This window comes from Drechmeria coniospora, chromosome 03 (genome assembly GCF_001625195.1).
Source record: "Drechmeria coniospora strain ARSEF 6962 chromosome 03, whole genome shotgun sequence".
NCBI classification, from domain to species: domain Eukaryota; kingdom Fungi; phylum Ascomycota; class Sordariomycetes; order Hypocreales; family Ophiocordycipitaceae; genus Drechmeria; species Drechmeria coniospora.
This window is the reverse complement of record NC_054391.1, coordinates 9,598,078-9,667,732: the sequence shown is the minus strand read 5'-3', so window position 1 is coordinate 9,667,732 and position 69,655 is coordinate 9,598,078. Positions and strand designations below refer to the sequence as shown.

The 69,655-nt window shown below is 50.1% G+C and overlaps 15 protein-coding genes across 15 annotated transcripts; 8 read left to right on the top strand and 7 right to left on the bottom strand.

Annotated features, from left to right (window-relative positions):
* Window positions 1–2,007: 2,007 nt before the first annotated feature.
* Window positions 2,008–3,744, top strand: DCS_08264 (uncharacterized protein; the record flags this gene model as incomplete). Its single annotated transcript, XM_040805542.1, has 2 exons — window positions 2,008–2,502; window positions 2,557–3,744. The coding sequence occupies 2 exons, from the start codon at window positions 2,008–2,010 to the stop codon at window positions 3,742–3,744; spliced, it is 1,683 nt and encodes a 560-aa protein (XP_040655646.1).
* Window positions 3,745–16,125: 12,381 nt separating this feature from the next.
* Window positions 16,126–16,987, top strand: DCS_08263 (uncharacterized protein; the record flags this gene model as incomplete). The annotated part of the gene is made up of 3 exons (XM_040805541.1): window positions 16,126–16,498; window positions 16,547–16,867; window positions 16,920–16,987. 3 exons carry the CDS (start codon window positions 16,126–16,128, stop codon window positions 16,985–16,987), a joined length of 762 nt encoding a protein of 253 aa, XP_040655645.1.
* A 5,878-nt stretch (window positions 16,988–22,865) lies between these two features.
* Window positions 22,866–25,376, top strand: DCS_08262 (uncharacterized protein; the record flags this gene model as incomplete). Its single annotated transcript, XM_040805540.1, has 10 exons — window positions 22,866–23,182; window positions 23,288–23,329; window positions 23,381–23,463; window positions 23,516–23,761; window positions 23,867–23,878; window positions 23,939–24,042; window positions 24,095–24,136; window positions 24,189–24,913; window positions 25,019–25,177; window positions 25,247–25,376. The coding sequence occupies 10 exons, from the start codon at window positions 22,866–22,868 to the stop codon at window positions 25,374–25,376; spliced, it is 1,860 nt and encodes a 619-aa protein (XP_040655644.1).
* Window positions 25,377–25,384: 8 nt separating this feature from the next.
* DCS_08261 (uncharacterized protein) lies at window positions 25,385–26,249 on the bottom strand (the record flags this gene model as incomplete). The annotated part of the gene is made up of 2 exons (XM_040805539.1): window positions 25,385–25,399; window positions 25,452–26,249. 2 exons carry the CDS (start codon window positions 26,247–26,249, stop codon window positions 25,385–25,387), a joined length of 813 nt encoding a protein of 270 aa, XP_040655643.1.
* A 4,179-nt stretch (window positions 26,250–30,428) lies between these two features.
* On the top strand, window positions 30,429–30,617 carry DCS_08260 (uncharacterized protein; the record flags this gene model as incomplete). The annotated part of the gene is made up of 1 exon (XM_040805538.1): window positions 30,429–30,617. One exon carries the CDS (start codon window positions 30,429–30,431, stop codon window positions 30,615–30,617), a length of 189 nt encoding a protein of 62 aa, XP_040655642.1.
* A 10,338-nt stretch (window positions 30,618–40,955) lies between these two features.
* DCS_08259 (MGMT family protein) lies at window positions 40,956–41,951 on the top strand (the record flags this gene model as incomplete). Its single annotated transcript, XM_040805537.1, has 3 exons — window positions 40,956–41,164; window positions 41,343–41,453; window positions 41,537–41,951. 3 exons carry the CDS (start codon window positions 40,956–40,958, stop codon window positions 41,949–41,951), a joined length of 735 nt encoding a protein of 244 aa, XP_040655641.1.
* A 115-nt stretch (window positions 41,952–42,066) lies between these two features.
* Window positions 42,067–47,633, bottom strand: DCS_08258 (kinesin; the record flags this gene model as incomplete). Its single annotated transcript, XM_040805536.1, has 2 exons — window positions 42,067–47,405; window positions 47,471–47,633. The coding sequence occupies 2 exons, from the start codon at window positions 47,631–47,633 to the stop codon at window positions 42,067–42,069; spliced, it is 5,502 nt and encodes a 1,833-aa protein (XP_040655640.1).
* A 4,226-nt stretch (window positions 47,634–51,859) lies between these two features.
* Window positions 51,860–52,402, top strand: DCS_08257 (uncharacterized protein; the record flags this gene model as incomplete). Its single annotated transcript, XM_040805535.1, has 1 exon — window positions 51,860–52,402. The coding sequence occupies one exon, from the start codon at window positions 51,860–51,862 to the stop codon at window positions 52,400–52,402; it is 543 nt and encodes a 180-aa protein (XP_040655639.1).
* Window positions 52,403–53,193: 791 nt separating this feature from the next.
* On the top strand, window positions 53,194–54,237 carry DCS_08256 (Protein kinase-like domain protein; the record flags this gene model as incomplete). The annotated part of the gene is made up of 2 exons (XM_040805534.1): window positions 53,194–53,523; window positions 53,587–54,237. The coding sequence occupies 2 exons, from the start codon at window positions 53,194–53,196 to the stop codon at window positions 54,235–54,237; spliced, it is 981 nt and encodes a 326-aa protein (XP_040655638.1).
* An 850-nt stretch (window positions 54,238–55,087) lies between these two features.
* DCS_08255 (uncharacterized protein) lies at window positions 55,088–56,083 on the bottom strand (the record flags this gene model as incomplete). Its single annotated transcript, XM_040805533.1, has 1 exon — window positions 55,088–56,083. The coding sequence occupies one exon, from the start codon at window positions 56,081–56,083 to the stop codon at window positions 55,088–55,090; it is 996 nt and encodes a 331-aa protein (XP_040655637.1).
* A 703-nt stretch (window positions 56,084–56,786) lies between these two features.
* On the bottom strand, window positions 56,787–57,561 carry DCS_08254 (uncharacterized protein; the record flags this gene model as incomplete). Its single annotated transcript, XM_040805532.1, has 2 exons — window positions 56,787–57,181; window positions 57,222–57,561. 2 exons carry the CDS (start codon window positions 57,559–57,561, stop codon window positions 56,787–56,789), a joined length of 735 nt encoding a protein of 244 aa, XP_040655636.1.
* A 2,516-nt stretch (window positions 57,562–60,077) lies between these two features.
* On the bottom strand, window positions 60,078–61,571 carry DCS_08253 (uncharacterized protein; the record flags this gene model as incomplete). The annotated part of the gene is made up of 3 exons (XM_040805531.1): window positions 60,078–60,160; window positions 60,214–60,486; window positions 61,169–61,571. The coding sequence occupies 3 exons, from the start codon at window positions 61,569–61,571 to the stop codon at window positions 60,078–60,080; spliced, it is 759 nt and encodes a 252-aa protein (XP_040655635.1).
* A 3,365-nt stretch (window positions 61,572–64,936) lies between these two features.
* Window positions 64,937–65,476, top strand: DCS_08252 (uncharacterized protein; the record flags this gene model as incomplete). The annotated part of the gene is made up of 1 exon (XM_040805530.1): window positions 64,937–65,476. The coding sequence occupies one exon, from the start codon at window positions 64,937–64,939 to the stop codon at window positions 65,474–65,476; it is 540 nt and encodes a 179-aa protein (XP_040655634.1).
* Window positions 65,477–66,260: 784 nt separating this feature from the next.
* Window positions 66,261–66,602, bottom strand: DCS_08251 (uncharacterized protein; the record flags this gene model as incomplete). The annotated part of the gene is made up of 1 exon (XM_040805529.1): window positions 66,261–66,602. One exon carries the CDS (start codon window positions 66,600–66,602, stop codon window positions 66,261–66,263), a length of 342 nt encoding a protein of 113 aa, XP_040655633.1.
* A 211-nt stretch (window positions 66,603–66,813) lies between these two features.
* Window positions 66,814–67,647, bottom strand: DCS_08250 (uncharacterized protein; the record flags this gene model as incomplete). The annotated part of the gene is made up of 4 exons (XM_040805528.1): window positions 66,814–66,831; window positions 66,906–67,225; window positions 67,281–67,546; window positions 67,637–67,647. 4 exons carry the CDS (start codon window positions 67,645–67,647, stop codon window positions 66,814–66,816), a joined length of 615 nt encoding a protein of 204 aa, XP_040655632.1.
* Window positions 67,648–69,655: the final 2,008 nt, after the last annotated feature.

The window sequence follows — 69,655 nt, the reverse complement described above, 5'->3', positions numbered from 1 at the left end:
ATATATGGGCTGCGTCTACAACAGGCGTCGGCAAAAACCAGCTGGCAGGGAAACTTGCATTAGGAAGCGCTGGGGGCATTACGGGTATGGCTATCGCGGGTGGATTCGGCGGCTGGGGATGAAGCGCTGAGCCAATGGACGCTAATAGTGGAATGAAGTTTCCACCAGTACAGAAGTTAAAGCGGTCATAAAAGCATGCGCGACTTGCCCACCACAAACCCAAGTTCCGACGCAGACTCATGCGAGCACCAATGTAATATCAGGCATGACTATACCAGCGGAGACGTCCCAAGCGACTGCTTCCACTTTGGCGACAGAAACAATGACAGCAACGCAACCTGCGCTTCCATAACCCTCCCGGACGGCATTTCAGCTCAAGGTATCTACCCCGACTCCTGGCTAAGTACACAGCAGATTTGGGAGGCTACCCCTAGTAGTCAATCGAAATATTTGGTCTAGGCAGACTGGGAGCTTACAAAAGAAGCAGCGCTATGTGCTGCGGATAAGCAGGAGTATGACGGTTACTGCTTCCTAATCATACCTGAGTTAGACGCAGCTATTGTCTCATGGTCCAAACAAGGCCGGGTTACGACAGCGATTGTATATAGCACCCCCGAATGAGCACGCGGAAAAAACAATTTCCCAATGTGCTGCAACTGCGGATGGTGCAGTTGGTAGCGCAGGGTGCATATGATCGGGCGCCAACGTTTAATGTGCAGGAAAGGCAACTATATGTCGCCTACCATAACGTACTCGGCACACTAGGAATTGAAAACTATATTTACTACCAACCAAATACAGGATCAGAACGGAGACCTCCAACAAATCGGTCTCCACAAGTCGAACGGAACTCCTAAGCCCGCATGGACAAAACTTTTCATTAGCAAGCCACACAGCTACAGGTCCACGCCGTGTCTCGGATAAGGACACAAGACAAGAGTAATAGTGTAACGATGTAGACGCTCATTCGCGGGTGTAACGTGTGCAAAGGAATTTAAACTTGCCTAGCAGAGTTGGAATATTAGCCGTTCGGGGACGGACTACTCCGTACGGCTCAGGCGAAAAAGACCCAATGCAAATAGGCAGCAAAGACAGGTCTCGCCGCGATTGTGGCGTGAAAGTTGGAGACAGGAGCCAGCTAACATCAGACGTCGCCGGTCGCCGCTAGAGCAGCCAAGGCCTTCGGCTGAGCCAATAGAGTCTTTATAAAATATGGCTCCTCGTAATGCTAAACAGCGTGCCTCGAGATGGAGTGACGGCTAAAACTCTCGATACAGGCGACAACCTTGTTTGCCGGTAGCCGCCTTGCAGCAAACAAACTCGCTGCTCTGGCCTCGACCTACCGGCAATTGAGGCGGGGATGAGAACTAACCTTTAATGGTCTGGCCGCAGCATCGCCAGCAGAGGACAGGTCTACGCGGACAGCAGCGCAGAGGTTGTGAATCGCAGCTTACAAGTACACCTGATCCTCTGGCTCTCGGGCCAAAGTCCACTCCATCCTTACTACCCTCATGCGGGAGCGCCGGAAACCTTTCTAGTGCAAGAACAGGCGCCGGCTGCCGAGATGTGGAGTTAGGGCTCCGCTCTGGGGCCCGATGCTTGTGGCTATACCCGCCCCCGCCCCCGTCTCTAAGAAACGTACGACTACTTCCATTATGTTGTTTCTGAACTGGGAGCCTATCTATACTCTCGGACTCTCTTGCGAACCCAAGCTGCTCCTACAAACTAGCTAGCTTGCGGTTACTGGAGTTGCGCCACCTCGGGTTGTCCGTGATTACTATGGGATAAATGATCGCCCCCCCCCCCCCTCCCCTCTATTCGCCGATCCTATTATGCCTTTCCCTTTATCTCCTTTGTCTTTATCTTGTCTTACGGGTGTTGCGTTCGTTCACTATACAGTATAGCAGAGTAAACAACCTCTATTGTCTTTCTCTTTGCTTGCGTCTTTCCTTTTTACTATTGCAACACCCGCGCATACAGACCTCCTTAGCTAGAGAGGCGTCTACAATGACTGAGTACGATGAAAAGGTGCACACAGTCTACGAGGAGCGCCAGTCCTCGGTGCACACGGCCCAGAATATCGACAAGATCGAAGCACCCATTTCTTGGAAGGCCTACCTAATCTGCGCGTTTGCCTCGTTAGGCGGTATTTTATCCGGCTACGACTCGGGTTATTTGAGCAGCGTTCTCGGCCAGCAGCCGTTTATCGATGCCGTTATGGGCCCTGGTCAACCCTTCCTTTCGAGGATCAGTATAAGCCTTCTCTGCTATATCCCTGTTTGCGGTACCTTCTTTGGCGCAATTATAGGTGGTGATGTTGCCGACTGGATCGGCCGTAAGTGGACTATTATTATCGCCTGCTTCGTCTACCTATTTGGGGTTATCCTCCAGATGACTACGAGCCCGGGTAACGCAATGTGCACTATGGTCACCGGCCTTATTTTTTCCAGCTTTGGTATGGCCATTGTGTCGGCTATTGTTATCCTATACTTATCGGAGATTGTAAGTTCCCTCTTATACGCTTTAATAAGACGCGATATTAACTCTATCTCATAGTGCCCTCGTAAGGTTCGCGGTACTATTGTCGCTGGCTATCAGTTCTGCATTACTATCGGCGACTTGCTAGCCTCGGTTGTAAGCTATGCTAGCCAGGATTATACAACTACAGCTGCCTACCGCGTCCCTATCGCCATACTATTACCTTGTGCTTTAATTATTGGTATCGGTCTCCTCTTTATGCCCGAATCGCCTCGCTACTTTATTAAGAAAGGAATGGTCCAGAAGGCTACTAGCGCCCTATCTAGGGTCCGTTGCCAGCCCGAGAGCTCCAAGTATATCCAGAGAGAAATTGCCGAAATTATTACGAACGAGGAGTATGAGAGCGCCCTTATTCCCTCGACTACCTGGTTCGGCAGTTGGGCCGACTGCTTTAAGGGTAGCATATGGAAGTCTAGCTCGAACCTACGACGTACTATTCTCGGCACCTCCCTCCAGGTGATGCGGCAATTAACGGGCGCTAGTTTTATTTCTGCATACTCAAGTTTCTTTTTTATGTCGACTGGCGCTATTAGCAACGGCTTTATTATCTCCCTTATCTTTACTCTTATCAATATCTGCTCTACCCCCCTATCGTTCTGGACCGTTGAGCGCTTCGGCCGCCGTACGATTCTTATCTGGGGCGGTTTAGGTATGGTTATCTGCCAGTTCCTTATCGCTATTATCGGCGTTACCGTTGGCTTTGACTTTACGATTCCCGACCCGGCCGACCCCTATAATAGCCTCGCTATTAATGTTCCGGCTGTTAACGCCCAGATTGCCTTTTTCGCCATCTTTACCTTCTTATTCGCCTCGACTTGGGGTCCTTGTACGTGGGTCGTTACCGGCGAGATCTTCCCCCAACATATCCGCTCGCGTGGCGTTGCCCTATCTACTGCCTCTAATGAGCTATTGGATGGCGTTATGGCCGTTATTATACCACGCCTGGTTCCTTTTGGCCCAGGTAGCCTCAAGTCGTCCATCTTCTTCGTTTCGGGTAGCTCTTGTATCTGCGCCTTAGCCTACGCCTACTTCCTTATTCCTGAGACTAAGGGCCTATCCCTCGAGCAGGTCTGCAAGATGATGGAGGAGTGTTCCCCCCGCCGGTCGGTAAAGTGGAGGCCGCAGAAGACCTTCGCCCGCAGTATAAGCAGCAGCGAGATTTTTGATAAGAGCCTCCCTCCGACCCCCAGCTACGCGCCATATTAGTAACGGCTGCTTGGCCGGTAGTGTTTTTATTAGGTAGCGTTAATATTCTTGTCACACTATACTTTGCCGTGTTCGATAGGAGCATAGGTTACAACAAATGAAATAGCCTTGATTTCTACAAAAGAGATTCCCGCTATAGTGGCCTTTTTCTAATAAGCGTTTACCACTCTGTAGGCCTGTGCTTGGACACAGTGTCCTTCCTACTGGGACACAGTGGCCTCTGGCAAGAAGCTTTGCGCATATTGTAGGTCTACTCGGACCAATCCCAATTCGAGCCCCTATACATCTAATCTTATGATTAGTGTGATAGTTCCAAACGAGTATAGCCAGGGAACAAGGCGTTTAAGTACGAGTACATACATGCATCCTAGTTTGAGGTACCTAGCTTCCGTTGTAAATTCAGTCAAAAATATTTCATCATTAGTGTTTGTTTCTGTTATAATGGGCCCCTAGTTATTGCGGCGCCACCAGAGCCAGTTGCGTATACCATTCTAGCTGTAACGATACATTCCGTAGGGTTGCAATAGGGTTGTCATAATAGCATTACAACAACCTTATTGCTACATGCATCTCACGCCCATATAATTAGCTTGTATTCTATAGTCGTAGATAGATTATCATATTCTTTATGTTCTTCTGATTTAGTCCCATCTCCTCACATCAGGTAATAGCCCGGCGCTTCTCCTAACGTTATTATTATTATTTTTACGGTATCAGCTAAGTTGGCTACTGGTATTAAGATTGAAATACCGAAGCTCGATACCTAAGAGGGGTATTGTGAAAATTACTGGTATTTATACTAGTAAGACTACCCAAATAGGATACTATCCTATTGTTGCTGCTACTAGGAGCACCTGCTAGGAGTACTACTACTAGCAAATATACTATACTATACTGCAAGTATAAGTAAGTATCAAGAGTTGACTGATAGTATACAACATACTATTTCTCCGAACTACAACTCGGAGCGACCGGCGGTAGTACTACTACCGACCAACCTACTACTACAATACAACTTGTATACATAGTAGCCAGTCGACCACTGGAGCCAATTGATCGGAATAACAATTGCCGCTCTCCCAATCGCTACTAGCTATTGCCAGCCTACAGTAACACTGCGGGCTATTCAACCATTGTATAACGGAAACAGCTATCCAACCATTGTGTAACGGAAATAGCAATCAACCCATTGCATGACGGAACCGGCGATCAATGCATGGCACGACGGAAACGGCGATCAAGCCGTTGCGCGACGGAAACGGCCACTATCTGGACCTACAAGGTACTACTCTGCAGACATAAATAGCCGTGCTTCCCCTGTACTTTAGTTAGAAGAATAATCTCATTCGTTTGTATAATTTGGTACTCCTAAGTTTGCACTCTAACCCAGTTACTAACTGGTACCCATTTTGCTGTTACTAACAGTATGATTGATTCTCTGGTCCGTGCGATACACTTCCACTACCCTCTCCTCTTGCGCATACAAATTGCAAGACATAAACTAGAAGCCCTAACCGACAAGTAGTTTTGCCTTCTTCAAGTCTTTTAATAAATATTATTGAGATTCCTAGAGCAGTTGCCTAGCGACTCCGTAACACTAGATAATCTAATAGCTATAACGCACGCTACGCATCTTAAAGAAATATACAGTTATTTACAGAAAGTATGGATTACCCTAAAAACAGAATAAAATATTATACAGACAAGAGATTGGAAGGATCAACTCTGAAGGAGGGGGATAAAGTCTACCTTCTCTAACGATACATCAAAACAAAACGACTAAGCGATAAACTCGACTGGAAGAAACTTGGACTATTGAAAATTGAAAAGAAGATATTAGAAACCAGCTACTAGCTGTAACGATCGAGCCCTTTGGAAGACAGTCAGGTAAGCAAGTGCGCCCGTTCAAGCGTAAGGTCGTATTTAAGACTAAAGCTTGTCCCTTTTTCCAAGCTTTTGCGGTTCCGTGCCTCTTGTAGCCCCAAGAGTTGGAGCAGGCCCTAAGTACGCCTGGTCTCACTCTGCTGTACGGCTTTAGCCGAGGGTTATACGCAACCAGCCTATAAAAGAAGAGCTCGAGACTACTACAACTAAGAAGAAACATAACTAGCTAGCAGCTTATTGATTAAGACTGTTAAATACTATATAGGTACAATAATATTTAGTAATAGAATATAGCAATTAAGCCAGCGCACTTAGCGCAAATCGTATATATACCTAAGGATATATAATTATAAACTCTTAAATAACTATATTAACCACTAGGTGTACAGGTTATATTTTCTGGATACAATGCTCCCGGGAACGAACTTTGAGGGGTACCCCCGGGGGGGGTTATTGTAAACTTTAAATCAGATGCAGTTGCAATATTACCATAAACAGATCGAATAGGGTATAAAAACCCGGATGAAAGTCTTATTAGGGCACATCTTCCGGGTGCCTTATACCAAACGGAAAGTAAATAGTTTGCAGCAAATGATTCACTTATATCCAAAGGGTTATTACAACCAAAAGCAAGTCTGTCTCCAAGATAGAAAGTAATTGCATCGTCCACTAAATCCGCACAAAAGTTATACAAACCCGAAACTGCAGGCCGAAAGTATCCAGTATAAACAGCAGTAAAATTACTAGCTGGGATAATCATACCTTCGAGATCTCTAGTCACCCCGGGGTAGTAGATTATTTGGATCGGCTTTGCAGGAAAGCCAGGAAAGCCAGGACGGGGATTACCAAAGTATTTAAAATCTAGATTGTTAGTTATTGTTTCATTTATTGGTTGCAAATTTTGTTTTAGATAATAGTATGGTGACTTTAGTCCAACTTCCGATCCGGTATATGTTTGTCCTCCCCACCCGGAACCAAACTCGTTAGGGTAGACTCGAAGTGTTAATCCGGATGCAACAGCACTTAAACATGGATTTTGGCAGGGTTTGGTCGGTATAACTACTAGTGTTTGAACAATAATACTAGTTGTACAAGGCAGTAGGCAATCTGATCTCGGAAGTATAGTTATTGTGCCTGTTTCTGATCCACCAATTGTAGTTGTTATTAGAGAATTAGAGGGTAGAGTTACTACAATAATTTGTATTGTACATGGGTGTATGCAATTAGGTGGTGGGAAAAGAGTACGCGTTGTCCGTACGGATCCAACTGTTGATGTAGTTATAATAACGTCCGAATTTGCAGTAATGATAACAGTTGTTGTGCAGGGTTTTATACAATTAGTTAAGGGGGTTATAGTTGTAGTCCCTGGGAAATTTCCAGTAATTGTAGTAGTTACAATAGAGTCGGGTAGTAATGTAATAATAACAGTTGTAGTGCAGTTAGTAAGACATCCTAGTGTCGGATGAATGGTACTAGACCCTCCTGTTATCCCGGATGTATAAACTGTAACGATAGTACCGATTACTGTTTCTCGAATAGTTGTAGTACAACTAGTAGTACATCCAGAAGTTGGGGGTATTGTTGTTGTTCCAGGGATTGACCCTAGGGTTGTAACGGTTGTAATATCACCGGTTATAGTAACTATAACACTAGTGATACAATTACTTGAACAGTCGGAAGACGGCAAAATAGTACTCGTACCATGTGTTGGCCCGAAGGTGGTTTGCTTAACGATCCGGCCAGTTGTTGTGGTAATAACATTAGTCGTACAAAGCGTAGTGCAACTAGGTGATGAGGGTATAGGCGTCTCAACTATGATAGTACCATAATCCGTATTACTAGGTGGTATAGTAATAGTAGTAATAATTGTTCCTGTCCAAGGCTGGGTAGTGAAAACGTAGCTTACAGGCGTCTGCACAATAACGGTTTCGGGAGCGGTGCCAGTTTGTATAATTCTAACAGTAGTTAGGCAATTGGTAGTGCATCCAGCCGATGGCGGAATCGTCGTAGTACCAGCTGTTGGTCCAGTAGTAGTTTCTGTTACAATACCGCCAGTTGTTGTAATTCTAATGGTAGTAATGCAGTTGGCGGTACATCCAGCTGGTGGCATTATCGTAGTAGTACCAGGTGATGGTCCAGGAACTGATTCTGTTACTATACCGCCAGTCTGTGTAATTCGAATAGTAGTTAGGCAGTTGGTAATGCACCCAGCTGATGGTGGAACCGTAGTAGTGCCAGGCGTTGGTCCCATAGTAAATTGCGTTGTAACGACGCTTGCCGGAGTGGTTATAATTCTAACTGTAGTAATGCAGTTGACAGTACATCCGGCTGGTGGCAGTATCGTAGTAGTAGTAGGTGTTGGTCCAGGAACAGTCTCTGTTATAGTGCCGCCAGTTTGTGTAATGCGAACAGTAGTTAGGCAGTTAGTAGTGCATCCAGCTGAAGGTGTAATCGTAGTAGTGCCAGGAGTTGGTCCGCCAGTAAATTGCGTCGTAGCGCCTCCAGTCGGGGTGGTTATAATTCTAACTGTAGTGAGGCAGTTGGTAATGCACCCAGCAGGTGGCATTATCGTACTAGTACTAGGTGTTTGTCCAGGAACTGTTTCTGTTACCGTACCGCCAGTCTGTGTAATTCGAATAGTAGTTAGGCAGTTGGTTATGCATCCAGCTGATGGTAGAATTGTAGTAGTTCCGGGTGTTAGTCCGCCAGTAAAATACGTTACATAACTAATGGGAGGGGCGCTACTCGGAACCGTAGTTACATATATTAGTACGGTTGTTACGCAGCCTTTTGCGCATCCAGACGATGGTAGGATTGTAGTCGTTCCAGGCGTTGCACCGGTTGTTGTAAGTATAAAGATGCCGCTTGTAACGGGAACGGTTACAATTACCGTAGTTACGCAATTCGGACTGCAATCAGGTGGTGGCAGGATGGTACTAGTACCTGGCGTAAGCCCGCTTGTTGTTATAGTTATCATGCCGTTCGATATACTAACCGGACCGGGGTCCGTTTTAGTATACGTCCTATTTCATTATATTAATAGCGCACTCTTTTGCTAGAAGTAGCAGAATTATCCATAGGGATTAGGGGAATATACCTCGTCTTGCTGCTTTCTAAGAGCCCGGTAAGACTAGTGCCCATACAGCTATACTTATACAGTATTTCCTCAACTACTACCATCGAACCGTAAGCATTCTTATTAGAGTTATCTCCTCGAGCAAGGTCGAGAACTCCAGTAAGTAGACTCAAGATACTAAGGATTGGGAATTGTTGCTTCATAATTGTCTGTAAGAATTAAATTTTTCATATAGGAGCTTCAAAGGAGTAATAGAAGCAAAATACCCTTGCAATATATTTAGATTCTCCGAGTTACTTATTCTCTAGAATATGGTTGGTACTTATATTCTTGAAACCTAATTTTCTTGGCTCTACATATCGTTTATTGGGTATGTATAATCTGTTTTATGGACAGTCTGGCGAATACAAGCGGATGTGTTCGGCTTTACCTGCGTATTTCAGGAATAAGCCTTGCGCCATATTAAGTTATGGACCAGTGAGTGGCAATCCTCGTATTCCCTAAGTGCAGAAGCTTATTACTGCGGGGTAGTTTTGCGGGAAGTAGCAATACCTCCGGCTAGGCCAACGAATAATAAGATTCTCCCGACTTCCCTAACTTGTACGAGAACCAGCGTAGTATACTGACTCGGGTCTACGAGGGTGGGCAACAATGCACCTACTAAGGACAACCATACGACGAACTGGCGTATGTGGGTGTATGCACGTGCGGACGAGCATTTGTGCCGGGTTTAGAGTACGGTTTCGTTGTTGTCGGAACCAATAGATGTTCTTTCTTACGCTTGCACAGGACGATTCAGCAAGAAATTTCAAGAACTCATGGTTATTGTAATATTACTGCATGGCTTCTGAGCAAGGATGGTCTTTATGGCTGAGCTGCTATAGAGAGCAGCAATGCACTTAAACGCCCAGCTGTAAATGCGGGACATGAACAGCCAACTAGTTTCAGAATTCGTTACGTACTGTACAAATAACTTCTTTTCTGAAAACTAGAGGACACGGTGGTCCGTCTGTGCTAGTTGTGGCTGGTCCTGCTAGTGGTTGTAAAGCCTAGTGCGGCGCCTACGGATTTGTATAGCTTTCCCCACCAGCGGACAAAAAAGTTCCGACGGAATCTAAAAATTTTGGGTGCGCCGATACGCATGTTGTACCCCGGTAGACAGTTTTCGGCGAAACATGAAAACGGAAAAATGGCCAACAATTCCCGTAGGGCGCGGCATACATACGAGTGTACGCGCCGGGTGCGGGCGATCGAACCCTTTTGCGGCAGCCGGGACTGTAGATAAATTGCGGCGAATACAAGTGAATACTGTGCGTAAATGCTCTTGTTTTTGCTCGATTGCCGGAACCCCACGAACTATACGATGGGTCAAAGCCTCCGATCGGTTGTATTGTATATACTCGGTTGGTCGTACAGTTCTTTAAAATTGGGGGGAAAAGAAGAATCGGAAGAGTGCGCAGTGGAAGTATAGTTGCACGGACTATCCAAAATGGATATCAATCGAAGCTGTTAGTAACAGCAGGAAGGGCACCAGTTAGTAACTGGGCAGGGAATACAGATTTGAACAAGTCAAATTTTAGTGCCAAGATGCGATTCAAAAAAGAATAACTTGCTTGTTCTTATTCTTGTTCTTCCTATCTAGGAGTGTAGGAAAGGTAGGACCATTTTATACTTGTGAGGTAGTATTTCAATCAGTATGTGCACGTGTTGGAATTCTAACTGATTCCATACAATGCATCTCCGAACCATCTGCTTGCACGCAATGCAGTTCCAAATACTCTGGTTGAGTCATACTGCAAGTTGCATAGTTGGTATATGCAACTGGTAGACTTGTTCGGTTGCGACAGTACAGCAGTGGTACTGCAGTAGTCAAGTAGGCCAGTAGTAGTACTACTAGCAAGTAACTGCTAGTTGCAGTTGGGTGGGTCCTAGCGCGCAACAGTAGTACTGTTGGCGGGCAACTACTAGTAGTAGTTGGGAGCGCATCAATTGACGGCCCGATCAATGATCTTGCTTGGTCGACCAAGTACTACTTGCACGAGATGCGCAATAGTAGTAAATTGGCTAGGCAGTAGTACTGCCATCAGTTGTACCAAGTCGGAGCGAGGAGAATTTGCATAGCAAGTGCAATTCGTCAACTCGATATACTACTTGTACATGCAGTACAGTGGTAGTATATTGGCAAGCAGTAGTACTGCTGCCAGATGTTGCAAAGAGCAACACATAGGATAGTATCCTATTTGGGTAGTCTTACTAGTATAAATACCAGTAATTTTAACATTAACGTTAACTGTTTCGTTAATACAGTTCCTAAAGAAAGGTGAGCAGTGAAGGACACAGTTCTTCGGGTCTTTTTTATCCCATTCCATTAATGTTGTACTGTTAAGTACCTGTACCAGCCAACGAGGTATACTTGCGCGTAATGGACCTATATATACCCAATTGTAGCGTAGGGTATTCCGAAGCATTTTTCTTGCTGTTATAAAAAGGCGTTCAAACATATATATATTCCATCCCTAGAAGTCTGTCTGGAATTCTACATATGCTTCCTCTGTCGATAATGTATTATCACATCGGTAACCTAATATAACTCGAATAATATAGGTATTTAAAAATTGGGTTGGTGCAGTATTGTCGGGGATTAATTTAATATCTAGGTATTCTGCCTCGAGTAGCTTTGCAGTTACCTTATCGCACTTTGCCCCTGTAATAATATCGACCATAATTGCCTCTTGATCTTCAGATATCGATTGCTGGTATTCACTTAATTCGTCCATTGTATTTATTGTATTTATTGTTTGTATTTGTTTTTTTTTCTGTATTTGTATTTCTTCTGGCTTGTTGTACTGAGATGTAGCCCGTTGTGGTTTACGTGTCCTTATTGGAAGCGTACAATCGGTGCGGGGTTGTCGGGTTGTATGGTATATGGCGTACGTTGGAGCGGGGTTGTTGTAGGCTATAACGTACGGCCGGAACGGTTTTATTGGGTTGTGTGATATGATATTCCTAGAAATCCAGTAAATAGGTCTCTAGGCACAAAGGAAAGGAAAGGTATTTAATGGCCTAAGGGGTAGGCAAAAAGATAGTCTTTATCTTGCTATTGCAATTAAATTCTAGGTCTCAGGCCCGTCTTGATACGAGCAGTACCTGGTTATACAGCGCCGCCACGTAATAAAACGATCCATTATCTTATGGAATAAGCAGAAACCTATAAGGTAGCGGCCAAGAGCGCGAAACAACAGTAAGAGATACGCCAAGGGAGTTAGATGACTCTTTAGCGGAAACACAGTTCCTAGCCATACTAAAGAGGCTTACTAGTAACGACAAAGGAAGAGAATAACTTGCCGCTCTAGGATTGACTCTAAACGCTCCCCTATAAGCGGGCCCGGCGATAATAACCCCGATGGATATAATTCCTCTAGCAGAGGATGCAAAGGCGTGCAAACTAATATCCTAGCCGAAATAGGATAGTAAGGCCAACTTGTTCCCTATATATACCAAGTTGTATATAAGTATAATACTAATAAGGTAGCCGGCCTAAATTGCAATGGGAAAGCAGTCTGGTATGACCTTTGTATATACTACCGGAACCTAAATGCACTGCGTAGAAGGAAGGATTCTAGTATAGCGAAGGCCTGCAAGGGAGAAGAGATCCCAAAGATTTCCTCGCCTACCTTACACAAATATTTAGAGGTATTTAGGAGAAAGAATGAGCGCAAGATAAGTTAAGCGTCCTCCGTTAGAGAGAGGGCTAACCCTTTAGCGACTTCCTACCCGAATTTGAAAGTACTCTTGCAACAGTAGGGGGTAACAACTGGAACAACGACTCCAGACTTACATAGTTGCAAAATTTACTCTCAAAAGCGCTAAAAGAGCAGCTAGTTATAGTTATTATACTGTAGGACTATAATAAGTATATCCGGCGACTGTACCCCCTAACTTGGAACTTTAAGAGAATAGTATAATTCAGAGACCTTTAAAAAAAGAACAGCCGCCGCTATTAGGGACGCTACTATACAATAGGAGGGTTAGACTAGCAAAAGCCCGCATAGGAAAAGATATATCTTGCAATTTGAGTACGCAAGAAGTAAGGGTAGTGGAAGTATATCGCTCGGACTAGGGAATCAATCACGCTGTTAGTAACAGCAAAATGGGTAATCGTACCACGCCCCACCTAAAGGTAGTGCTCACTACCATAGCGCGCACACCACCGCACCGCGCACTTTTTCCCTCCTTCATCTTCAATTTCCAATATCTTTACAACTACCAACAGCTATGGATAATCCCACAGCTCAAATGCGTACCCAGGAGGCTATAGATTATATTAACGAGTTTCCGAACGAACAAATCGCAAAGGTTGCCCGAATATTTAAAATCCTTCGTAGGCGCTTCCAAGTAATATTACCAATGATATTATGTAAGCACTATTTACTACTAAACGCATTGCGCGCACAACAATGGTATGCATTGCGCATACAATATTAGCATTACAATTACTCCGTACAATAACTATACATACAATATAAAATTAATACATCAATTCGATAGTTATTAAGCTAAATAAAATGCCTACTGCTTCTCAGTATTGCCCATTCCTCGTCTACTTAAAAAGAGTTGTACTATAATCTCTTCGACTTACTGCGCGTCAAGACGATTATTCTTAGAGTCTTCCCAGTCTAGATTTACTATTATCTCTTCTTTCGTCTATTCTCTCGAGCTATTTAAAGTCGTATAATGCTCGGTCATATACTTCCAGTTAAGGCAGCAATTATATCTACCTTGTTATACTGCAACGGTAGCCGCATTGTCTTAGAATACTTCTGGTTAGTCATTAGACTACTATTTGTCTGCGTCTTGTATCATGCTTCTCTTAATGCAACATATCTTTAAAAGATAGCCTCTGGGCTATCAATCCGTATAGTACTAGTAGCAATAATAGTACTAGTAAACTAAAACTAGCTGTAGCTATTGCTGCTGGTGCCGGTACTGGTATTATTGTTGCTGCTGGTGCCGCTGCTGTTATTGCTGCTAGTACTTTTGTTGGTACTTTTTGCAATAGCTCTGTATATCTCGGAGAGCATGACTTTGAGGCCAATGTATGACCTAGTATATAGCATTTGCAGCATTTTTGTTGTGCTCTTGGCCATGTTGCTACTTCAATTACTTTACATAAACTACACTCGTATTAGTACTATTTCGTGGGTTGGTTCAATTTATAGCTATTCGATTAATATATTAACGAGGCTCGAGTAATATCTGAGGATTGCCATTATAGTAAAGGCGGTACTGTGTATGAAAGAGCTGTAAATAAAGGGGTTGATCTTATTCTTGTAAGGCCTTTATTGTATGTACGCAAGGGAGACTATAAGATTGAGAAAATATACTAGTAAATTCAGGTACGTAGTTATTGTAAAGTAGCTTCTGCAGCTCTTCAACCTTCCGTAATGCCTCACCTTACAAAATACTGCACTGCGTGTAGTGCTGTAATCCAGCGAACTCCATTGCCAGTAGTAAATAGCGCTTACATAATATATGTAACTTAGATGCACGGGTACCCGTGCGCCTATTGGATCCCCCGTGCGATTACATGAGGGATAAAATAGGTCGCGTTATTGCAACCTCTTTTCCTCCCTTCGTACCAAATTGAATTATTGAAAAGAGATCTCTTATTACCAGTTTCTCCCAGAACCGAACCAATAACCTTATTATAAAAAGGTGTAAGTTTTGCCAAAGTTTAATGTGTCCTAGTGAGGATGCTGTGTTCGTATTCAAATAGACCATAATAGCCTTTACCTAAGTTAAGGTTTGCGACTATTTGATTGCACTATTGATCGTTTATGCAATCGTGCTATTAGTCGGCTGTTTAATCAGGCCATAAAGTAAATCGGCTGTTTAATCATGCAATAAATCAACTGATTAATTAGGCCATAGGTAGATTGCCTGTTTAATCTTACCATAAGTCGGCTGTCTTATAGTTTGAGTTCCTAGCAGTAGTACTGCTAGCTGGCAATAGCTATTGTGTGTTGTGTGTATATAGTAACCAATTATAGACTAGGATTACGTGATCGTGTGGTGCACGATTACGGAGAGAATAAAAGTGGCCGCATGAGTGCAGCCTCTTTTCCCTCCTTTCGTACCAAATTGAATCCATTGAATGAGATCTCTTGTTACCAGTTTCCCACAGAACCGAACCAACAGCTACTATAAGTCTAAGGAGTAATGCGTCATATTTCCAGTCGAGTTACTAATCGATTATTATATTGCTTGTATAAAATACAATCTTCCTTTGAATACTAAATCCAACGTTTATTATTTACTCTATTGTTACTAACCTCAAATATCTTACGTTAATGAGTTTTCTAAATATTATATAACAATTCCATTAATACAAATATTTCGTAACTTATATCCAAGAACACCAGAATTATAATTACACGACTGTATCGGTACATTTTGCGCACTCTTCTTTATACCCTTCCGAAATTCATCTGTTTATACAATTTCCGATTGGTTTATAACTATGAAGTGTTTTGCAAAGCTTGCTTTTTTTAATTTCTGTCTCAGCCTCGTTCAAGGAGGGAAGCACAATGATAAAGGGAAACACAAGGATGAAGTGACAATTATTATCGATCTTCAGCCACTTCAAATAATATGCTCCGGCACAACGATAGAAAGTCATTATGTTCGGTACGATGTAATCGAATTGCATATAGCGTTATAAAATAGAAGCTAACGAATATTCTAGGACACGTACTTTATATCCTGATAGAACCATATTTACTGGACCATATACAACGATTACCGGTATTGGTACTGGTACTGCTCCTTCAACAGTCTCATCAAACCCTACAGGAACAGGCAAAACTGGGACCATTATAATAATAGAGCCAAGCGAAACACAGCAAACGTTTACAGGACCATATACAACGATTACTGCAATCGGAACAGGCACCAATACAGTTACACTATCGCTACCACCATCAGGTACAGATAAGACTGGGACTATAGTAGTCATCGGGCCAAAAACAACCTTTACAGGCGCATATACAACGATAACTAGCCAAGGAACCGGCTCAGTACGATCAACGATTACCTTGGCACCGACCGGAACATTCTTGACTGGTACTGTAGTAATTATCGACCCGAAAACAACTTTTACAGGTCCATATACGACGATAACTAGCCAAGGAACCGGCTCAGTACGATTAACGATCACCTTGGCACCAACTGGAACATTCATGACTGGTACTGTAGTAATTGTCAATCTACAAACAATATTTACAGGTCCATATACAACAGTAACCAGCCAAGGAACCGGCTCAGTACGATCAACGATCACCTCGGCACCAACAGGAACATTTTTGACTGGCACTGTAGTAGTTATCGATCCGCAGACAACATTTACAGGGCCATATACAACAATGACCAGTAAAGGAACTGGCTTAATACGATCTACGATCACCTTGCTACCAACCGGAACATTCTTGACTGGTACCGTAATTATTGTCGATCCTATATCATTATCGATCGTTACTCAGACAACGTTCGGACCAGTACCAGGAACAAGCACAATCCCACCGCTACCTGGATGTACGGTGAACTGCTTTACGCATGTTATTGTTACTGTAGCTCCAGCAGGCGGTACTATTACCGAATCCACATACGGCCCTACACCTGGTACCAGTATAGTTCTCCCATCTGCTGGATGTACAGGATACTGCCCTACTAGAATTATCGTTACCGCCACTGGCGGCTTTAGTACTATCTCTACTTTTGGACCGACTGCAGGAACGAGTACGATCCCGCCGCCACCTGGATGTACAATAAATTGCTTTACCCAAGTTATTGTTACTGTAGCTCCTACAGGCGGCATTATTACCGAATCTACATACGGCACTATACCTGGTACCAGCACAGTTCTCCCATCTGTTGGATGTACAGGATACTGCCCCATTAGAATTATCGTTACCGCTACTGGCGGCTTTAGCACCATCTCTACCTTTGGACCGACTGCCGGAACTCGCACAATTCCACCACCTCCTGAATGTACAGTGAATTGCTTTACCCAAGTTATTGTTACTGTAGCTCCTACAGGCGGCACGATTACCAAATATACATACGGCCCTACACCTGGTACCAGCACATCTCTCCCATCTACTGGATGTACAGGGTACTGCCCAACAATAATCATCATTACGGCTACTGGTGGATTCAGTACCATTTCAACCACTGGACCGACTGCTGGAACTAGTACGATTCCGCCACTACCTGGATGTACAGTAAACTGCTATACGCAAATTATTATCACTATAGGCCCATTAGGTAGCGTCATCACTGAAACAACGTATGGACCAACAGCGGGAACAAGTACAATATTGCCATCCTCTGGATGTACAGTAAATTGCTTTACCCAAATTATAGTTACTAAAACTGGTGGGCTGGTAACATCGACAACGTATGGACCGACTCCCGGTACTAGCATTGTTGGGCCTCCGCCAGGCTGTACCGCTAACTGCGTAACGGCGATTATTGTTACTGCTACAGGAGGATTTAGCAGTATGACAACATATGGACCAACAGCTGGTACAAGCACGATTCCACCTCCGCCTGGATGTACGATTAACTGCTTTACACAAATCATTATAACCCTTACAGGTAGTGTAATTACGACCACTACCTTTGGGCCCACGCCTGGTACAAGCACAATCGGGCCTCCTTTAGGCTGCACTGTAAACTGCGGTACAACTATTATCGTCACAGCTACAGGTGGGTTCAGTACCATAACGACATTTGGCCCAACCGCAGGTACTAGCACAATTCCACCATCACCAGGATGTACAGTAAACTGCTTCACACAAATTATAGTTACCGAAACTGGTAGGTTTGCAACGTCAACGACCTACGGACCGACTCCTGGTACTAGCACGATTCCGCCTCCACCCGGATGTACCGCTAACTGCATAACGACAATTATTGTTACGGCTACAGGAGGATTTAACAGTATTACAACATTCGGACCAACAGCTGGTACAAGCACAATTCAACCTCCACCTGGATGTACTGTAAATTGCTTTACGAAAATTATAGTTACCTTAACAGGCGGTGCAATTACGACTACTACCTATGGACCGACTCCTGGTACTAGCACGATTGGGCCTCCTCCTGGATGTACAGTCAATTGTGGTACAACTATTATTGTAACAGCCACAGGCGGATTCAGTACCTTAACGACATTTGGACCAACAGCAGGCACTAGTACAATTCCACCACCTCCTGAATGTACCATAAATTGTTTTACAAAAATTATAGTTACCGAAACTGGTGGTCTTGTAATATTAACTACCTATGGACTATCTCCTGGTACTAGTTCGATTCCGCCTCCTCTAGGCTGCACTGCCAACTGCGTAACAACGATTATTGTTACGGCTACGGGAGGATTCAGTAGCATAACAACGTTCGGACCGACAGCTGGTACAAGCACGATTCCACCTCCACCAGGATGCATAGTGAATTGCTTTACACAAATTATCGTTACTGAAACTGGCGGACTTATGACCTCAACTACCTACGGACCGACTCCCGGTACCAGTACGATTCCGCCTCCACCTGGATGTACCGCAAATTGTATTACAAGCATTATTGTTACTGCAACAGGTGTCTTCAGTACTTCTACTACCTTTGGACCAACAGCAGGCACAAGCACAATTCCGCCTCCGCCTGGATGTACGATCAATTGCTTTACGCAAATTATAGTTACAGAAACCGGTGGTCTCGTAACGTTGACTACCTATGGACCGACTCCTGGTACTAGTACCATTGGACCTCCTCCAGGTTGTACTGTCAATTGTAGTACTACAGTTATCGTAACTGTAACAGGTGGATTAAGTACTTTAACTACTTTTGGACCGACTCCCGGTACTAGTACAGTTCCACCTCCACCAGGATGTACAGTAAACTGCTTTACACAAATCATAATTACTGCAACAGGTAGTCTTGTAATATCAACTACCTATGGACCGACTCCAGGCACTAGTACGATTCTACCTCCGCCTGGCTGCACCGTAAATTGTATTACGTCGATCATTATTACAGCTACGGGTGGCTTTAGTACTGCTACTACATTTGGACCTACTGCTGGTACGAGTACGATTCAACCCCCACCTGGATGTACTGTTAACTGCTTTACGCAAATTATTGTAACCTTGACAGGTGGTATAATTACAACTACTACCTATGGACCGACTCCTGGTACTAGAATCGTTGGACCGACTCCAGGTTGTACTGTCAATTGTAGCACTACAATTATTGTAACTGTTACAGGTAGGTTGAGTACTTTAACTACCTTTGGACCGACTCCTGGTACTACTACAATTTCTCCTCCACCAGGATGTACAGTAAACTGCTTTACACAAATTATTGTTACCGAAACTGGCGGTCTTGTAACATCAACCACCTATGGACCGACTCCTGGTACTAGTACGATTCCACCTCCGCCTGGCTGCACAATAAATTGCGTTACGTCAATTATTGTTACAGCTACACGTGGATATAGCACGTCTACTACGTTCGGACCAACTGCCGGTACAAGTACAATTCCTCCACCACCTGGGTGCACAGTTAACTGCTTTACACAAATTATTGTTACCCAAACCGGTGGTCTTGTAACGTCAACTACATTTGGACCGACTCCTGGTACCAGTACGATTATACCTCTACCAGGATGTACGGACAATTGTATTACAAGTATTATTGTTACGGCAACAGGTAGTTTGGTTACTTTAACTACGTTCGGGCCAACGGCTGGCACTAGTACAATTCCGCCTCCCCCGGGCTGCAGCATTAACTGCATTACATCAATTATTGTTACCCAAACAGGAGGTCTTATTACTTTAACTACATTTGGACCTACTCCTGGTACAAGTACGATTCCACCCCTGCCTGGCTGCACTGGAAATTGCGTTACATCAATTATTGTTACAGCTACAGGGGGATATAGTACCTCTACTACATTTGGACCAACTCCTGGTACCAGTACAATTCTACCACTACCAGGATGTACAGTAAACTGCTTTACACAAATTATAGTTACCGAAACTGGCGGTCTTGTAACGTCAACCACCTATGGACCGACTCCTGGTACTAGCACGATTCCACCTCCGCCTGGCTGCACTATAAATTGCGTTACGTCAATTATTGTTACAGCTACACGTGGATATAGCACGTCTACTACGTTCGGACCAACTGCCGGTACAAGTACAATTCCTCCACCGCCTGGGTGCATAGTTAACTGCTTTACACAAATTATTGTTACCCAAACCGGTACTCTTGTAACGTCAACTACCTATGGACCGACTCCTGGTACTAGCACAATTCTACCTCCGCCTGGCTGCACTGTAAATTGCGTTACCGTAATTATTGTTACAGCTACGGGTGGATACAGTACGTCTACCACGTTCGGACCAACTCCTGGTACTAGTACAATTCCGCCACTACCAGGATGTACAGTAAACTGCTTTACACAAATTATTGTTACCCAAACCGGTGGTCTTGTAACGTCAACTACCTATGGACCAACTCCTGGTACTAGCACAATTCTACCTCCGCCTGGCTGCACTATAAATTGTGTTACCTCAATTATTGTTACAGCTACGGGTAGATACAGTACGTCTACCACGTTCGGACCAACTGCCGGTACAAGTACAATTCCTCCACCGCCTGGGTGCATAGTTAACTGCTTTACACAAATTATTGTTACCCAAACCGGTGGTCTTGTAACGTCAACTACCTATGGACCGACTCCTGGTACTAGTACAATTCCACCTCCGCCTGGCTGCACTGTAAATTGCGTTACATCAATTATTGTTACGACTACGGGTGGATACAGTACGTCTACTACGTTCGGACCAACTGCCGGTACAAGTACGATTCCTCCACCGCCTGGGTGCATAGTTAACTGCTTTACACAAATTATTGTTACCCAAACCGGTGGTCTTGTAACGTCAACTACCTATGGACCGACTCCTGGTACTAGTACAATTCCACCTCCGCCTGGCTGCACTGGAAATTGCGTTACCTCAATTATTATTACAGCTACGGGTGGATACAGTACGTCTACCACGTTCGGACCAACTCCTGGTACTAGTACAATTCCACCACTACCAGGATGTACAGTAAACTGCTTTACACAAATTATTGTTACCCAAACCGGTGGTCTTGTAACGTCAACTACCTATGGACCAACTCCTGGTACTAGTACAATTCTACCTCCGCCTGGCTGCACTATAAATTGTGTTACCTCAATTATTGTTACAGCTACGGGTAGATACAGTACGTCTACTACGTTCGGACCAACTGTCGGTACAAGTACAATTCCTCCACCGCCTGGGTGCATAGTTAACTGCTTTACACAAATTATTGTTACCCAAACCGGTACTCTTGTAACGTCAACTACCTATGGACCGACTCCTGGTACTAGTACAATTCCACCTCCGCCTGGCTGCACTGTAAATTGCGTTACATCAATTATTGTTACGGCTACGGGTGGATACAGTACGTCTACTACGTTCGGACCAACTGTCGGTACAAGTACAATTCCTCTACCGCCTGGGTGCATAGTTAACTGCTTTACACAAATTATTGTTACCCAAACCGGTACTCTTGTAACGTCAACTACCTATGGACCGACTCCTGGTACTAGTACAATTCCACCTCCGCCTGGCTGCACTGTAAATTGCGTTACATCAATTATTGTTACGGCTACGGGTGGATACAGTACGTCTACTACATTCGGACCAACTGCCGGTACAAGTACGATTCCTCCACTGCCTGGGTGCATAGTTAACTGCTTTACACAAGTTATTGTTACCCAAACCGGTGGTCTTGTAACGTCGACTACATTTGGACCAACTCCTGGTACCAATACGATTGTACCTCTACCAGGATGTACGGGCAATTGTATTACAAGTATTATTGTTACGGCAACAGGTAGTTTGGTTACTTTAACTACGTTCGGGCCAACGGCCGGCACCAGTACAATTCCGCCTCCCCCGGGCTGCAGCATTAACTGCATTACATCAATTATTGTTACCCAAACAGGAGGTCTTATTACTTTAACTACATTTGGACCTACTCCTGGTACAAGTACGATTCCACCCCTGCCCGGCTGTACTGTAAATTGCGTTACATCAATTATTGTTACAGCTACAGGGGGATATAGTACCTCTACTACATTTGGACTAACTCCTGGTACTACTACAATTTCCCCTCCACCAGGATGTACAGTAAACTGCTTTACACAAATTATAGTTACCGAAACTGGCGGTCTTATTACTTCAACTACCTTTGGACCAACGCCCGGTACAAGCACGATATATCCCCCATCTGGATGTAGTGTCAATTGCGTTATAAGTATTATTGTTACTGCAACGGGTGGCTTCGTTACTTCAACTACATTCGGACCAACTGCTGGTACAAGTACAATTCCACCACCACCGGGCTGCACGGTTAACTGCGTTACATCAATCATTGTTACAGCTACCGGTGGCTTAGTTACCTCTACTACGTTTGGACCAACCCCTGGTACTAGCACGATTTCTCCAGCGGCTGGATGTACAGTCAACTGCGTTATATCTATTATTGTTACAGCTACAGGTGGTCTTGTTACCTCTACTAAATTTGGACCAACCCCTGGTACTAGTACGATTCCTCCACCACCTGGATGCACGGTCAACTGCGTTACATCAATTATTATTACAGCTACAGGTGGCCTTGTTACCTCTACTACATTTGGACCTACCCCTGGTACTAGTACGATTCCTCCACCACCTGGATGCACGGTCAACTGCATTACATCAATTATTATTACAGCTACAGGTGGTATTATTACCTCTACTATATTTGGACTAACCCCTGGTACTAGTACGATTCCTCCCCCACCTGGATGTACCGTGAACTGCATTACATCAATTATTGTTACAGCTACAGGTGGCCTTGTTACCTCTACTACATTTGGGCCGACGCCCGGTACAAGCACAATCCCGCCCCCGCCCGAATGTACTGTCAATTGTGTCACAAGTATTATCGTTACCGCAACTGGCGGCTTTGTTACTTCTACTACGTTTGGACCAACTGCTGGAACTAGTACGATTCCACCCTCCCCTGGATGTACGACCAACTGCGTAACAAGCATTATAGTTACAATAACAGCGGGTGCAGTAACTACAACAACGGTAGGCCCCACAGCAGGCACGTCGACGATCCCACCAACCCCTGGGTGCACAGCCAACTGCGTAACGACAGTAATTGTTACAGCAACAGCGACTGCTGGAGCTACTACAACGACTACATTAGGTCCAACGGCCGGTACATCAACCATCTTACCGCCTGCTGGGTGTACAACCAACTGTATAACATCCATTATTGTCACAACGCCTCCTACTTTGAACGCAACTACATCCACAACACTAGGTCCAACTGCCGGTACATCAACGATTCTACCTCCTCCTGGATGCACGACTAACTGTATAACGTCCATTATTGTAACAACGCCTCCCACTTTGAGCGCTACGACGACAACAACTATAGGTCCGACCTCTGGTACATCGACGGTCCCGCCGCCCCCTGGATGTACGACCAACTGCGTAACAAGCATTATAGTTACAATTACTAGGGGTGTAGTAACGACAACGACTGTAGGCCCTACAGCAGGCACGTCGACGATCCCGCCAACCCCTGGGTGTACAGCCAACTGCGTAACGACAGTAATTGTTACCGCAACAGCGACTGCTGGAGCTACTACAATAACTACATTAGGTCCAACGGCCGGTACATCAACCATCTTACCGCCTGCTGGGTGTACCACTAACTGCATAACATCTATTATTGTTACGACGCCCCCTACCTTTAGCGCAACAACAGCAACAACACCTGGCTTAACAGCCGGTACATTAACGATTCTACCACCTCCTGGCTGCACGACGAACTGCATCACGTCTATCATTGTAACAACAGCTCCTACCTTTAGTGCAACAACAGCAACAACACTTGGTCCAACTGCCGGTACGTCAACCATCTTACCGCCTCCTGGATGCACGACCAACTGTATAACGTCTATTATTGTAACAACACCTCCCACTTTGAGCGCTACGACGACAACAACTATAGGTCCGACTGCTGGTACATCGACGGTCCCGCCGCCCCCTGGATGTACGACCAACTGCATAACAAGCATTATAGTTACGATTACTGGAGGTGTAGTAACGACAACAACTGTAGGCCCTACAGCAGGCACGTCGACAATCCCACCAACCCCTGGGTGCACAGCCAACTGCGTAACGACAGTAATTATTACCGCAACAGCAACTGCAGGAGCTACTACAACGACTACATTAGGTCCAACGGCCGGTACATCAACCATCTTACCGCCTGCTGGGTGTAAGACCAACTGCATAACATTTATTATTGTTACGACGCCCCCTACCTTTAGCGCAACGACAGCAACAACGCTTGGTCTAACTGCCGGTACGTCAACTATCTTACCGCCTCCTGGATGCACGACCAACTGTATAACGTCCATTATTGTAACAACGCCTCCCACTTTGAGCGCTACGACGACAACAACTATAGGTCCGACCGCTGGTACATCGACGATCCCGCCGCCCCCTGGATGTACGACCAACTGCGTAACAAGCATTATAGTTACGATTACTGGAGGTGTAGTAACAACAGCGACTGTAGGCCCTACAGCCGGCACGTCGACGATCCCACCACCCCCTGGGTGCACAGCCAATTGCGTAACGACAGTAATTGTTACTGTAACAGTAACTACTGGAGCCACTACAACGACTACATTAGGTCCAACGGCCGGTACATCAACCATATTACCGCCTGTTGGGTGTACGGCCAACTGTATAACATCTATTATTGTCACAACGCCTCCCACTTTGAGCGCTACGACAACAACAACTATGGGTCCGACCGCTGGTACATGGACGATCCCGCCGCCCCCTGGATGTACGACCAACTGCGTAACAAGCATTATAGTTACGATTACTGGGGGTATAATAACGACAACGACTGTAGGCCCCACAGCAGGCACGTCGACGATCCCACCAACCCCTGGGTGCACAGCCAATTGCGTAACGACAGTAATTGTTACCGCAACAGTAACTGCGGGAGCTACTACAACGACTACATTAGGTCCAACGGCCGGTACGTTAACTATCTTACCTCCTGCTGGGTGTACGACCAACTGTGTAACATCCATTATTGTCACAACGCCCCCTACTTTGAACGCAACTATAACCACAACACTAGGTCCAACTGCCGGTACATCAACGATTCTACCTCCTCCTGGATGCACAACCAACTGTATAACGTCCATTATTGTAACAACGCCTCCTACTTTAAGCGCTATGACGACAACAACTATGGGTCCGACCGCTGGTACATCGACGATCCCGCCGCCCCCTGGATGTACGACCAACTGCATAACAAGCATTATAGTTACGATTACTGGAGGTGTAGTAACGACAACAACTGTAGGCCCTACAGCAGGCACGTCGACGATCCCACCAACCCCTGGGTGTACAGCCAACTGCGTAACGACAGTAATTGTTACCGCAACAGTAACTGCAGGAGCCACTACAACGACTATACTAGGTCCAACGGATAGTACATCAACTATATTACCGCCTGCTGGGTGTACGACCAGCTGCATAACATCTATTATTGTTATGACGCCCCCTACCTTTAGCGCAACAACAGCAACAACACCTGGCTTAACAGCCGGTACATCGACAATCCTGCCGCCGCTGGGATGTACAACTAACTGCGTGACGTCCATTATTGTTACTACGCCTCCTGCCTTGAGCGCAAAAACATCAACCACACTAGGTCCAACTGCTGGCACATCGACGATCTTGCCGCCCGCTGGTTGTACGACAAACTGCGTAACCTCCATTATTGTTACCACACCTCCTGCCTTGAGCGCAACAACATCAACTACACTAGGTCCAACTGCTGGCACATCGACGATCTTGCCGCCCGCTGGTTGTACAACAAACTGCGTAACCTCCATTATTGTTACCACACCTCCTGCCTTGAGCGCAACAACATCAACTACAATAGGTCCAACTGCTGGCACATCGACCATCTTGCCGCCCGCTGGTTGTACGACAAACTGCGTAACCTCCATTATTGTTACCACACCTCCTGCCTTGAGCGCAACAACATCAACCACACTAGGTCCAACTGCTGGTACATCGACGATCTTACCGCCCGCTGGTTGTACGATAAACTGCGTAACCTCCATTATTGTTACCACACCTCCTGCCTTGAGCGCAACAACATCAACCACACTAGGTCCAACTGCTGGTACATCGACGATCTTACCGCCCGCTGGTTGTACGATAAACTGCGTAACCTCCATTATTGTTACCACACCTCCTGCCTTAAGCGCAACAACATCAACTAAACTAGGTCCAACTGCTGGCACATCGACCATCTTGCCGCCCGCTGGTTGTACGACAAGCTGCATAACGTCCATTATTGTTACTATAACTGGTAATATTACAACCGTTACAACCCTAGGGTCAATCCCTGGAACAACAACAATACCCCCAACTTCTGGATGTACTACTAGTTGTACTACAACTATTCGAAAAACAGTAATCGGTACTATTGTTACGGTTTATACATCCGGGATAATAGGAGGGTCTAGTACTATTCATCCGACACTAGGGTGTATTACTAGCTGTACTACATCTGTTATTATTACATTACTACCTGACTCTGTTGTAACCACTACAATTACTGGAATTTTCCCAGGGACTAGAACTATAACCCCGTCGACTAATTGTATAAAACCCTGTACAACAACTGTTATTATTACTGCAAATTCGGACGTTATTATAACTACATCAATAGCTGGATCCGTACGGACAACGCGTACTTTTTTCCCAGCACCTAATTGCATACATCCATGCACAATACAAATTATTGTAGTAACTATACCACCTAACTCTGTAATTACAACTACAATTGGTGGATCAGTAGCAGGTACAACAACTATTATTCCAAGATCAGATTGCCCACTGCCTTGTACGACTAGTATTATTGTTCAAACACTAGTAGTTGTACCGACTAAACCCTGCCAAAATCCATGTTTAGGTGCTGTTGCATCCGGATTAACACTTCGAGTCTACCCTAACGTGTTTGGTATCGGGTGGGGAGGACAAACATTTACCGGATCGGAAGTTGGACTACAGTCTCCATACTATTATTTAAATCAAAATTTGCAACCAATAAATGAAACCATAACTAACAATCTAGATTTTAAATACTTCGGCAATCCCCGCCCTGGCTTTCCTGGTTTTCCTGCAGATCCGATCCAAATAATCTATTACCCTGGGGTAACTAGAGATCTCGAAGGAATGATTATTCCGGCTAGTAATTTTACTGCTGTTTATACCGGATACTTTCGGCCTGCAGTTTCGGGTTTATATAACTTTTGCGCGGATTTAGTAGACGATGCAGTTACTATCTATCTTGGAGACAGACTTGCTTTTGGTTGTAACAACCCTTTGGATATAAGTGAATCATTTGCTGCAAACTATTTACTTTCCGTTTGGTATAATGCACCGGGAAGATGTGCCCTGATAAGTCTTTCATCCGGGTATTTATATCCTATTCGATCTGTTTATGGTAATATTGCAACTGCATCTGATTTAAAGTTTACAATAACCCCCCCCGGGGGTACCCCTCAAAATTCATTCCCAGGCGCATTGTATCCAGAAAATATAACTTGTACACCTAATAGTTAACATAGTTGTTTAAGAGTTTATAATTTTATATATAAATATCCTTAGATATATATACAATATGTACTAAGTGCCCTGGCCCAACTGCCATATTCTATTACTAAATATTATTATACCTATTGTTAAAATTACTGGTATTTATACTAGTAAGACTACCCAAATAGGATACTATCCTATGTATTGCTATTTGCAATACCTGGCAGCAGTACTACTGCTTGCCAATATACTACCACTGTACTGCACGTACAAGTAGTATATTGAGTTGACGAATTGTACTTGCTATGCAAATTCTCCTTACTCAGACTTAGTATGACTAATGGCAGTACTACTGCCCAGCCAATTTACTACTGTTGTGCGTCTCGTGCAAGTAGTACTTGGTTGACTAAGCAAGATTATTGATCGGGCCGTCAATTGATGCGCTCCCAACTACTACTAGTAGTTGCCCGCTAACAGTACTACTGTTGCGCGGTAGGACCCACCCAACTGCAACTAGCAGTAGCTTGCTAGTAGTACTATTACTGGCCCTCTCGACTACTGCAGTACTCCTGCTGTACTGTTACGACCGAACACTAATACCAACTAAGTCTGCCAGTTGCATACACCAACTGTGCAACTTGCAGTATGACTCAACCAGAGTATTTGGAGCTGCATTGAATGCAAGCAGATTGTTCGGAGATGCATTGTATGGAATCAGACAGAATTCCAACACGTGCACATTGCACTGATTGAGGTACTACCTCTCAGGTATAAAATGGTCCTCCCTTTCCTACACTCTTAGATAGTTAGGATACAAGCACGCAAGACATATACGCTGTAAACACACACGCATGCGCGCAAGCACAAGAAATACAACAGTCTTTCTTTTTGAATTGTCCCTTGGCACTACTATTTGACTTGTTCAAATCTGTATTTCTTGCCCAGTTACTAACTGGTGCACTTCCTGCTGTTACCAACAACCTTGACTGATATCCATTTTGGATAGTCCGTGCAACTGAACTTCCATTGCGCACCCTTCCCATTTTACCCCTTTATTCCAAGAGGTATTTCCCCTTTTATTTTTAAGACCTATATAGCACTTGACAGTCTTAATCAATAAGCTGCTAGCTAGTTGTGTTTCTTCTTAGTTATAGTAGTCTCGAGCTCTTCTTTTATAGGCTAGTTGCCATATAACTTAAGCCGAGTCCTGCTGGTCTTTGTAGTCTCGTAGGTAATATCGTTGCTGACCGCTCTACTAGGGAAGTAGCGACTACTAGTATATCGTTAGTTAGTTCAATCTATATATCTTCTGGACCATAGGATACATTAATATATCGATAGTCTAATGGTCAGATTGGCTTCTTTCCCCTGCCTCTGATCGGCTGACTGCAGATCCCGGCTTCGCAGGGCATAGAAAGTGTTTGCCCTAGTTATTTCTGCTTGCCCTAGTTATTTCTGTAGCAAGGGTGACTCATTGGGGTTTGCGGACAGTGTAAGGCGCGCCATTGGCGTGTAGGCCTTATAAGCGAATGTGAGGTGCAGTACTCGCACTTAGTGCGGGTACTAGTAGATCTTTTGACAGTTTGGCCATTTGGTCTAATAGTTTACTGGTCTATTTGTTGCGGAGTCGCTAGGCGACTGCTCTAGGACTCTTAATGATGTTTATTAAAAGACTTGAAGGATAGGAAAACTACTTGGCTACTAGGGCTTCTAGTTGTATGCGTTCCTCCTAGTGGGTCCCTTGGTTCCCTCCGTTCTCCTATATCGGGCTAAGCCCGATACCATAATATACCGTCTCGCTCTACCCGTTCGAAGTAAAGTCTAGCTGTAGCCGTAGCTAACCTACCCTTCCCTAGGCTGGCTTCCCAATCTATAGCTCCCCCTAAGATATTAATTTTTTTTTTTTTTGGGTATTCGTTGGGTACTAAGTGCGCGCAGCCTCCTCCCCGCATTATCCCCTGTCGGGAGCTTGCTAGTTACCCGGAGCGACTAACTCTACCCTGCCTTGGCCCCTCCCTAGGTATTTACCGGGTGCCTGAAGCAACTAACTCTACCCCGCTTTGTCCCCTCCTCGGGTGTTCCCCGGGTGCCTAAGGCGCCCGGTATTACCCTGCTTTTCCCCCTTGCTACTCCCTTTGTGTTGCCCTCTCCGTTCCCTTCCTATTGCGCTTTATTGTTCCTCTTTCCTTTAACTATTGTGCCTGCCCGTTTTCCAGCTTCTTGCCGTACGATTTGTTGTTAACTCCTTTGCTGCCTCCTGTTGCGCTTGCTCCTCTATTGCCGTTGTTCCTCCCCCGTAAGGTAGGTTGCTGCTTCCTCGTTGGGGCCGTTCCGTATGTCCTTTGGGCCGTTAGCTGATAAGCTGGTGACTATAGGAACTGTTAATCTTAGTCTTACCGCTGTTGCTCCTCCCTTGTAGAGGACTTGTTTACCTTTCCGTCGCCGCCGCCGCCGCCATTATATCTACCGCCGCGGGTGCTCCCCCCCCCCCCCCCGGATGCGGTTCGGGCCCGCGTTACGGCCATTATGCCGATAAGTCGGACCGTTGCCGCGCCCTGGGCGAATACTTAGTGGAGGGTAATTCCTCCGACGAGGAGTTTGTACCTCCGGAGGAGGTACGCGGGATGTACCTCCCTTGCGTTAATTGCCTTGTTACTAGCGGCCGCGACGACTGCGTGCTAGGCCGTAGTGCTGGTTGCCGTGCGTGCATGCGCGCGTACGCTAAATGCGTCTAGGTGCTGCATTTGTTTGCCGCGCGCCCTTAGCTGCGTTGCGCCCTGCGCGACCTTCGTGCTTGCGCCCAGCGCAACGTCTATATCCTGGTTGAGGCCCGCCCTAAGGTTGGAACCGTACCGGGCGCTTGCGCTGTCCTCTTGCTTAAATTTCTAGCCCTGGGCCGGGTTTGGGCTCGCACCCTGGCCCTGGCCGAGATGGAGCCCGCCCCCGTGCGCCCCGCCTATACCCTTGCCCCCGTGCCGGGTGTTGTCTCCCCCCCCGCCGCTGCCGACGACGACGACCCGAACTGCGCCCTCGTCCTTACCGCTAACGCCTTAACCCCGACTCGGGCTGGTGGCCGTTCCGGTAGCGTACCGAGCGCGCAGCTTGGCGTGTTCGCTTAGGGCGTGGCCCGGGCCCTAACGGGCATCCAGAGTAACGTGCGCGGTCTTGCCCGCTGTTAGCAGGCGCAGGAGAGCGTTAGTGCCGAGTTAGTGGCTACCTTAGCCGAGATGCGCCGCAATATCTGTAAGTTGCGCGAGTCTTACGCGGACAGTTCCCCCTTATCGCACCGTCCCGCCCCCTCTACTCCCTGCGTCGCCCGTAATAGTAGCGGGTTGCGCCCGTCCTGCGTGGACAATGCAACTCCGTTGCGCCGCCCCGTTGCCTCCGCCCCTTATATCGCTTAAGTCGCCCGGCGCCTCCGTTTTGTACCCCTACCCCCGCCCCCCTTAATAACGTCCCGCCCCCGCCCAAGTACTGCAACGGACAGTTTCGAGACCCTCCCCAAGGAGGATACCGAGGAGGACAAGAGCAAGGAGGATATAAAGACCGATAAGTCTAAGTAGTACGGCTAGCGCGTATCTATAGTAGTAGTATCGGGTTGGGCCCTTGTCGGGGGCGCTCTAGGGCCGGTTTTTTCCTTTAGTGTGGTTGAAATTTTACGTTTCGTTTTGCGGCTTGCCCGCGCTCTGCCGTTTATATAGGGATCTCCCTACTGCTGTGTAAATTCCTCTAGGGCTTCCGTTTGTACTAAAGCCTCTATCGGTTCCTAGGTTAGTTATTTGTAACCTAGCTATTTTACAAGGGTATTGCATTATCCCCTTCGGCCTTGGGCCCCCCTTGTTGTAAGGATGCATTCGACCTAGTATTCCTCTTATAAGGTACCGTCCTTGTCTTGGACTAGCAGTAGGCCTGGCTCCGAATCCCGTACTACCTAACTGGGCAAGGGGTCGTTTGCTGCCCTTTCGATAAGGTCTATATAGAAGGTAGGGTGTAAGCCCCAAGGAATATTTAGTATTACTGTAAGTAGTATTAGTACCGCTAGTACCGTAAACTTAGAAGCTATTTAGTTTAGCTTTCTGTATAGCCTATTGGTTTTAATATATCTAAGGCTAAGCTAGACCTTATTACCTACTTAGAACTTCTCTACTGGGCGACCTAAAGCTACTGCCGACTTGTATAAGCGTTGTTGTATAAAGGCAATAGCTACTTATATAATTTCTGTTCCTTCCCTTAGGTGTTATAGGAAGGCAATAGCCCTCCCTTTTAGTGTTATTACGCTTGCCTGGTCGTCCTCTACCCTAGGTATTGTACCGATTTTATAGCCCAATAATAGCTTGTTCGGGCTGACTCCTGTAACTAAAGACTCCCTATTGTTTAGGGTAAGCTGGTAGGTAGCTAGGTGGGCCGGTTAGTCGAATTGCTTAAACGAGATTAGGATCCGTAGGGTGGCTTGAATTTCCTAATTTACCCTCTCGGTACCCCTATCCGTCTGGGGGTAGTATAACGTTAATAAGAGTTATTCTATACCAATAAGGGAGTATAGGGACGTCTAGAACTTGCTAAGCTAGTCTAATCCCCGATCCGTTATAATCTGGGTGGGAAAACCCCTAAATTGCTACCAATAGGTCTTAAACCGTTCCGTATAAGCCTCTATACTTATTGTAGTTATTGCCTTTAGTTAAATAAATTTAAAGAGGTAGTTTGTAATAACTATTAAGAATTAGGGGTCCTTATCGTTTTGTGCTAGTAGGTCGGTTATAAAGTCGATCGATATCTGCTTCCAATAACGGTCTAGCGGGGGGATTAGTTATAGGAGTCCCTATCTCTATAGACGGCTCTTACGGCTCCGGTAGTAGTAGTAATTCCGAACATACCGTACTACGTCCTGTAATATACTATCTTAGTGGAAGTCCCGCTAAAGTACTTGGAATGTTCCGTTTCGACTCGGGTGGCCCGATATAGGTAATTCGTATACCTATTGTATTATTTGCATTGTTAGTAGTTCCTAGGCTGGTAACTATAGGTATCCCCTATAGTATGTTGCGCTGTAGGTACTAATAGTACAATTGGCCGTTTATTCTTTTGTTTTCGCTTTTACTAGGAATTTCCGTACGCCTGTTGCAACTGCTTGTTGTTGGGCTTTATATATTGTATTGTTTTGTAACGCCTGGTCCTATAATTCCTATAGGTAGGGTTCTGGGAAGAGCAGTTAGCCGACTAGCGTATTCTGTAAAAATAGCGTTTCCTTCCCTGTCTGTCCCTGTACTGCTGGGAGCAGTTGGGATATATCGATAGCTCCTTGTCCCCCTTCCGTCTTTAGACGGGCCCGGTCCGCCCTTGTATTTGTAGCTATTGTATCCTGGGCGTTGGGACCTTCTTGCGCGGGTTGGCCTTTGGGCGCCTCCTGTAGTATAGAGATTGATACTGGCCGAAGTACTTGTCCTAGGCGTAGTGCGTCCTCCTTGTCCTGTTCCCGATACGAGAGCGCATCCGGCCGTTGTGCTTATAAGCCTGGTCTGTACTGTAGCGAGTAATTAAAGTTTGTAAGGACTTCCGCCTACCGTACCTATCGTTTCGATATCTCCTGCGGTTTAGTAAAGTATTTAAGGTTCTTATAGTCCGTTAGAATAGTAAATAGTTTTGCAATGCCTTATAGGTTTACCGACTATACCTTAAGGTAGCTAATAACTACTAGGAGTTCCTTGTTGTAGATTGTATAATTCCTTTCTGCTGGTATAAGTTTGGCTGAGTAGTAGGCTACTGGTTATAGGACCCCCTTACTATCGATTTGCAAGAGGTATCCCTTTAGTACCTTGCTTAAGCAATTGGTCTTAACGAGAGTCTTCCTGTCTAGGTCCTATTGTACTAGGATTGGGTATAACGAAAAGGCCCGCTTAAGGGATTGGAAGGCTGCGTCTTCTTTGGGTCCCTAGCGAAATAGTATACCCCTCCCTATAAGGGCTGTAAGTAGTTTTGTAAGGCTTGCAAAATTGGGAATAAATTCGCGGTAGAAGTTCGTAAAACCTAGGAAGCTCCTAATCCCCCTTACCTTAGTAGGTAGTTACTATTCTTAAATTATAGCGATTTTCGCTAGGTCGGGCCTAACCTTAATGCCTACTTAAATAATAAACCCAAGGTATTTAACTTCTATTGTTGCAAATACGTACTTATCGAGATCTAGGTACAGACCGGCTGCCCGGAGCCGCTTAAGGATTTCCCTAACCTTAGTAAGGTAGTTGGCCTTCGATCCGGAGGTATAGATTAGGATATTGTTTAGATAGGCTGCAACCTACTCCCCTAATTTATCCTGCAATACCTTATTAATATATCTTTAGAATAAAGCTAGTACTCTAGCTAGACCGAAGGGGTAAACTAACTATTTAAATAGACTAAATCGTATGCGGAATACTGTAAGCGGTTTGTCTCCTAGCGCTATACGTAACTTATGGAATGCTGCTTGTACGTTTAGTTTAGTAAACTAGCGTACCCCTAAGAGTAAGCGTAGTATTTCTTTAACTAGCGGGAGTGGGTAGCGATCCTGTTGTGTAATCTTATTTAGGGCCCGGTAGTCTATATATAGCCTCTATCCTTTGTTTTCTTTCTTAGTAAGTAGTATTAGTACTACTACTGCTAACGAACTAGCCTGTATCTATCCCTTGTTTAGTAGGTCTGTAATCTGTTTGTGGACTTCGAGTAGTTAGTCTTATAGTAAGTTGTACAGTAGGCCCTAGGGTAGCTATAGTATTTCTCCCTTGTCGTTTTGTTATAGTCGGATATAGTGGTCCTAGGAACCCCGGTGTAGTAGTAGGCCTAAGGCCTATTCCTTATCGAAGAGATTAGTATAGTCCTAGAGGGCTATCGGGAGAGTAGGTGGGGCTATTGCTATTATATTTATACTTCCGGGTGCTTGTAGTGCTATTTCTTATAGTTTTATTGCTATTTCTCGTAAGCTTATTACTACTAGTACTTCCTATTGTTTCCGTAAAAAGGTTTGTACTAGCGTAAGGTGTACCTCCTAGGACCTATTGGGAGGGCGGATGTTGTTTGCTTATACGATTTGGTTGCCTACCGCCCCGATTGTAAGGGTCCGATCTATTGCGTTTAGGGTAACCTGTCGATGTTCTATCTATAGTAGACTTAGTATAGCGTCTCGACTTAGGCCTAGGATAACGTATAGGAGTACTAGGCTCTCCTAGCTATTTATATCGATTGTCGTACGGACTATATTGGTTATTGTAGGGTAGGCGAGGGTATTGCCTGTATTCTGCCGAGAAGTTGTAACAGCCGTTTAGAGTAGCCGTTTTGTTGGAAGAGGGATAAGCTCGAGTTGCAGGCGTTAGGCTATCCTTTTGCTAATAGCCCTATAGCAGTTACAGCTGCTATCGATTTAAATATTAAGGAATCTTATAGAATTTACAAGTATAGTAATAAGAAAGGGTAGTCTATCTATCCTTAGTATAATCTTTTTAAACTTAGTCTCCTAATTCCCCTAGTTCCTTATGGTCCGCTTACCTGCAAACCCTTTGTGCCTTTATGTAAGATTTAGCTTGGAGGCGCCTTATTTCCCTCCTCTTCCTTAGTCTCTAATTCCTTACAAATATATTCTTCTCCCTAAGCGGCCTAAATACTTATCCCTAGGGTATATAGGATTGCGGCTCGTTGTAGGTATTGTTGGATATAGTAGCCTCCCTCCTTGCAGCGGATATATATACCGGCCGCCCTATACCTATCTCTCTCTTCCCGTATAACCCATTTCGCCCGCTGTTGGGGCCCGCCTTGGCCCCGGTTCGTTTTCGTTATCGGTCTAGTTGTAGCCGCTCTAGGCCCGGCCGTAGCCCTAGAGCCCGCCGTATTAACCCCTAACATTGGGGTATCGCCGTCCTTATCGGGTCGGGGGGTTGCTCTGGCCGTCCCTTGGCCGGGCCCGCCCCGGTCCCTAATTTTATCCTCTATATATTGCAATTCTATTTCGGATGCGATTTATTTATATACATTAACCGTCTCGTTATAGTCATCTATTATAGCCCCCCGCCAAAGGATACAGTCCCTTATTCTCTTAGTTAGCCCAATACGGAGCTTTATAAGTTTTACCTCGCTAGGCTAATATATCCCTCCTACCAGTATAAGCTTTTCTTTAAAGCGTATAAGGAACGCTAGGAATAACTCCAACGTCCCTTGCCTAATGTCCTCTAGTTCAATAACCGCTAGTCGCTAGCGGTAGGGGTTACTATAAGCCGATTCGAGGTACGTTAGAAATTGGAACGGGTCGTAACCGATGCGGGAGCCTTCCTCGAAGTACGTTATAACTCGTCGCTGGACTTTGGCCGAGAGGTTTTACTAAACAAAGATCTATTGGTCCTAGGCGGACCCGATAAAGTCCCTATCCACCTAGAGCTTGCAGTCTATATAGAACTTCTAGGCTGCAAAGGTACCCTTATTGCCGTCGTACGGGTCCCCGACCGGAATCGGTTTGCGTTTAACACGGGCCCGTAGTGTACCCGACTCGTCCCCGGTCCGTTCCTGCTAGGGGTCGATTGTTAAGGTGTCCATTGGCTGGGCCGACGAGTGCCCTAGGTCCTGCTGTACCTATTGCTGCCTATTCTTCTATAGAGCTAAGATTTGGACGGAGTACGTTTCTATTTAGGCGTACATTCGGCCAAACTCTGTATGGACTTTTGCTATAAAGTCCTCTATAACTTGCTGGAGGTTAATTTCTTCGGGTTTCCCCTTATCCATTTTAACTTACGATAGTTAGGCTTTTCCTTCCTCCTAACCGGTATAAGTAAAGTCTTTTAAATATTGCGGAGTCACTAGGCGACTGCTCTAGGACTCTTAATAATGTTTATTAAAAGACTTAAAGGATAGGAAAACTACTTGGCCACTAGGGCTTCTAGTTGTATGCGTTCCTCCTAGTGGGTCCCTTGGTTCCCTCCGTTCTCCTATATCGGGCTAAGCCCGATACCATAACACTATTGTTCATATGAGCACACCTCCTTATATATGTTACAGACAGAGTCTCAACTGGGGATCCCGTTGGGCCAGGCGTTCTCTCTGGCGTAAGAAGTCCTTGGGTAGGTACAGGCGACTTGGTAATAATTACTTAACCTTTAGGGTGGAAATGTTTTCTCGGGGGAATTGAGGTAGTATTATTCTTGCAATTTGTATGCGCATAAGGAGGGGGTAGTGGAAGTATATCTCCCGGACTTACTACTATAATACAACTTGTATATATAGTAGCTAATTCATATTAGTGTTACAAAGCTGACTAGCAGGAAGGCAGTATGCGCAAAGACTGTAGAATTTTCGAACTAAGGAGGAAGAAAAGAGACAGAAAACAGTAAGTGCAGAGAGGAAGGGGCTATATACCCAGACGGTCCGCGCATTACGTAATAAAGAGTGTAGGGTAGGCTAGGAAGAGAGTACGATATACGATATCGTTACAATTAGAGCTAATTAATTAATATAATAATTTACCGCTCTCTTAATTACTACTAGTTATTACTAGCCTAAAGTACTACTATAAGCTATCTACTTACTTATTGTATAAGTTAAAATAGCTATTTAACTATACAATAAATCTAGCCAAACTATTATATAACTAAAATAACTATTTAACTATATAATAGATTCAGCTCCTAAGCTATCGTATAATAGAATATCTAATTAAGCTATTAAGTAAGAGAAATAGCAATCTATCTAGATCTATAAGGTCTTATTCTATAAATATAAATAGCTGCTCTTTTCCTATACTACAACTAGAAGAAAAAATTGCATTTATTTATATAAATTAGTATTACTAATTGTATACTCTTATCTAGTTACTAACTAGTACCCTTCTTTACTATTACTAATAGTATAATTGATTCCCTGGTCTATGCATTATACTTCTACTACCCCTACCTCTTGTATATATAATTGCAAGAGGTTATAAGCCCGGAAGGACTATAATTAATCCTTTGGAATTAATCTATACAACTTATTAAATTGCCTACTAGTACTATTAGTAAATTGCCCGGATCGATCTTTATATCTTATTAAGTTACCTACTAGTACTATTAGTAACAATTAATCGAATTCTATAACTTACTAAGTTACTGTTATGGAGTTACTAGGCAACTGCTCTAGGCCTCTCAATGATATTTATTAAAAGACTTAAAGGAGGGAACACTACTTAATAGCTAGGGCCTCTAGTTGTATGCGTTCTCTCTAGCGGGTCCATTGGTTCCCTCTATTTCCTATATCGGGCTAAGCCCGATACTATAACATACCGTCTCGCTCCGCCTGTTTGGAGTTATATCTGTCCATAGCAAAGGCCGGGCCACCCTTCCCTGGGCTAGCCTTCCTGGGCCAGCCTTCCTGGGCCAGCCTTCCCTATTGCTGGACTCGAGATATTTTTTTCGGGGGTTCTTCGGGTGTTCGTCGGGTGCCTGAAGCGTCCGGCCTCCCCCCGCTTCGTCCTCTCGTCGGGTGTTTACTGGGTGCCTGAGGCGCCCGGCCTTACCCTGCTTTTCCCCCTTGCTACTCCTGCTGTATTGATCTCTCTTTTCTCTTCCTGTTGCGCTTTATCGTTCCTCCTTCCTTTAACCCTTATGCCTGCCCGTCTTCTAGTTCCTTGCCGTACGATTTTATTGTTAACTTCCTTACTGCCTCCTGCCGCACCTGCCTCCGTATTGCTGTTATTCCTCCCCCGTAAGGTGGGTTGCTGCTCCCTCGTTGGGTCCGTTCCGTATATTCCTTGGGCGGTTGGCTAATAGACTGGTATTGATAGGAACTATTGATTTGTTTCTTGCTGCGTATAACGATATCGTATATTGTACTCTTCTTTCTGGCCTACCCTATACTCTGCATTACATACTATGTCGTAATGCACGGACCACCCTATATATATAGCCTCTTCCTTCTCCGCACTTAATGTTTTCTCTTTCCTTCCTCCTTAGTTCGAGAATTCTACAGTCTTTGCATCTACTGCCTTCCTGCTAGTCCGCATTATAATACTGCCTTCGTTCCTCCTCCGTAGGGTAGGTCGCTGTCCCTTGCTGTAATTGTGTTGTATCTTGCGCGGAAGGTATTGTACTAACGTTCCTAGCTTTTTCCGTTAGGAATTTGTTTACTTTTCTGCTGGCGCTTGTTATGGTATTGGGCTTAGCCCAATAAACAAGAACGGAGGGAACCAAGGGACCCACTAGGAAGTACGCATACAACTAGAAGCCCTAGTTGCTAAGTAGTTTTCCCTCCTTTAAGTCTTTTAATAAATATTATTAAGAGCCCTAGAGCAGTTGCCTAGTAACTCCTTAATATTTAAAAGACTTTACTTATACCGATTAGGAGGAAGGAAGAGCCTAACTATTGTAAGTCAAAATAGATAAGGGGAAGCTTAAAGAAATTAACCTTTAGTAAGTTATAGAGGACTTTATAGCAAAAGTCCATACAGAGTTTGGCTAAATATATGCCTAAATAGAAACGTACTCCGTTTAAATCTTAGCCCTATAGAAGAATAGACATAAATAGGTACAGTAGGACCTAGGGCACTTGTCGGCCCAGCTAATAGACACCTTAACAACCGACTCCCAGCAGGAACGGACCAGGGATAAGTCGGGCATACTACGGGCCTATATTAAATACAAACCAATCCTGGTCGGGGACCTATATAATAGCAATAAGGGTACCTTTGCAGCCTGGAAGTTCTATATAGACCGCAAGCTCCAGGTGGATAAGGACTTTATTAGGTCCGCCTAGGACTAATAGATCTTTATCTAGTAAAACCTTTCGGCCAAAGTCTAGCAACAAGTTACAATATACTTCGAAGAAGGTACCCGCATTAGTTACAACCCGTTCTAATTCCTAACGTACCTCGAATTGGCTTATAGCAACCCCTACTGCTAGCAACTAGCGGTTATTGAACTAAAGGACATTAGTGTTATGGTATCGGGCTTAGCCCAATATAGGAGAACGGAGGGAACTAAGGGACCCACTAGGAGGAACGCATACAACTAGAAGCCCTAGTTATTAAGTAGTTTTCTCTCCTTTAAGTCTTTTAATAAACATTATTGAGAGTCCTAGAGCAGTCGCCTAGCGACTCCGTAACAATTAGGCAAGGAACGTCGGAATTGTTCCTAGCGTTCCTTATATACTTTAAAGAGAAGCTTACATTAGTCTAGTAAGGTAAAACTTATAAAGCTCTACATTAGGCTAACTAAGAGAATAAGGGATTGTATTCTCTAGCAGGGAACTATAATAGACAACTATAATAAGGTGGTTAATGTATATAAATAAATTGCACCCGAAATAGAATTATAATATATAGAGGATAAAATTAGGGACTAAGGCGGGCCCGGCTAGGGGACAGCTAGGGCAACCCCCCGACCCAATAAGAACGGCAATACCCTAATATTAGGGGTTAATATAGTAGGCTCTAGGGCTACGACTAGGCCCAGAGCGGCTAGAACCAGGCCGATAACAAAAATGAACTAGGGCTAAGGCAGGCCCTAATAGCGGGCAAGATAGGTTATACAGGAAGAAAGGGATAGGCATAGGGCAGCCAATATATATATCTAGGGTTAATAATAGGATAGTATCCTATTTGGGTAGTCTTACTAGTATAAATTCTAGTATTATAACACTTTTTACAATAGCTCTGTATATCTTGGAGAGTATAACTTTAAGGCCATTGTATGACCTAGTGTATAGTATTTGCAGCATTTTGGCTGTACTCTTGGCCGTGTTGCTGCTTTAATTACTTTACATAAACTACCCTTGCATTTAGTACTATTTCGTAGGTTAGTTGGATTTGTGTTATGGAGTCACTAGTACTACCAGTATCTAGTGGTCGGAAATAGTTGTTAAGAAATCTACGGCACTCTAATCTGAATACTAGGCATTGGAGTACTTATACTCCAATACCTGCTTAGTCATAGAGTACAGAGTCACGTGCGGTAGCACGCGACCCTGTCCTAAGACATAGCTCTATTAGGCAAAGCCTAATATTATAACAATTTGTAGCTATTCGATTAATATATTAACGAGGCTCGAGTAATACCCGAGGATTGCCAAAATGGCAAAGGCAGTACTGTGTATGGAAGAGCTATAGATAAAGGGGTTAATCTTATTCTTGTAGGCCTTATTGTATGTACGCAAGGGAGACTATAAGATTGAGAAAATGTACCAGTAAAACTAGGCAAGTAGTTGTTGTAAAGAAGCTTCTGCAGCTCTTCAACTTTCCGTAATGCCTTACAAAATACCCAACTGCGTATAGTGCTGTTATCCAGCAAACTCCATTGTTAGTAGTATATAATATATGTTACTTATAATATAGGTTACTTAGATGCACGGGTACCCGTGCGCCTATTGCATCCCATTTACTCGTGCTCGCGCTACCCCTGCCAATCCTAGACTGCGCTCTCCATCAGACTGGCGACCGGCCAAACTCTTATCATCGACTTCGAAACCTCATCCGCAGCATGGCTCGCTCCGACGAGGCCGAGGCGTTCTTCCATGCCGTCTACTCCGCCGTCCAGGAGATCCCCGCCGGCAAGGTGACCTCCTACGGCCACATCGCCAGGCTCGTCGGCACGCGTGCGTCTCTCGTCTCAGCCTCCACAACCCCCGGGCCCCCGAGGCGGATGGTGGTGCTGACGAAGCGGTCGCCAAAGCCCAGCGGCCTCGTCAGGTCGGCGTCTGCATGAAACACCTCCCCGGCGACCCGTCGGCGCGCTTCAACATCTTCAACGTGCCGTGGCAGCGCGTCATCAGCGCCCGGGGCATCGTGTCGCCGAGGTGCCGCGCCGCCCGCCCCATCCGTCGCCGAAGAGCTGGCGTTGACTGACGACGTGTGACGGACGTGCCAGGTCGAACCCCGAAGGTGCGAGGAATCAGGCCGAGGCCCTGCGTGCCGAGGGCGTCCATGTCACGACCGGCGCTCTCGGCGAGCTGGCCGTCGACCTTGACCATCACGGCTGGTTTCCCGCCGCTCTCCCTTCGGAGCACGACCAGGAGCGAGGATGAGGCGGCCGAAGCTTGCTCCGTGGTCTTGCCCGAGCAGGCAGACGGTCCTCGCCGGCTTCCTCGTCGTCCTCGCCGGCTTCCTCGTCGTCCTCGCCGGCTTCCTCGTCGTCCTCGCCGGCTTCCTCGTCGTCCTCTCCATCACCACACGGCCCGGGGACCAACGTGCGCCGAGGCGGCGTCGAGCAAGCGCACGCTCTCCGCGAACATGCAATCCAGCGGCGTCGAGCAAGCGCACACTCTCCGCCAACATGCAATCCAACCGTGTATTCAACGCGAACCCTATCATGACTCAATTCATCGTAATCTCCGTCCCTCGCCTTCGTCATGCCGAATGTACGTGGTATCGTTCCCTTCCTCATATGTGCGTGCTTCGCAACGTCCGGCCCGTTCCCGTGGGTGAGTGTGCCCCCGAGGCGAGCAAATCGCACCGGCCGGCCATGCTCGCTGCGTGAAATAAACAGTGGTCAAACAAAGGCGGTCCGGTCAGCCGTGCGACGCGGTCCGTGAATCGTCTCAATCGTCCTCGCCGTCTCTCCGGCCCGGCCTCCGGCTGCCGCTCCGCCCCTCCTAGAAGCAGTTGAGACTGCCCTTCTTCTTCTTGCTCTTGCTGATGGCGTTCATCCTCTCCTCGAGCTGCTTCCTCGCCGCCTCGGCCGCCTGCCGCTTCTTGCGCTCCTCCTCGACGGCGTGGATGCTCCAGCGGTTGTCCTGCGGCGACCCGGCCGCCGGACGGTCCTTGAGCTCCTTGATCTCGCCCTCGAGCTCCGTCGCCCGCCTCCTCCACGCGTCGCCGTCGGCCTTGACCTTGTTCGACTGCTTCTCGAGGTCCGTGAGCGCCTCCTCGAGCGTCTGCGTCAGCTGCCGCTCGGCGTAGAGGGCCTTCTCGATGGCCCGAATCCTGACCTCCTGATCCTCCGTCGCCTGCGTCGCGCCCGCGTTGTCCCTGCCCGGGGCGAGCGTCGACGTGGGCGAGGGCACCGGTCCGTTCGTCGGCGACGCGCTTCTCGTCGCGGCGCTGGGCAGCGGCGGCAGGGGGATCGCCGGCGGCGGCGACGGCAGGGACGGGTGGGACGGACTCCGGCGGATCGTCGTCGTCGAGTTCGATCGCCTTACCTCGTCCGGGCCGGCAACCTCCTGATACTTGGTCTGCGAGCCTGTCAGCCGATGCCCGCTCGCCGCCCTCTCGACACCCCTCTGGCCGCTCACCTGCAGGGAGGCGTGCTCCTCGCGGACCGCGTCGAGCTCCGTCTGGAGCTTCGACCGAGCCGACAGGGCCTCCTCGAGCTGCGCGTTGCGCTCCGTCTGCAGCGTGCTCAGCCGGTTGTTCGTTATCTGCGCCTCGTCAAAGTTGTGCTGCAGCTGCTCCTCGAGCTCCTCGATGAGCCGGCTGTTCTTCTTGTTCTTGGCCTCGAGGTCCGACATTCTGCTCTTGACGGCCGCCAGCTGGTCCGCGAGCGACGCGAGCGACGCCCCCTCCTGCTCGACGAGCATGCCGGCCAGCTCGGCCTTGGCCGCCTCGAGGTCGCGCGTCATCGTGCCGTTGATGCTGGTCAGCTCGGCCACCTGCGTCGTCATCTCGGCCGCCTTGATGCGCTCCTCGGCCAGGCACCTCTGCGCGGCGGCCAGCTTGTCGATTTGCTCCGCGAGCTTGTCGGCCTCGACTTCGGCGCCCACGGCAAGCGACAGCTGCGTCGCAACCTTGGTCAGCTCGTCCGTCGCTTGTCGCAGCGCCGTCTCCGTCGTCCGAATCGACTCGGCGTGCTCCGCCTTGAGAAGCTCGACTTGCTTCTCGTGATTCTGCAGCTCGCGAGCCTTCCATGCCGTGTCGTCGGCGTGGTCCGACGCAAGTTTCGCCAGCGTTTCCCGCTGCTTCCCGGCCGCCTCCTCGTAAGCGGCAATCTGCTCCTCCATCTTGGCAGTCATCTCCTTGAGACGAGCGGCTTCCTGAAGCGCATCGCCATGCGCCGCGGTCATGCTCGCCAGCTCAGCCTTGGTGGCAGCGTGGGCCGTCTCCAGCTCCGTCACCTTGGTCGCGTTGCCGTTGATGACGGCCTTGTACTCGTCAATCTCGTTGCGAAGGAAACGGACGAGGCCTTGGCGCTTCAGCTCCGACTCCGACGCCGTCTCGCCTCCGTCGGCGCTCGCCTCCGTCTCCGCGCCGGACATGGCTGCGCAGAGGGCGGCGATCTCGGCCTCGAGCTTCTCGACGGTGCGGCAAAGGCCGGCCTCGGTGGCTCGCATCGCGTCGACGACGGTCTTGTGATTGCCTTCCCAGTTGCCCAGTTCGCTCCGCAGCCTGGCCACCGTTTCGTCATGCTCTCGCGAGGGTTCGTTCGCCGCCGCCTTGGACGAATCGCCCGCCACGACCGTCGGGTTTTCCTTGGACGACTTCCGGAGGGCCGCGAGCTCCGACGTCAGGGCCTCCTCCTGGATGGAGTGAGCCTCGCGCATCTCGACGAGCTGCCTCTCGTTCTTCTCCAGCTGGTCGCGGAGCGTCGCGACCATGGACATGTCCATGGGGCTCGCCTTGAGGCTCGAGCGCTCGCGGGCGAGGCCCGAGATGATGGTCATCTTCGTCTCCATCTCCTTCTTGGCCGCCGCGACGTCGGCCTCGAGCTCCTGGATTCGACCGCTGCGGGAGTAGAGCTCGTGCGTGGCGGCATTGAGGTTCAGCTCGAAGCTCTGCATCGCCTCGGGCCGATCCTTGAAGTTCTCGGCGGCAATGTTGCGCAGCGACGCGAGGGAGCGCTGCGCGCGGTCGATGATCATGATGTTCTGGCTCGACTTGCGCCGTATGACGGGCGTCGACTGCCGCGGCGAAGTGGCCTCGACGGCCCTCGCCTTGGACATTTCCGTCTTCAGCTCCTCGACCATGTCGAGCGTCTCGCTGTGCTTCGACTGGAGCTCGGCGTACTTGTTGGCGAGCATCTTCTCCGCCGCCTCCCGTTCCCGCGCCAAGGTTTGCAGCCGGTCGATTTCCCGCGCCAAGTTGTCGTCTCGGGCCCCGGCGACGTCGAGGCTGGACGACGCCGGCTTCGTCGTCGTCGCCTCGTCGTCGGCCGCGGCCGAGGCGTGGGACGTGTCCGCCGTGGCGGCGGAATCGAGGGCGACGGACAGTTCCGAGGACAGGGAGCGCGACGTCGAGGATCGAGGGTCTTCCTTGGCGTCGACGAACTTGGCGTCGGAGGAGCACGAGTCGCGTCGGCTGTGCGCGCGCGAATCGACGGATGCGACCGACTCGGGGGCGCGCGAAGCATGGCCACGTTCGTCGGCGGCGCGCCGCATTTTCGCGAGGGCACGTTGAGCCCTTTCGTACTTGGCGTGCAGCTCGTTGAAGTCGTAGAGGGTCGTCTCGTGCTCGAGACGGAGATCGGCGAGCTCCTGGTGGACGCTCTCGAGCTTGTCCGTGACGCGTCGGCCCCGGGCCGAGGACGGAGAGGCATGGCCGCTGGCGGTGCGGCCATCGACGTGGGCTGTCGGTCCATCTCCATCGCCAAAGGCCTCCCGAGCCGACGCGGGTTCGGCCTCGTCGGCCTTGTGCTCGTCGGCCTCGTGCTCGTCGGCCTCGTGCTCGTCGGCCTCGTGCTCGTCGGCCTCGTGCTCGTCGGCCTCGTGCTCGTCGGCCTCGTGCTCGTCGGCCTCGTGCTCGTCGGCCTCGTGCTCGTCGGCCTCTTTCTCGTTGGCCTCGTGCTCGTCGGTCTCGTGCTCGTCGTGCGCGAGGGCGGCGTCTCCAAGCTGGCTTCGGCGGTCGAGGTTCGATCGGCTTCGCGAGCGGCCGGGGAGATTTCGGCCGAGCACGGCGCTCGCATCCTCGTGCGCCGGCATCTTGGCGTCGCCGACGTTGTCGAGCTCGTGAAGCAGGGCGTCGAGCTTGCCCAGGCTTCGCTGACGCTCGACGACCTGCTCGAGCCGGTCGACCTCGCGCTGCATCAGCTCGGCGTCCTGGTCGGCCTCGGCCAACCTCTCCTCGAGCGTCGAGATGTAGTCCTCGCACGCGGCTTCGTTCTCGCGCACCCTCGCAATCTCCCTCCGGAGCTCTTGGATGATGGTCGCGTTCTTCTCCTCGCCGCTCGTGTGGCCGTCGAGCTTCTCCTCGAGGTCGTGCAGGTAGTTTTCCGTGCTCGATTCGCGATCCATGAGCTTGTGCAGCCGGGCCTGGAGCTGGCCGTTGATGGTCTCGGCGTAGGCGCACCTCGTCTCCTTCTCGAGCAGGCCGGCCTCGGTGCTCGACAGGGTGGTGCGCGTGTCGGAGAGGGACTGCTCGAGGGACTGGATCGTCTTCTCATACTCAAGGACGACCTGCTCGACGGCCTGGGCAAACGAGTTGGAGCGGTTCAGGCGGTCGGTGGCGCTGTCGCCGTCCTCGGCTCCGTCCTCGGGCTCGGGCTCCCTCGCCTTGGCCATCTCGGAGATGAGCCTCGCGTGCCTCTGGCTGAGGTTGCTGTAGTTTTCCTGCGAGTCGAGGAGCCGGTTCTGAAGCTCGGCCTCGCGCCCGCTCTGCCTGTCGGGTCTGTCGTCGGAGAGGGCGGCCTCTCGTCTCGGGCCGTCGGCGGCGGCGGCGGCGGCGCTGCGGATTTGCTCTCGCAAAAAGTTGACCTCGGCACGCAGCCGCTCGACGACGGCGCCCCCGTCGCCCTCCTCGACCCGCTGGATCTGCGGCTTCGACTGGATGGCGCGGGCGCGCTGGGCGTACTGGACGGTGTTGAGCGTCTCGCTCAGGTGAAACTCGGCGGGCGTGACGCAGGCGATCATGTAGGTGATGGCGTTGCCGCCGAGCGAGTCCTGGAGGATGCGGGTGAGCTTGGAGTCGCGGTAGGAGACGTGCGAGCCGGCCTGGCGCGACGAGAGCTGGCTGATGACCTTGCCGAGCGAGGCGAGGCCGGCGTTGATGGAGATGCCCTCCCGCGCGCGCTCGCCCTGGGCGCCCGTGTTCTTGAGCCTCTCGCTGCCGGCGAGGTCGACAAAGTGCAGCTTGCTGTCGGTGGTGACGGAGGCGTCCTGGCCGGTCATGGCCTCGAGGGGGACGGAGAAGCGCTTGTCGGCCCTGCGGGCCGTCGACGGCGCGCTCCTGCGCTGGACAAGCTGGAGGGAGAAGATGGCGTGGGAGCGGGACGACTTGGCGTTGACGGCCGTCGCGTCCGTCTGGCGGATGGTGGAGCCGAAGTTGAGGGCACCCATGAGATCGTCGACGGAGCGAACGTCGACCTCGCGCAGGCCGGTGAGGATGATGTTGCCCTTGACGTCCTCGCGGATGGCGACGTTGGCGCGCTCGTGGGGCGGGACGGATTCGGGGACGAGGAGGTCGCGCAGCGTCTCGTTGTAGATTTCGACGTAGGTAGCCTTGAGGGACCAGGCTTGGTCGTCGGGGAGGCTCCGCTGGCCTCGGCCGCGCGGGGTGCGGAGCTGCGACATGGCACTCGACGCTCTGATCGGATCCGAGCCCGACTTGTCGCTCTCGAGCGGCCGCTGGAGCTTTTCGAAGAGGCCGGCGGCGGCTCGAGGGATCACGCCTGGAGGGGGGGAGACGGGGAGGTGAGCGACGAGGCACGAGGCGGGGTCATCGGGGGACGGGGAGTACGGACCACGCATCTGGTCGTCCTGCTGCTCGACGGGGCCCGAGGTGCCCATGGTGTACGACTTGCCGGCGCCGGACTGGCCGTAGGCGAGCATGGAGACGTTGTAGCCTTGGGTGAAGGCGGTGACGGATTCCTCGAGGTAGCGCCAGAGGTCGTCCTGGGTCACGGCGGGGTCGAAGACGCGGTCGAAGACGAAGAGCTTGCGGCCCTGGGGCGAGTCGACCGAGAGGCTCGTCTCGGACGTGACCTGGATCGTCGAGCGGCGAAAGCGCTGGGGGATGAGGTCGTATCCCGGGTCGGCGGCGTGCAGAGGCGGTCGTATCCGGACGGCTGGGGTTCGACCGTGGTCAGCTCGACGTCGGCGACGCGGCGCCGGAGGGAGGAGATGAACATACCCACCCTGACGGCGGTCCGACCGTCCTCATCGGAAGCGCGACTGCCGCCTCCCGGCCTGCCGCTGACGCTCATCCTGCTGGCGCTCCTCGGTGCGGGCCGGGCGACGGCGCTCAGGGGCCGCGGAGGCACCGGCATCGGCGAGGCCGGCGGCGAGGTTGCCATGGCCGAGGGCGGAGGCAACCGGTCCGAGGTCGGGCAGAGGTGACGACGCGAACTGGCCAAGGCCTGCGGCGGTGCCGAGGCGAAGTCGAGGTGGCCTCGGGAAGGCGGCGGCACCGAGAGCGTGTCGGCGACGGGCACTGGGTTGGTGAAATTTCGCCAGACCCAGGCGAAACGGCTCTCGCGGTGCTCGCGGGCAACGGCACGAATGGCAACCGGTCAATGGACGTCGTCCAGAGCGACGGAGAGACGACGGCGGCGACGGCGGTCGAGCGAGGGACGGGGTGAAGGGGACGGGTCGTGGGCGGCCGAAGGTGACGGATCTCGGCGGCGCGGCGGAGAGGAGACGAGGCGATGTTTCGTGCGACACGCGTCGTCCATCGGGAGGCCCCGAGAGGAATGGCAATTTCTCCGGGACGAGGCCGCGGCCGGGGGGCGTGATGGACGATGGATTCGGTGGACGAGGGCCGACGTTGTGATGGTGGAGAGGGGGGGAAACGAGGCTGTCGAGGCCGACGGAGCTCGCGGCCAGGGAAACGGCTTCTTAACGTTTCGGGTACCTGGCCAGCACCGCCACTAGGGGGCTGCAAAACGAGGCACGCGGTCTCGCGGCAAAAAGGGGAAGCGGGCCGGCGTGGTGCCGAGCCGTACTCGGTACAGGCGCTCCGCCCCAAAGTACCTGGGCGCCGGTGGCAAGTATTTCCGGGCGCGCACCGCTCGGTACAAGGACCTCGCGGCGCACCACGCACGCGCGCCGGCGATTGTACGTGTACATGCACGGCGAGCACTCGGCGGCGCGTGCACCGCGCCGCATGTACCGTCGTGTACGGGTACTTGGCCTCGCACGACCTGCGCCGCACGGAGGACGGTGCGCGGAGCACGGAGCGCAAGGCTCCAGCGCTGTATTTCGTCGTACCGGTACGCCCACGAGCACACTCACGGCCACTGGGCCGGAGTACATGTTCGTCACATGTACGGTTCTTGCACAGCGCTCCGTGCAGCTACTTGGCCGACGACGGTGCACTGGCTTGCCTGCACACGCACCGTACTAGGTACCTAAGAATACTGCAAGTAATGACACATTGTACAGTATACAGTACTTGCAGGTATGGGTATCGATGGAGGCACGGAGTACAATCACGGAGTACCAGTGCAGGCGATTGCTTGCACGCACATGAACGCCGTACTTGCTCCGAACTATGTACTAGTACCTAAGAATACTGCAAGTAATTATACATTGTACAGTATACAGTACTTGCCAGTATGGGTATCGATGGAGGCACGGAGTACGGAGCACCACATGTAATTGCTTGCACGCTCATGTATCCTCACATGTATCCTGCAAGTGCGTTCAGTACGGAGTACTACTTGATAGTAGGAGTACATGTACTTGCATGTCCTGTAAGTGCGTTCAGTAGGGAGTATTGGTAGGTGTACATATACTTGCATGCCCTGTAAGCGCGTTCAGTACTAAGGGAGTACTCCGTACTGGTAGGTGTACATGTACTTGCATGTCCTGTAAGTGCGTCCAGTAGGGAGCACTACTAGGTGTACATTTACTTGCATGCCCTGTAAGCACGTTCAGTAGGGAGTACTGGCTGGTGTACATGTACTTGCATGCCCTGTGAGCGCGTTCAGTACGGAGCACTAGTAGGTGTACATGTACTTGCATGCCTCCGTACAGTACAACTATTACGTGTGCAGCACGGAGCAGCTACTTACTAGGTAGGTAATAGTAATAGTACTTGCACTGGGAACATGTATTACTGTGCAACCCCGACGAATCATGACTGCCAACTACTGTATTGCTCCGTACCCAGTACTGTGCTTGGTCGGCCATTCTTTCAAAGGGCCGCCGGCCACTATATCTCTCCCCAAGTCACTTTCCAGCCGCTATCGCGGGGCGGGCACCCGCGCGGTGGTAGAGACGCGAACAGAGAGCCGTGCAGGTATTACTACTTGGGCACTGTACTTGCTCACGCCGCCTGCGATGCACCGCCACGGTAAGCACCGTAAGTAGGCGCGTAGGAATACGAAGTGATGCTGCGCGGGCAAGGCTCGGTACATGTACTTGCACACGCACCAACTTGCACTGCTCGCACACCCATGTCGGGCAAAGTCGAGGTAGATGTACATGTCCGCGGACAATGCGCGTTCGCCCGAGCACAAGTGACAAGCACATCCAGGTGCACTCACGTGATGGCCAGGTACTGGCAAGTACCCCGTGCGGTGCGCAGGCCTTGAGCGCGACGGGGGCGAGGCAGGATGGCTGCGTTTGCTCCGCCCGATGGCAGGTCGGCCGTGGCCACGGCGGGCATCCATCATGGCGGACGACGCACCGGCTGTGACTCGGCAGCATTCCCCGTACTTGAGTACTGCGGTGACTCGAGCGGGAATACTTGCGGGCAGAGCACGGCATCGCTTTGCGCAGCGCCGAGGACGAGGTACTTGTATGTACATCGTTAAAGGCCGCGCATCCCACTTGGGAACGTTGACGGCTCCAGGGTCCAGCACGCAGTCACGTGCGCTTGAATGTACAAGTACAAGAGCGGAGCACTCGTGCGCACACAGCTACATGTACATGTACTTGCGCCCGTGGTTCGTGCTAGGTATGTCCGCCGAGTTGTGCTGTAGGTGTGTGCGTGCGCTGTAAGCAAGTAATACTGCAAGTACACGGGCGAGCACACGTGCAGGTGTACGAATACCGTACGTGGTTGGCATGCAGTCTTGATTGCCGCTCCGTGCAGGGTTGTACTGTACAGCCCGTACACGGCAGCCGGGATGCTGCCCGTACCACGAGCAGAACCGCTCCTCTCGACAGGGACGGGAGGTGGTGGGCGAGAGCTGCGAGACGGGAATACGAGCAAGTACAGGTACGGAGTGTCGTGCACGGAGCGCCCCAACATGCAAGTACATGTACACCAACCTCCCGTGCCCTGCGGCGAGGCCCCGAGAGCCTGCGCTTCGCTCCCTCCACCGGCGACGGCACGGAAGCACATGTGTCGCTTCGCAGTACGCGATTACGAGTAAAACTACAATGTATCTGATGCCGTGATGCATGTACGGACTCGTGTGCAGTCCTTTGCACGCATCACCCATCCGTGCAGGTGCTTGAGCTGTGACACGGAGCCGTATTATTCCGTGCCGAAGAGGCACCACGGACGGCTCATCATGAAACGCGCGTCGTCCAAATCCTGCCTGAGGCCTGCCGGGCCCAACAGTGGGGGACGGAATAAATGGGCACATGTCCAGGTGCCGTGACGCGACAAAAGTGACGATTCTATTTTTGGCACCGCACTGTGACCGACGGCGTCAACGCTTTCGCCACACCACCGTGGTGCCGGCCCTGCTCTGCACGCTTCGTCACCTCACCATAACCCCCTCCTTCGCTTACGCTCCTGGGTTGCGACGACGGACGATTCCGAATGCCGCCTCGTCGCCGCCGAAATGCCACGACCTGCTTCGAGGCGTTCCGCTCGCCTGCGGCGGCCTCGAAGGCAAAACCCCCCGCTCGGCCCTCGGAAACGCGTCTTCGTTCTCTCACGGCTCGCCACGGACCGTCGTGTGCGGCGTCGAGCCTCGTCCATTTGGCAGTCGACCCGGGGCCGACGGTAACAGGCTGTAGGCTGCCCTTGCGGCGTTGCCGAGTTGAGTCGTGGCGATGCAAGCGTGTGGCCTCTCATCAGCCCAGGCATTCGACGACGTGTACGTTGGCTATCGGACCAAGAAGGCTCGATGCTTGCGTGCCTGCGCGGCTCGCGACTCGCGAGGTCTGCCTTGTCCATAGGTGAAACCCGTCGCCCTATCCCTCGACGTCTGATGCGAGTAGTGAAGCAGGAGGGCATGGCCGTCTCCTCCACTGGCCAGTTGCGGTGCGTTTGACCAGCCGTCTCGGTGCGTACGCGACCGGCGACGGACCGGGCCACTGCTCGGGTTGCGCTCACGTCTCCGTGTCATGCAGCCATTCCCGGCCACATGTCCACGACGTGCGGCGAGTAATCTACGCATCGCATCTCCGTCGCCCTATCCCTCGGCGCCCAAGGCGAGGAGTGGCGCGAAGGTGCCGGGATTTCTCGACTGCGAATGCGTTTTCTCGACTATAAATATGCACGTCTCCCGCTCCTGCGTGGTGTCGAGTGGTCAGCACATCGGCCCAATTCATTCTTCGCATACCCCTTTGACCTTGACAGCTTGACCTTGACAGATTAACCATCGTACCGAAAGCCATTATGAAGTGGACCAACGCCCTCGTTTTTGCCACCACCGCCTCGGCCGCCGCTATCCACGGCCAGGGCGTGAATTTCGACATCCTCAAACAGGTCGACACCACGCTGCAGGAAATCATCACCATGCTCAACAAGGAAAACCCTGCGCCGACGCAATCCATAAACGGAGTCTTCTTCCACTCCAGATTGACCCCGCTCGCCGACGCCGTTCGAGCGGAGGCTCACAAGATTGATCAACTTGGCGAGGCTTTTTCCGAGGAGGACGGAGGCCGTCTTTATGCGCCTGCCAACAAGTTCCCAAACTTAGCCGTCGCTCTTGATTCCGCCTTGAAAGGTAACGGCATCACGGCCCAGCTTGCCGAGCATGGCGGTTGCGACATTGCAGGTTACATATTTTCCCTTCAAGCCTCTTTGATCGACTTGTCATTTCTATCACATCGCATCTTGGATAGAATCAGCTCGTATGCCGGTGATGCTGGTTTCGACAACCTTCGGTCCTTTACCCGTTCCCTGGACAAAACAGGTACAATGTTCAAGGGTTGTTAACCCGAGGGCCTCGACGCGAAGGGGTTGTCCCTTGTCCCGGTAACCTGCATGCGCCGAACCTACTCCTGCTGGCTTCTGCACGTACGTGGCCTCGTTTCGCCTCGTCCTCACCCGCACTACACCGACAGCAAGCGCATAGGAATCGTCCAGGGACCAGTCTCGGGCCGTCAAGGGACGACAAGGACCACTCGGCAAGCTAGGTGGAGAATAGATGAGAGTACAATATAGACAAGCATAGTTCCAACACGCCTCGCATCCATGCATGTGCACGCTCTTGTCCGCTCGTCCCCCGCTCGATTCCCGTCCAGGGCCTGCCTTGGGCGGCATGCGTGCCGGACCATGGAGATTGGGGGGGCGTGGTGTTTGCCTCGCATCTGTCAGCCGTCACCGAGGTGTTGTTGTATGCAGCTATGCAGTATGCAGCTAAGCCGTGCAGGGCGGATGCCGACGGCGAAAGGACCCACGGTGTGTTGATGCCGCGAATCGCACGGAGTACAGGGCAGGGTACGGGGCAGAGCAGAGGTAGTGTACTGTCGAGTACAAGCACGAAACTTGCTCGCATTCCCGTCCTATCGATGGGTCGTATCGCGACAAGTCCCTTGTACGCATGTTGAGTGCGTCGCTTGCACTCTGTCCTCGGTACCCAGTACAATGGTGCTGTTATTTGCACCGAGCGCACCCAAGTACTGCGGGGGGCCGACAAGTATACCAAGTGCTGTACGGAGTACTTACTGTGCGTATGCTGTACTTACGCACAGTAAGTACTGGTGCTCCCGGCTGCGCCCCTTGGCATGCTCGGCGACGTCATGAGCTGGGTCACGTGGTTCGCACCGGCTGCCGTTGCTGCCCCAGGCATCGCACCTGCGGGAGCTGCATCACGACAAGCCTGGACGCGCGTACACTTGGCCTTCACATCGTCCCATACCCTCTGCTTTTTCCCTGCTGCCCGCTCCCCGATGCCACGACGTCGTCCCACGATGCAAGGGCTAGTGATTCTCGACGATGCCCCTCCGCCGAAATGGCCGGCGCCGAGGTCCTCCGCGCCGCCCCGTCGGGAGCAGCCAACTCTGGGCCCTCTGAAGCTGCGCTTCGTACCGAGCCCGCCCACCACGGAGACCGTGGTATGCGGCGTCCGGCTTGGCCCCCATTGCCGTCGACTGGATGCCGGCTGACGGGTTCAACAGCGATTTCGCTTTCGAACTCGTTTCGTCCACGCAACCGCCTCGCAGGTCGACGGAGTGCACCGCAACGTCATCCGTCTCCGCGTCCATCCAAGCGCCGCGGACAGGCTCGTCCAGATCATCTACACCCTTCTCCCGTCACCGTGGCTCGCTCGGTGCAAGGCATCCTTTCCCGAGTGGAGTCTGCCGTCGTGCCTCGTCGTCAAGAAGCACAAGGACGGTTGGGACGAAGAGTTTGAGGCGGAAAAGGCAACCTACGCGAAGCTTGCAAGCCTCCAGGGCATCGTCATTCCCGAGTGTTACGGCGAGATTCGCTACTGCGGCGCCAGGGCCCTTCTCCTGTCCGACATCGGCGGCGCCTGTCTGGCGACACCTGCGGGAGCCTTGCTGGACGAGGCGACGTTTTGCCGCATCATGCACGACGCCCTGACCACGCTCACCCGATTTGGTGTGTTGCAGGAGGATAGAAAGCTGGACAACTTTCACCTCGTCGGCGACGCCGTCATGGTTGTTGATTTGGAGTCCATGTCGGAAGGTCTGTCGGATGAAGAGTTCGCCTCGGACGTTGCATCCACGGTCAAGTGGCTGGCTCGCTTCTACAAGACCAACCAGCATTGCTTTTTAGAGGACGGCTTCATAGCCGTCGACGAATAGCCTGACGGAATGGCTGTCTGTCTGTCCACCCTTCAGGCCGACGGAGATGGACCGAACGAACTGTTGCTTATCCTGGCCATGCATACCCAAACCGTCTACCATGCTCCCCTCGGACGCAACATATCCATGGGTCCGAGTTGAAATCAGGTGCATCAACTCCCTCGAGTCCACATTACCCTTCCTTTTACGCGCTCCGCAGCATCTAAGCAGATTTCCGTGTGAAATAAAATCAGTCACGCTCAACCTCCCCATGAGTGCACCTCCGGGAGGCTTTGGATCTGCCTTGCACGGTAGCACCTCGTGGTGTTGTCGGCCTTCTTAGCCCTGGTGTTTTCGGCATGCAGCGGCGCAAATGGTCCAAGGCATGCGGACTTGTGGACGAGTCCGACAAGGCAGGGCACGTTGGAAACGAGCCGAAGCCCACCGGTTCGTGGAGCATGGTTGAGATTCTTCACCTCCAACCCGAAGCAGTACGCCGTGGCGAGTTTGCATAGGCAACGAACGCTTTGATACCCATCATTTTCGGAGGCCGCTGATGGACGCACTGCCGACAATTCCCATTCGCCTGCCGGAGCATTGTCTCCTTGAACGCATACTCACGAGCGTCTCAATGCATCAGTGGCAACAAGAAATGCCCGCCTCGTCGAGAGGATCGTCCGAAAGGATCGCAAACCGCGACGCTCCAGAAAGTGGCACATGATTGGACCACTCGGCATTTTACCTACTGGTTCGCTGCTGGAGCAGACTGATGAAGCCACAGGTGATCCGTCACTGCTTCCTCTGAAAACAAAGTCTTCGGAAAGTTGACGTCCAACATGCAAACGAAAATGACGGGTGTTTTTGGTGCATGCTACCCCCAAATGCTTCCCGTTTCCCATATCGGATCCGTACCGCTTGGGTGCGTCCACATGAAAGCTCCCGTGGCAACGTGAACGGAGCGGGCATACCCATTGGGATGCTGGGAAGTTGCGACGTCACCAAGCGTCCAGAGAGGTCGGCCGTTGTAGAACTGGCGCAAGTCGGATGAGAACCCATCGAGGGCAACACCGCCCTGGAATCGACGGAAGCCTTGCGCCAGAAGCCTATAGAGTGCGTACCGCAGAGGGGTGCCGCTATTCTCTCGCGGAAGCACCCAGCAGTCGACTGGGCAGCGCTCATGTTTCAGCTCGGCCCGGCTGTTGGCGCGAAACTGAAGAAGCAGAAGCGTGTCCCCGTCGAAGCAGAATACTTGCGGGCATTCGTACTTGTGTGCATATCTGATTGGAGTTGGCTTCACACCGGTGGATGCATGGAATCGGACATACCCCCGAAGTTCTCGGGACAGCCTGTCCTGAGGCCCGCTTGACGGTATTCTCCCGCACTGCCACTTATCCGCGTCGACAAGGTTCCGCTTCATCTCCCCAATGACAAGTGCAACCCTGTGCTGGTTGGACTTGAACGAATACGTTGCATCGACCTCTTCGGGCATGTTCTTCTCCGATGGAGGCTTCGAATGCGAGGTTTGGACCACCGTCGGGTGGTGATTCCAGGCTGCGAGCACGACGTTTGATATCTCGGTGTGGAACCATAATTCGACGTCGGCCTCGCTTCCCATCCGCCATGACCTGCCATTCGGAGGAAAAGCAGCCGTGCCCATGCGCACTCGGTCGTCATCATAGAGGGGCAAGAAAGCGGTCTCGAAGTTTGCGTATGTTAGTCCATCCCCGCAGGCTTTCGTGTGTACCGTCATGTTCTTGATTGGATGGTACCCTTCGGTCCATGCCTTGTTCGTGCTTGACGTGTAGCCTGTGTTCTGGACGGAGTTTGTTGGATCTTGGGCCAGCAAAGCCCCGACAGTTGAAGCCATGGTGCCGTGCTGACGGCAATGCAGAGCTCACCAAGCGGGAGCGTGATGGCGGAGATATTGCAGGCCGGCCAGGAACTTTCCTTTACCGTCCCATACAGGCTTTATCTGTCTTCGCTCGCTTGATTGTGACGCTGCCTCCCGAGGGCAGCATGGCTGGATCAAGGGGCCATGGGGATGGCCAATGGAGCGGCACAGCTAGGCGCCCGTCGGCTGCCGTACCACGATTGGCTGCCACCCGTACCTTGGACGAGAGTCGGGCGCCAGAGGCCGCGTTCGTACGGCACCAACGGGGGACCGCAACGTGAGGCATCCGGAAATAGGGGCGGGTCGGACCTTGTCGACCCCTGATTGAAGTCATGCATGACATGCTGACGAGAGCTCGGCCAGTCCTGTCTTTGGACGTCGACGCACACGTCACCTGCGTCTCCGACATCACGGCACGGACATTGCTTATCAGCGTGCATCGGTTGCGTCATTCCGAGGCCTGTCCCGCGGTAGCACTGGTGAACGAGGCCAACGGGCGGGTTCCTCGCCTCGCAGCGCAGGAGCCCTCTTCCCGTTTCTGCGAGGGCCGCTCCCGACGGATTGACGCAGGTGATGGCTCACGTCGAAGCAAGCTGTTTGGGCGACTGGCCGAGCCAACAGAGGATCGGCCATGACTTTTGGCCGAACGGCGAGGCGTCGAGGCGGTTGGAGACTTGGATCATGCCACCCGGCATCTGGAGCACGGAAGATGGAATTCGATTTCCACAGACGAGCCGTCCCGGATGGAAGCCCATGTTGATTCTCCTTGACGGGTTACGGCAGCTCCAGCGGTTACGACGGCCATGGCGATGACGGGAGTTCCAGTGGACTTGGCGGCGCCGGTGGTTACACTAGCAGTCCTAGGAAACATGACGGCCAGGGTAGAAACGACGGCTCTGGTGGTTGCACCAACCCGAGCAGCTACGGCATTTGCAGCGGCCCGGGTAGTTTCAATGGCTCTGGCAGTCACGGCAGCCCCGGCAACTCTAGCAGTTGCAGCTACCATGGCATTTGCAGCTACCATGGCAGTTGCAACAACCATGGCAGCCATAGCAGTCACGGCAGTCAGAGTAGCTTAAGCAGGTACAGCTACCATGGCAGCTACAACAATCACAGTTCATGGCAGTCAGAGTAGTCATGGCAGTCGCAGTAGACAAAGCAGGGACCGTAGTCAAGTCAGTCATGGCTGTCAAAGCAGTTGCAGCAGTCAAGGGTGTTGCAGCAGTCAAGGGTGTTGCAGCAGTCAAGGCAGTTACAACAGTTACAACAGTTACGACAGTCACAGCAGTTACATCAGTTACAGCGGTCACAACAGTCACAACAGTCACAACAGTCACAACAGTCACAACAGTCACAACAATCACAACAGTCACAACAGTCACAACAGTCACAGCAGTCACAGCAGTCACAGCAGTCACAGCAGTCACAGCAGTCATGGCAGTCACATAACTCATGGCAGTCACAGCAGTTATGACAGTGTCACAACAGTCACAGCAGTCACAGCAGTTATAACAGTCACAGCAGTTATGACAGTCACAACAGTCGCGGCAGTCACAGCGGTTACGGCGGTCACGGCATCTACAGCAGTAAAGCACTGCACTGCCCAGCAGCTACGGCAGTTGCAAGAGCTCAGCAGCTCGACTTCACAAAAGCCATTTCCATGCTGGCAGTCACAGCCCGGGTAGCAACAAAAGCTCGAGCAGAGCAGCCGCCCCAGTGGCCACGACAGCCCGTGCCTTTGGGGCCAAGCATGTCACGATTATTGCGTGCAGGGGTTACGTTGCCTCGCAACCCTACTCCGTGCAGCCAACCAGATCCATCTGAGCCTCGACATCACGCGTCTACATGGTCTCACGTGGCACATGGATGCGACATGCTTGTTGTGGTGAGCAATGACGGCTCGGCGAGGAACACCGACAGACCAGTTCAGATCCATCCGACGCTGGTTGATTCGTTGGTGCCGACTATCGAGCGAATCGCCCGATGTCTGTCGCAACACATGGCTTGAGTTTTGCGGAGGACACAAGCAAGCACTGCAGTGTTTGAGCAGCCATCACACGAGCGGCAGGCATAGACCCAACCATACCGGGCACCGTGGCCAGAGTGTCTGCCGACGCAGGGGTGAGTGTGAACAGTTACGTAACCTAACCAACTAACACGACTTGAACCACGGTACAGGCACTTGGACACGACAGATCAAGATGCGTCACCACAAGTACTTTACAACTACTTTCAACATACTACTTGGGTGAACAGGTTATACGGAGTACGGAGTACATGGACATATTGCCTGGGTGTGCGTGTTTGCAGAGCACGGAGTATTGAGTGCGGAGTACTCCGTAGTGTGCAGAGCAATGCATGACACGGAGCATGGGGCACAGAGCACGGCGCAGAGTGCAGAGTACGGACTGCAGAGTACAGAGCACGGCACAAGTACGGAGCAGAGTGCAGAGTACGGACTGCAGAGTGCAGAGTACGGCACAAGTACGGATTGCAGAGTACGAACGGCGGACCAAGTGCAGCATCATGCATACCCTTCCAAGGCGGTGCAACAAGTACACGCAAACGCCAGGGCCATGGGAATCAGCACTCGATGAATTACAGCATCGACCCCGTGCGTGGAGCGCTCCAGGCACGGGTATATTATGACACATTAGGGAGGCATGCAGTATTAATCACTCGAATTCTTCGTCGCCGCATCCCTTGGCGTCGGATACGATTAATGACGCAAATTCTTTTACTCGGCCACCAGTATACTGTACACACATATATTGAAGAGTCCTCCGTCGCAACTGTCAGTTGGCAAGTATGGCAACGAAATTCAGTCTTGGAAATTTCCCTCAACATCTGTGCATGGCCTCTCCTGCACGGCGCTATTACGATGAAGCTCACCAACATGGTCGTTTTTGCTGCCGCCGTCTCCGCTGCCGCCATCGAGCGCCATGAGAACGGCACCCATGTCCTCCAGGTGGTGAATACCACCCTTGACGGATAGGCATCATTCTGCTTTCAAAAAATAAAAGGTCAAGGCAACCGTCATCGATTACGGAGCCTGTAGAACCGTTAGGACGTCCATTTTTGGCCTTGAAAGTGCCATGATCTATTTGGAATCTGGTACGCTTGACAGATTGCCTGACATCGTCCAGAATGCCAACTTCAATAACCTTGAATCCTTTACCGCGTCCTTGGCCAAGACGGGCTCATTATTCATGGATTGTTCACGCACAAGGGCTTCGGCACGAGACGTACACATCCTCTAGTAACCTGCTTCGGCCAAGTCGACTCCTTGCGGGCTCTGCTTACGCATACCGTTACTTTGCCTTGCCACCTTTTGCTCGCACCTACGCCATGGAACAGCCTTGGAGCCAGTCTTGGACTGCCGAGCCGGGAAGAGGACGTTTCGGAAAGCCAGACGGAGAGTATGCAGCGGTAAAATATAGAGAAGCATGGGCAGAAGACGCCTTTTATCCACCATGCATGTACGGAGTGCCGACAACCCTCATGAATCTAGGGGCCCAGTACTGGTGTACAGCTAGGCGTGCCTCTGCTGGTGCCTCGGCGTGCTGCATTTGAATTACCCATCGCCGCTACGCATAAAACTCTGGATACTTGCACCGTCTGCCACAGCCAACGACAGTGGGCATCAAGGATGGGACACGGCAGCCATGCAATCACAACAGCCCAGTAGACATGGCTGCCACGGAATTTACGATAGCTGCCCCAGGAGTTATTACAGCCACAACAGTTGGGGTAACTCTCGTATTTCAAGTACTACGAGCAGTTGCAGATGCTCTAGTAGTGGCAGCGGGCTTGGTAGTGACGGCAGTCATGGCAGTGACAGCAGTCATGGCAGTGACGGCAGTCATGGTAGTAACAGAAGTCATGGTAGTGACAGAAGTCATGATAGTGACAACAGCTTCAGCAGCACCAGCAGTCACAACAGTCACAGCAGTCATGGCAGTGACAGCAGTCATGGCAGTGACACAACAGTCACAGCAGCTTCGGCAGCACCAGCGGTCGCAACAGTCACAGCAGCTTCAGCAGTCACGGCAGCTGCACCGGTCGAAGCAGTTACATCAGTCGTGACAGTCGAGCAGTCACAATACTTGCAGCAGCTCCAACGGCTCCAGCCGTCACAGGAGTCATGGTACCTAGGGCAGTCACAGCAGTCACAGCAGTCACAACGGTCGTGGCATTTATACCGATTGCAGCAGTCACAGTCACGATAGGTGCAACGGTTACGGCAGTCATGATGGTGAGAGCAGTCAGAGGAGTCACGGCAGTGTGAGCAGCAACAGCAGTCACAGCTCCAGAAGTCGCGATAGCCACAGCAGTCGTGGCAGCCGCAGAGGCCCCGGCATTCAAGGCACCTCCAGCAGCTCCCCGGCATTCAAGGCACCTCCAGCAGCTCCAGCGGTCACCACAGTGACGGTGGTTGCCGTCGTTGAAGCGGTTTCATCGGTCGTCGCAGCTGGAGTGCTCGCGGCGGCTCCAACAGCAGTCACGGCGGCCATCGTAGCATGGCAGCCGTGACTGCTTCATCGTCTCAGCCGTGGCGAGCCACGTAACCCATCGCCATGGACGAGTGACCACCCTAGATGCTTGCCAAGCGAATTTCAAACGCTTCACTGCCTTGCGCAGCAGGCCCTGGACGGGAATCAAGTAGGGGACAAGCGGACAAGAGCATAGACATATGTGGACGCAAGGCGTATTGGAACCATGCTTCTCTATATCGCACCCCCATCTATCCTCCACCCACTGCCGAAGGGTCCTTGTCCTCCTTGAACGGCCTGAGACTGGTTCCGAGACAAGAAACAAGGTCATGTACGAACAGAAGCGGGTAGGGGTAGGTTCGGCGGAAGCAGGCAACCAGGATAAGGGTCACGTAGTACCCCTTTGTATCGATGCCCTTGGCCTTGGGTTAACAACCCTGGAACATTGCGCCTGTTTTATCCAGGGTATAGGCAAACGAAAGAAGTTTATCGAAATTAGTAACAATACCACCCGAGCTGATCTTACGTGACATATAATCTGCATAATATACTAACTCGACCAAGTTACCTCGAAGGCCAAGAATGTAATTGCGAATATTGCAACCGCCATGCTCGGCAAGCTGTGCCGTAATGGTGTTACCTTTTAAGGCGGAATCAAGAGCCTCGGCTAACTCTGGGAACTTGCTGGCAGGCGCAAAAAGACGGTCTCTGTCCTCGATGGAAAATTTCTCGTTCAGTAGATAAATCTTGCGAGCCTCTACTTTAACGGCGTCGGTGAGCGGGGGTAATCTAGATTCGAAGAAGGCTCCGTTTATGGATTCCGTAGACGCAGTGTTTTCTCCATTAAGCGTAGTAATGATTTCTTGCAGCGTAGTGTTGACCTGCTTGAGGATGTCGAAATTCACGCCCTCGCCGTGGAGAGCGGCGGCCGAGGCGGTGGTGGCAAAAACGAGGGCGTTGGTCCACTTCATGATGGCTTTCGGTACGACGGTTACTTTGTCAAAGGCCAAAGGGGTATGCAAAGAATGAACTGTACTGATGTACGGAGTATAGACCACTCGATGCTACGGAGGAGTGGGAGACGTATATATATATTCAAGCAAGCATAGTGGAGAAGACGTATTGTACGGTAAGACTGAGTAAGCACTGTCCGGGAGTAACTATTGCATGTGCTGTACTGTAAGTGCTGTACCGAGTAGTTACATGTGGAAAGGATAAACTTACGAGTCATTCCACCGCATTCCCTATAGGTAATACGGAGTACAGTACTCATATTATTGCCATGTAATTACCTAATACTGAGCAGTCAGGGTAGTAAATACTATGATTAGTACGGAGATCCTAGTACTCTGTAGTGACAAATATTAATACTAGGTCCCCTATCCTGCAGAGCGCTATTACGATTACAACCACCAAAGTCCTCGATTTTGCTACCGCCGTCTCTGGTGCCGCTATCGAGAGCCAGGAGAATGGCACCTACATCCTCCAGGTAGTGGATACAACTTGAGGGCATTATTGCACTACTCAGGAGTTCTTCCAATCTAGATTTTTCTCGCACATAAATTGGTTCGACATAAATTGGTTCGACATGCGGCGGACGAGATTCATGAATTGGACAGCCCTTTTTCCATCCATGTTGCCCATGTTATTCTCAATCATGCCAAAGACTTACCAGCATTGGCGGATAAGCCTCATTCTGCTTTTAAAAAAGACAAAGTACAGGCAACCGTTGTCGAGTACGGAGCCTGTGGTACCGTTAGGACTTTCGTTTTTGGCCTTCAAAATGCACTGATCTATTTGGAATCTGGTATACTTGACAGATTGCCTGAAATCGTTCAGAATGCCAATTTCACTTGAATCGTTTACCGAGTTCTTGGCCGAGACGGGCTTATTATTCATGCATTGCTAACGCGCAAGGGCTTCGGCACGAAACGTACACATCCTCTAGTAACCTGCTTCGGCCAAATCGACTCCTTGCGGGTTCTGCTTGGGCATACCGCTACTTTGCCCTGCTACCTTTTGCTCACATCGACGCCATGGAACAGCCTTGGAGCCAGCCTTGGACTCCCGAGCCGGGAAGAGGACGTTTCGAAAGCTAGATGGAGAGAATGCAGCGGCAAAATATGGAGAAGCATGGGTAGAAGACGCCTTTTATCCATCTCTTCGCGCAGCCCCTTGGCTTGCCCCTAGTCTGAACTCCGTAGGAGCCCCCGTGATGGCCGGAGCTGTTGTGGATACCCGGGCTGTCGAGGACGCTTGGCCTGCTGTTAAAGTAGCTGCTGGAGCCGCCGTGACTGCCGGGGCCTCTGCAACGAGCGCTGTCATGACTCCCCCGACGAGCGTGACTGCCCGAGCTGCTCTCACTGCTTTAACCCCCAGCGACTACAGATGCTTGAGCCCCTACCGTGACTGATGGCAGCCGCTGTGCTTGGCGCTGCCAGGGACGTTTCTGCAACTGCCACGCCTACTGCGACTCCCGAGGGCGAAAGGATCATGCAGAAACAAAACCCTATTGTTCGAACAGAGGACTTGTAAGCATCCACTTCAACTAATGTGCGACCGCAATGAGTTCAAGCTTGCATCCATTACGAGCTTGCATCTATCATGCGGCATCGACGCTACATATTTATAGCGGGCGTAGTCGAGGCGCTAGTTGAAGTTTGTATATTCAGAATGGTGAGAACGGTGCGAACATGTGCAAGTAAAATTGCAAGCAAGTGCTTCGGGGAGTCCTCTAATTCTATGGTAGTACTCATCCCTCGGCTCAACCATTGCTTTGAAGGTATTCAGGGCTATAGGCCATGGTCAGGTGAGAGGGTGCCCTGACTTGAATGCAGGTACAAGGCGGACACAGCAGTGCCCCCTGAATCTCGCCGCAACGGCCAAGCTGAATCTTGCGATTTTCGTAGACGGCTGGGAGGTCGGGAGGCTGCAGCGATGTGATCCGCCCCATTTCCTGCTAGAGGGTAATGGCAGAGGCCACCAGGTTGATGCCGCTGCCATGCACGGAGTGCGGAGAAACGCATGGCAGGTGACGAATTTGTCGAGGCACGCGGGTGCACAAACTTTGACTGCTCACTTTGGCAAAGACAGGAGGAGGTGGTGGTGAGAATCGCGAGGCCGAATACAGTGGTAAGCGCACCTACGTCCAACTACAGCCCATTCGATGCGGGAATCCCCGGCATAGTCTCAGTGGCATATTGCTTGCCACGGCACCAAGTTCAACTTCATCCCATTCGATGCGGGAAGCCTTGGCATAGTCTCAGTTGCAAATGCAATCAACTTGCCACGACACTACGTTCAACTACATCCCATTCGATGCGGGAAGCCTGCATAGTCTCAGTTGCAAATGCAGTCAACTTGCCACGGCACTACGTTCAACTACATCCCATTCGATGCGGGAAGCCTTGGCATAGTCTCAGTTGCAAAATGCAATCAACTTGCCTCGGCACCAAAGTACATGTGCTGTATTTGCAAGGGCTGCCGAGCATGGAGTACGGGGTATCATTAGGGTTGCGGCAAGATGACTTGGCCGATATCTTGCCATGGGGTTACAAGGCAGTCTGCACGTACGCTGGCAGTATAATCTCGCACGTACGGTAGGGTAGCAAAAGTGTCGATTCAATTGCTGGCATTAGCACTCCGCAGCGCTACCAAAATTGAATCGTCACGTTTTACTGCAGTAGTAATTGTTACAGTCCCCCAGTTCCTCAAACCCGCCCGTCCCACACCGATACTGCAACGGGTAAAGAATCAGGGATAGACTCAGTATATGCATGCACAGTGCATGTCATCTCGCTTCCTAATGTGCTACAGGTGCTGTGAAGCTGAACACATGATACTCGCCATCTGTACACTTGGTTATTTGGCTCTAGGGGACTCTACGAACTAGAGTGTCTGACCCCGTCGTCTTGGTGTTCCATCAATTGCAGGCAACTCGTAACAGTCGAGGCCTGCATTGTCCACAAGTAGGCATAAAACCTGTGGATTGCACCATTGTTGCAGAATCGTTCAACGCGAGTAATGAGGCAAATACATTTCCCCTTTTGCTCTAATCCAAACTTGTAGCACGTGTGACTAGTGGTCTTGGTGCATACGCAACTCGCAACAGACTAACTGGCATGCGTAACTCGCGCGGACTGTTGCCTGCTCCATCTACAACTACAGCTAGACCCATGAATTGCATCTCCTTCGCCGTAGCCCTGAGCGTCTGGTGCGAGTAATGAGATTCCTTCCGCTACAAGTACAAATATCTCAAGTTCATCCGTTGCAACTGTGGTGGTTTGCACATCAACACAATTCATTCTTCGCAACCATCCCACCGAAATCCATCACTATGAAGTTCATCAACGTCGTCGCTTTTGCCACTGCCGCCTCCGCTGCTGCCATCCAGGACCAGCGCAGTTTCAGCCTCGATACCCTCGAACAGGTTGACACTACCCTGGAGGCCATCGTTACGACGCTCAATCAGCGCAATTCCAATTCGCCGGAAACCATAAGCGCAATTTTTTTCCAATCTCGAATTCTCCCGCTCACTGCCACTATTAGGCACGAGGCCATCAAGATTTATAGATCGGGGAAGCCTCTTCCGTTCAACGACGCAAAGCGTCTTCTTGCTCCTGCCGAAAACTTCCCAGCCTTAGCCACTTCTCTTCGCTCTGCCTTGAAAGCTGAAAATGTAAGGGCGGCCATTATCCAGCAAGACGTTTGTAATGGCGTCAAATCATCCATCAGTGGCCTTCAAGACGCATTGGCTGGTTATGAAAATGATGTACGTCGATTTACGCCTAACATCGACTCGAATGCCAATTACAACAACCTTGTAGCCTTTGTCGATTCCTTGGCCGAAACAGGGGCAATGTTCAAGGATTGCTAAGCCAAGGGCCGATGTAAAATTGGGAGCCAGTCTTGTGCTGTACCATGAGACCGTTTCGGAAAACTAGAGACTGTATATAGGGATAAAATCAAGAGATGAACCGTTTTGGAACGGGGCCTTCCGTTTAATTGAACACCCTTGATCCCTACAAGGGCCAGCTGTAAACTTGAGAGTGAAAAACGAGGCATTGCGTTGTAAGCACCTGTTGGCAGTTAGAAACTACCTCCTCCAGCCTGCATTTGACCCGTACTGCGCCGATGCTCTGCAGCACGGATGTAGTAGGATGCTGTATTTTCTTTGTGTACTCTGTACGGAGTACAGCATCCTAAATAGGAGTAGCAAAATATAGTAGGAATGTACCTGTACAGTTAGCGACCTGCATCATGTTGCCCAGCACAAGGCCATTGCAGCTGGATCTCTATCGTTGTGCTGTTTCCTGGGATAGGGACGACAGAAAGTAGCGACATGCCGCAGGAAGCGGATGATATAAGTTATGCCATTTGTTTGACCCCAATAGATGGGCCGGCAACCTTGTCAAGCCTGAGCATAACAATCGGTTACTTGGTACGCTCCGTGAGTATCCGTACGAGCAAGTTGGGAATGTATCGTGCATGGCGTATTACTGACCATTACAAGTACGTTTTTACTTGTAGGAAGACATGCTTCTGGGATATTACATGTGCATGTACGGAGTGCCGTAAACCCCCACGAAACTAGGGGCCCAATACTGATGCACAGCTAGGCGTGCCGCTTATGAAATACCTGCCGCCGCTTCACATAAAGCTCAAGATACTTGCACCATCTGCCACAACCAACGGCAGTAGGCAAAAAAGATGGGACACAGCAGCCATGCAATCACAGCAGCTGCAGTTGCAGAGGCTCTGGTAGTGGCAGCGGCCATGGCAGTCATGGCAGTCACGGCAGTCACAGCAGCTCCAGAAGTCATAGCAGTCATACCAGCAATGGCAGAAATAGCAGTTGCAGTAAATATAGCAGCTCTAGCAGCTCCGGCAGTCACGGAAATCTTAGAAGCCTTAGCAGTTGCATTAGTCACAGCAGTTAAAGCCGCCATAGCATGCATAGCAGTTACGGTAGTCACAGCAGTTACAGCCGCCATAGCATGCATAGCAGTTACGGTAGTCAGCAGTTACAGCCGCCATAGTATGCATAGCAGTTACGGTAGTCACAGCAGCTCTGCAGTTACAGTAGCCCTGGTTATGATACATCAAGCAATTACAGAACCCTAGCAGGTGCGGCAGATATAGCGGTTACAGTAGCCCTAGTCATGATCAATCGAAAAATTACAGACACACTAGCAGTTATAGCAGTGGCAGCAGTCATGGCGGTGACAGTAGCTGTGGTAGGTATAGTAGTCAGCGGCCCCAGCAGCTCTATAAGCTCCAACAGTCACTGCAGACACGGCGCTTACAGTGGTCACAGCAGTCACGGCAGTTAGACCAATTGCAGCAGTCACAACAGTCACGGCAATCACAATAGTCAGAGCAGTCAGAGAAGTAATAGCAGTGTCAGCAGCCACAGCAGTCACAGGGGCCCCAGCATTTAAAGCACCTCTAGCAGCTCCAGCAGTCACAACAGTCACGTTAGTTGCCGTGGTTGAAGCAGTTACATCAGTCGCAGCAGTTGCAGTGCTTGCAGCGGTTGAAGCAGTTACAACAGTTGTAACAGGCGTAGCAGGTACAATACTTACAGCAGCCCCAACGGCTCCAGCCGACACAGGAGTCATAGTACCTAGGGCAGTCACAGCATTCGGTAAGTGCAACGGTTACGGCAGTCACAATACTACGAGCGGTCAGAGAAGTCATAGCAGTCTGAGCAGCTACAGCAGTTACGGCTCCAGAAGTCGCGATAGTCACAGTAGTCATGGCAGCCTCAGAGGCCCCGGCATTCAAAGCACCTCTGGCAGCTCCAGCGGTTACAAAAGTAACGGTGGTTGCCGTAGTTGAAGCGGTTTCATTAGTTGTCACAACTGCAGTACTTGCGGCGGCTCCAACAGCTCCCGCAGTTACGGCAGTTACAGAAGTTGTAGCAATCACAGCAGTTACAGCGGCCCTTGTGGCGTAGCAGCTACCGCAGCCTCAGTATCTCCGGCAGTCACCTCATTTATCGATTCCCGCAACGTAATTTTAGTGACGGACCTACGTAAGGAACATGGTTCTGGTGGGTCGGACCAGGTGGGCGTGGTGCCGAGGAGGGCTCGCAAGCGACTCGCGATCTAGGCGCAAGTACGTGTAGTCCGAAGATGCACAAGCTGCGTTTCCGTTTTCCGTTCCCCTCGGCGTCTTGTGCAAGCAACGAAGCGGACGTCCAACTATTCCTCGGTCCACGGACCTCTAGCACATGGCTCGTCCGACCAGGGCTCTCGGTGCTCACGCGGCTCGTAACATTTGGTGGAGTCGTCATGTCCGCACAAGGAACCAAACCCACCCATAGTATCCCCGTTGCTATAGTAGTATTATTATCACCCCCTAACGTTAAGAGCGAGCAAAGGCGCCGAAAGGTGTGTCCGCCGCTCCGTAAAAATATAAAAGTGCATCTCGGCCTCGTCCAGGGCTACTGTTGGTTCGCACATCAATGCCATTCTTCCCATTCACCTCGCACCTTTAAGCAGAACCAAAGCTTCCAGGGCCGTTACTATAAAGTTTACTAACGCCCTTGTTTTCGCTGCTGCCGCCTCTGCTGCTGCTGTCCAGAGCCAGCGCATACGTGTCGATACCCCCCAGGATATTGGCGCCGATATGCTTGAGGGCATACGTCTCGATATCCCCGAGAAGGTCAACACCGATATCCTCCAGTAGGTCGGCGCCACACTAGAGGCTGCCATCACCGCGCTCAACCAGCGCAAGCAATCTCTCAACAGCCAGTTCTTTCAATTTAGATTTTACCCGCTTATTGACTTTATTAAGAGTGAGACTAGAAAGATTAATCCATCGCACGGGTATCTTTCCATAGACGATGCGCACCGTCTTCTCAAGCCTGTCCAAAACTTGCCAAGGTTGGCCGTTGATTTTCATTCTGTCTTGGACGGAGAGAATGTCAAGGCGACCATTACACAGAACAAGGCTTGCAGTATCGTTCGAGCGTCTATTTTTGGCCTTCAAGCTGCAGTAATTTCTTTAAGACGTGTCGTACGCTTTACCTTGCCTGAGACTGCTACAAATACCGATTACAAATCCCTTCAGTCGTTTATCCGTTCCTTGGCCGAAACAGGCAAAATGTTCAAGGATTGATAAGGCAAGGGCCGCAATAAAATTGGGAGCCAGTCTTGTGCTGTATCACTACTTATAAGACCGTTTCGGAAAACTAGCGAGAGTACTGAGGGATAAAATCAAGAGATGAACCTTTGCGGAACAGGGCCTTGCATCTAACTGAATACCCTTGATCCCTACAAGGGCCTGCTGTACTGTAAACTTGGGTAAAAACCAGGCATTGCATCGTAAGCACCTATTGGTAGTTAGAAACTACCTCCTCCAGCCTGCACTTAACCGATATTGCGCCGATACTTTACCGTACAGTTACAGTAGGATGCTGTATTTGCTATGTGCACTCTGTACGGAGTATAGTATCCTAGGTACTATAGTGGGGTGGCAAAAATGTCGATTCGATTTGTAGGAGTAGCGCTACCAAACCTGAATCGTCACATTTGTCAAGTGACTGTAGTAGCAAAGTATGGTAGGAATGTACTTGTGCAGTCAGCGACCTGGATTATGTTGCCTAGCACGAGGCTATTGCAGCTGGATCTCCATCGTTGTGCTATTTCCTCGTATAGGGACGACAGAAAGTAGCGATATGCTGTAGGAAGCCGATAACATATGCTATGCCACTTGTTTGGCCCCAATAGATGGGCCGGCAACCTTGTCGAGCCTAAATATAACGGTCTGGTTACTTGGTACGCTCTGCGGGTATCCGTATGCATACTGTAAGTATAGGGTCACAGCTCCAGAAGTCGCAATAGTCACAGTAGTCATGGCAGCCGCAGAGGCCCCGGCATTTAAAGCACGTCCAGCAGTCACAGCAGTCACAGAAGTTGTATCACAGCGGCCTTTGTAGCATAGCAGCCCGTCTCTAGCAGTCACAACAGTCACGGTAGTTGCATGAGTCGCGGTAGTCACAATTTTCAGAGTATCACGGAAGTCGCAGCAGTCGCAGCAGTACAGCAGT